The sequence below is a fragment of the Bradysia coprophila genome, unplaced genomic scaffold (genome assembly GCF_014529535.1).
Source record: "Bradysia coprophila strain Holo2 unplaced genomic scaffold, BU_Bcop_v1 contig_94, whole genome shotgun sequence".
Lineage (NCBI taxonomy): Eukaryota > Metazoa > Arthropoda > Insecta > Diptera > Sciaridae > Bradysia > Bradysia coprophila.
In genome coordinates, this window is record NW_023504022.1 from 7,472,886 (window position 1) to 7,525,579 (window position 52,694).

Genomic DNA, 52,694 nt, shown 5'->3' on the forward strand with positions numbered 1-52,694 from the left:
AGACTAGCACCGATGGTGATGACGGTTTCGGCAACACGACACGGTTCTTCGTCGATTTCTTCAACGAATTTTGTTAAAATATTGCTCGAATTTCGAAGTTTTATGAAACTCACTCTGACCCGATCATGTAAGTAAAAGGCTGTCGAATTCGCATCTCGATGATGTGCATACAGAACTGGTTGCGAGCCCATCACATTGCCTAGGTAACCACCACTCAGAGCAGAAAGCGCCCTAAAGAAAAGTAAAATTTGATTGTTTATTCGTCAAGTAACCGAAAGACCTCCTGCTGTACGGGAACAGACCTTGGGGTGGTGTTCTGATGCTTCAACGAAATTCCCTTCGAATTAATGACTTGCGAAAAAGTGACTAAAATTCCAACGTGATTGAATCGAGCGCCGGAAGTTCTTGGAAATGGTACACAGGCATCCATTACACATCCACTGAGAGCGCCCTCCAAACGAGGCGATTGCAATCGGATGTTCGTCTTGTCGCCCGCGTTTGTAGCCTACAAAGTGCAAAATTTCGGTGAAGTGAACCGGACAGTGCTCAGTGCAGAGTGAAACAGGAACAAACCTTTTTGAACGCGGTCACAAGGGCTCGCAGACAAAATTCCAAGCAAGGTCGTCCATTCTTAGTTCGTTGGGTGGCGCTGGTCTTTAGAACTTTCATCAATGAGTCCGACAGATTTATGTCAATGTTGGTTCCCTGGCAGTATGCGAAGTCTGGAATCTGGGAGTCGGGATAGGTGATCGGAAATGTCACTTGCAGCATAATTACAAGGCCGTTGACTGTTATCCGCAGTGTAGCGTTCCTTTTTATGGGGTCCAATACCTCTACGTCAATGTGCGGAATGTTTGTATTTAACAGTGAGAATTCGTGCTGTAACGAGCAAGACGGCTGTGTGCGATTTCTCGATGGTTTGGATGGTACGTTTAACCGATTCGACGATTCGAACGCTGGAAGGAAACGTTGACAAAACTTGAGATGTCACAAGAGATGCGCAGCTTTTCTCCGAGACACGAATCTAAACTCACCATCATCTTCGGGCTGTGGTGACTCGCACTGCTTTTGCAACGCTTCATCGATCCTCCAAACGCGAACCGATTGATCTCGCGACCATGTGATAAGTTCCATGTCCGATGAAGATTGATTCCGTTTCGGTCTCCAAGCAAAGTCTAGAACAACATCAGTATGACCGACGAACGAGCAAATCGGCGCACTTTGTTTTGAGTTGTTCCACAACAACAAGCTATTTTCGCCGCGTCCCAGATGCGGTACGATAACCGTTACTAAGCCATCGGCGAATGGCTGCGATTAGAAACAAATGTTCGATCAGACTGACTCCGACGAGGAGATACATTTTCAACATGTACGTACCGTGTATCTGGCACGCCACACCGGTGACGATGTTGTGATTATCCTTTCTGCTCGTCGTGGATTATTTATGTCGAAATATTTTACAGTCCCATCTTGACTGGCTGTTGTCAGATGTGTCTCGTAGTAATGACTCCAATTGATGCCGTGTATACGCGACAAGTGTGCCGTTATGTACTGTATGGGACACGAACCCATTCTTTGATCCCAAATTCGTAGATCGCCATCGTGAGCGGTTGCCAATAGATTTCCAGATACTCGATTGAAACCGACCTGTGTAGCACCAGCTGAACAAATAACCCGAACATTAAGAATTCATTTCTGGTTTGAGAATAGACATTCTTACACATGCATACTGCACTGAGCGAAAGAATGGGTTTTCTGGGGTCTCGTAGATCCCACAAATGTGTGAAGGTGTCAATCGAACAACTTGCCAGTAGATGTGGATGCTTCATGTGCCAGTCTATTTTGTCGGGTCATTTTGATGGTAAATTTCCAATCATTGACCATACACCGTACTTACCTATGTCTGTAATTACTCGAGTGTGTGCCCGCAGTGAATGGATGAGGGTTGGATGTCCGGATCGCCAAGTAATCACCTCAATCAATTGACTGGTCTGGCTCAAAAAGTAAACGGATGAGAATGATATCAATGGCAGTAGTGACCTAACAACTTACAGCCAGCGCGCAATACTCTTGACTGTGCTCACAGATAGCCCATTCAGCGGATGAAACTTCATGTTTCGAATTGCGGTAAAATTTTCGCAGACTGTCCTCGTCATCATCAAATTTATCCAGACTTTGTAGCGCAAGGTGACGTCTGCATCGGATATGTTCTTAATGAGACAACTCAACAATCAATTTGTAAGAAATCATTAACCTTCCTGCTAATAGAATGAATTGTCCCGACCAGTCCAAAGACATTGCGGTTGCCTGAAGGTCTCTGTGTTCGGTGGAATACCAAGAACTTTGTCTAGAGAAGCAGCTCGTAGGCTCTTTCATGAAAATCTCCGAATATGACGACATTCTCTTGATGGATTGTAATTTTCCAACTTCAAATATTCGATTTTCAACTTTTTTTTATTATTATTATTATCAATCGCCGCAACTGTCATCTCTGTTTTGACTTTTCGTTTTCTTAGTTTTCAACTTTCGTTGCTTCAAACGTATGAGATCCATACAGTCAGCACGAGAAAAAATGTTCAAATGATCTGCCAACGCACCGTCCTTTATTCTTTCTCCATAAATTCTCATTACTTTCATTTGAAAAATGTGGAAATGAGAAAATGAAAAATCTGTCAAGAACGACAGTGCGTTGGATCTGCAAATTCTCTTGAGGTTTTTAGAATTTTTTTTTTGATGGTCGAGTGATTCTTTTGAAAAACAGCCTACCGAAATCGGACGCACTTTCCAGTGGAATTTTTTATATGTGCCCAGAAAGGTATTCGAATAGAAGCCAAATCCGTTTTCAAAAAAATTCTTCGAAGCTTATATGGTGATCAAAAACCGAAAACATGCACTTTTCTTACAGAAATTTCTCAAGGTACACGAAACGTTACATGGTCCGTGTGGGGTGTCATTAGGAAGGTAATTTGATGTTTTTTCAGGGCAAAAAGAGTCTTACGGAAGTTTGACAGCATCTACGATAAAATATGAGCACTTAAACATTTCAACTTCTCATATTTCATAGCAGATGCTTCCAAACCCCCAATAAGACTCTATTTGCAATACTCTCTCTCTCTCTCTCTCTCTCTCTCTAGCAAACAAAATCTCAGATCTCTGTGTCAAATTCACACCTTATTTCTTTGTATTCTACAAACACTATTCTACATTTTGACTGACTACCTCTCTGACTACACTGTAATTTACATGTAAATTGCAAAAGCTACTCGATTCTTTCACCACCTAGCTAGACAGAGAGAGTATTGCTAATTGCTTTGAAACAACATACAATTACCTTTCTAATGACACCCCACACGACCATGTACGGTTCGTGTACCCCGAGAAATTGCTATAAGAAAAGTGTAAGTTTTCAGTATTTTTCGGTTAAAAACTTCAACTGCACAATCTGAGTGTGGATGAATTTTAAACCCAATAAGACCCTATTTGCCCTGGAACTATATCTTAAAACGTTTGATCGCCAGTATATGGTTTCTACGTAGATGGAATCAGGGGTTTTGAAACTTAGTTTTTTCATGGTGCATATATATTGCAGTGTGTCGAATACTGTTCCAGGGTCTTAAATTGATACCTCTTGCAGCCAAGGCTACCCAAAGTTTACAGCCAAAGCCTTGTGTGTAGAAACTTGTAAAAATCAAAAATCAAAAACCTCCTCGAAACCAGTAAAGATCGACTTTTCAAACAGACACTACAATGAACAGATTCTTTAATCTATAACTAGAGCTCATCGATTAGGTTTGTCACTGTTGTCGATAGATGATAGCAAGCTGTTTCAACAAGCTGCTTTAAGTGTCGGAAAAACCCGAGAAGACATAAATGAAGACCCTTCTTTTCCGCCCTGAAACATGGCAATGTACATACGGCAAGCATCTGCCAAATAGAGTACTATTTTGTCTTAAAAAAATCGAACATTGTTTAGAGTGACAACACTTGTATGACTATGACTACACTACCAAGTTTCAGTACTTTATTGAGAGTAGCGTTCATACTTGAAGCGCGTTGGCGATACTCGTTTTGTTTTTGTAAGAGGTCAGTTCTAGAGATGATCTCGTCCCTTATCTCTAATGTTGTGAATACCTAGTCATGGGAGAAAAATGTGAATGCTGCATCATATTGATACTAGACTTCAGACAGTCACCACTACTGAATAGTTTACAAATTTTGCTACTATTGAAAGTGAGTTGTGCTATTTCGTTTTCTGTTTTGCGTAGTTTCTTCTGTAAACGATTTACGCTGCCTATGAAATGCATTTGATTGAGGTTTTCTTACTCTGCGTTGGATTTATCCTGGTCAGCGGATTTCAAGGTGGGATAAATGTTAAATAAAATTCAAATTTAGTTTATGCTTAAAACTCGCCTTGATTTTTAATTCTGATCTGTTTAGGTCGTTCGACCAGAGTTAGGTACGGATGAGTGTTCAGATTACAAATCCATCAATTAATTAAATTTCGAAAAATTTCAGCGTAAATATCGAGCCGCTACTTGAAAGTATACGAAGCGGTGGGTGCTACTGTTTAGTTACTTAAATTCCATTTTTTGTGTCACGATATTTCTTCCCTTGAATTTTTTTTAGAAAATTTAGCAAGTATTCAGCGACTGCTAAAAGACCAAAACTTGAACGTTGAAAACAGAAGAGGAGTGTCTCCACTCGGCTTAGCCGTTCAAAAAAGTAAACTACATTGGGCGCAAATTAAGGAATCAAACTTAAAATTTGAACAAAAATTTTATGTTTCCGATTTTAGATAACAAGGACATTGTGGATTTATTGATTCGAAATGGCGCCAGCGTAACCTACCCAAAGGGAATATTAAAAACTGCCGTTGAGCGTGGTAAATTTTAATACATAAGACCAATGAGACCTGAGACTTTACGTTGACCTTTTCCTAGGCAATGATAAAATTGTGGAATTATTAATCCAGAATGGGGTGAATGTCAACACAGTTGATTTTTTGGGAGAATCACCGCTACAATTGGCCTCTTATAAAGGTAAATAATTATCAAAATTTCAGTAGTCTGAGTATATTGATATGTTTTATTGTTTTAAGCCTTATTACTTGCTAGAACGGCATGTCGTAACTATGTTTGATTTTCAAACACTTTTCCAATATATAAATTTGCGGACAAACTAAAAATTTCAGTAAAATAAAATGAAACTTTTAGGATTCGAGAAAATCGTTGAAAAGTTGGTGAAAAACGGTGCTAGAGTGAATGATTCAGACGTAAGTGGGAAAACTGCGTTACATCAAGCGGCTTCATTTGGTAATAAAGATTGACTTAAATCGATAAATTAAAATGAAAATTGTGCACCTTCAAGGACGAGTGAGAGTTGCCGAACAATTGATTAGAAACGGAGCAAATGTTAATCAACAGGATAAAGAGGGCAAAACTCCTTTACACTACGCTGCTATTCACGGTATTTATCTTATTAATTGAATTGTTCCAAGAAACATGTATTGTGTCCACTGCCTTTGAGAAAATTATCGATAAAAGTCAATTTCGAGAAAATTCGAAATTTTTTCTAAAAAATTTCTCGATTTACTTTTTTACGGGAAAATTAAAGAAAATCTTAGAATGTCGAAGATATTTGAATATTTTTCTCGAATTTTCTTGATTTTCTCGGCTTTGTAAAAATTCGGAGAAATTCAAGAACATTTTTGTCAAAGGTAACAGTGGTATAGTGTCAGTGTGTACTAATCGGATTAATTCTTTTCTAATGTTAGGTCATGTCGACTTGACTGATTTATTAAGAAGAAGTGGTGCCGATATCGATATCGTGGATAATCGTGGCAGAACAGCATTGAATGACGCGCGTGCCAATCGTAAATTATAAAAACGAATTTGGAAGACCTTCAGATCCTTTAAAGTGATATGATAAGTGACATTTTAATAAACGATCATCATGAGCAAGTGTTCTAGTTGATATGATTGTATACTATTGCTAAACAAACGCTCTGTAAACAGGCAACAGACCAGATTATTTTTAACGGTCAAAAAACCTCTTATTTTCGCCCCACAGTGGGGACATAAAAAACTAAAACACATTCTGACTACCGCTTCGAATAGGCCCATAATTCAAATCGGTTCTGGTGCCTAGTATAACTAGCTTTTGTGTGAAGTTCTTTGATCCGAGGTGAAGCCGAGGTTAATAGTTACTTACGATGGATTCTTTTGAAAAACAGCCTGCCGAAATCGGACCGTTTTTTATGTGCCTAGACACGAATTGAACCCTAGAATCCAAAACCAAGCACTCTCTCGCACGAAAATGTGATTATTATTCCGAAGTACAATAAGTAATTGTAAGTAGAAGCTGATCCTCAGCCGGGTGTGGAAAGAAGCAAAGTTCTGAAAGAACCTCGGAAAGAAGTGCTTCAAATATAAAAATTAGGAGGTTCAACCACAGCACTGCTTCTAGCATGAGCATAGAAAATATTCGGAGGCTGCTAAAATAACAGTAGGCACTGCGTTTCTTTTGTAAAGATACAATACGAACAATAGAGAACTTTAGCAAATCACACAATAATGACAAAACCAATAATTTCCAACAATAACGAAAACGATATTGACACGGAAAAATTTTATCATTGTGAATGAGGCGGGATCGGTAAATATGTTCACAAATCATGGTGTGTTATGTGGTGGTAAAATTCAGACTTTAACAAAAATTAAATTCAAAAAGAAAAAATATTTTTTCGGGTGTTTATATAAACTGTGGCAATGCGATAGCTAGTAATTTCGCGCCGCGCATTTTGTATGACAAATGCCGGTATCCCAACTGAGATACACGCATTTTGTATCAGTGATACCGGTATCCCGAACTGGAAAGTGTCGATTTTCCTTTTATTTATACCGGGATACCGGTATCCCAATTGAGATACACACATTTTGTATCACGGATGCCGGTATCCCAACTGAGATACACGTATTTTGTATCGGAGATACCGATATCCCGACCTAGAAAATGTGGATTTTCCTTTGACTTATATCGAGATACCGGTATCCCTATTGAGATACACACATTTTGTATCACAGATGCCGGTATCCCGAACTGGAAAGTGTCGATTTTCCTTTTATTTATACCGAGATACCGGTATCCCAATTGAGATACACACATTTTGTATCACGGATGCCGGTATCCCAACTGAGATACATGTATTTTGTATCGGAGATACCGATATCCCGACCTAGAAAATGTGGATTTTCCTTTGACTTATATCGAGATACCGGTATCCCTATTGAGATACACGCATTTTGTATCACGGATGCCGGTATCCCGAACTGGAAAGTGGCGATTTTCCTTTTATTTATACTGGGATACCGGTATCCCAATTGAGATACACACATTTTGTATCACGGATGCCGGTATCCCAACTGAGATACACGTATTCGGTATCCCGACCTAGAAAATGTGGATTTTCCTTTTAGTTATACCGGCAGACCGGTATCCCAACTGAGATACACGCATTTTTTATCACTGATGCCGGTATCCCAACTGAGATACACGTATTTTGTATCAGTGATACCGGTATCCCGAACTGGAAAGTGTCGATTTTCCTTTTATTTATACCGGGATACCGGTATCCCAATAAGGGATGTGACACCCCTCTAACTAAAGGTGTTATCGTACAGCTCCTCAGTAGTGTATACTTTCGAACTAATTTATTTCACCGGAAACGTACACACATTTAAACTAAAGCGTTTCCGCTAAACCGTAGTTTTTAAGATTACCGCCGACATTTTATTTCTACTGGGTCATCCCTTTTGAACCTCACATCACACCAAACGACAATATTGTTGTTTGTTTACATGATTGGTCACCATAAATTTTTCATAAATTCGTTTGCTTTGATGAATATTTAAAGTAAACCGTTGATTGTAATGTTAGAAAAACACAAAAAGCACATTTCCGCACAAAATCTGATTTAAATCACATCGAAATCACCGAAATTATTACATTTTTCACAACCGACACTAAATTTTTGCTTTGGTGATTTGACGTTTCAAAAACAGTACTCATGTTACGATTAACGACTTTAACGACGATTCTCTTCGTTAAACCATATTCGACTAAGTTCAAGGTGGATGTGATTTGGGTGTGAAATTGAGTGGGAAGTGCTATTTTCATCGATTTTCTTTTTGTAAAATCTTTTAAATATGACAATATTATGAGAATACCCGATGTACGACTTTCTTATTTTTCGTATTTCTGCTGATATTTGACAAAAAATCGCGAAAAGAATCGATTAGTCCCTCCCTTATTGAGATACACGCATTTTGTATCACAGATGCCGGTATCCCAATTGATATACACGCATTTTTTATCACTGATGCCGGTATCCCAACCAAGATACACGCATTTTCGTATCAGAGTTACCGGTATCCCATACGGCAGTGTATAGAAAAGTTCAACCCGAAAGATTATATTTTTCTATTTGAATTTAATTTTTGTTAAAGTACTTTCACAAGAAAGTTGGAATTCTACCACTGCGTAACACACCATGATTTGTGAACAACTGGTCTCATTCACAATGATAAAATTTTTCCGTGTCAATATCGTTTTCGTTATTGTTGGAAATTATTGGTTTTGTCATTATTGTGTGATTTGCTAAAGTTCTCTAATCCTAAGCGGTAGATCCTTATCACAAAATCCTCCAAATTTGACACTTTCCAATTCAGTGTTCATGCTAGAAACAGTGGTGCGGGTTCAACGCATGCAGTATTGACTTTCATTACAATGCTTGCAACAGATGCAGATACGCGGATTACACACGACGTTTCATACAAAAAATTCACCACGCCATACAAATTCAATTTTGGTGAATTTGTTTGTATGGAAAAGGTGTGTTCCCGCGTATCTAATAAAATTCCGATCTGTGTGACCTCCCCAAAGTATACAGCCTTGGTATTGAAGGTCTTTACTAGCAGGATTCGCAAATACTAGAAGTTCGCAGTGTTCGTATATACGTCAGTTAAGCCAAAGTATATAAACACTGAAGGTAATGCAGACCCTCAACGGATCAGAGAAATTACGGATCCAAACTTTCAGTTGAATTCATTTTCGTATGTTGTCTAACTTAGACTTGTGCAACATGACGGCCCTAAATCCTTCCAATTCACCACTAAATACAACTTGACGCAAACGAATTTTATATGTGTCCAACATAACGTCGCTTAATCGTTCCAGATTCACCACTAGATGTAACTTGACGCAAACGAATTCAATACGTGTGTAACATGACGGAGCTAAAATTCACCTGAAAGTTTGGATCCGTGTGTAACTGCGGATTTGCATTACCTTCAGTGTTTATATACTTTGAGTTAAGCAACATACCATTAGGTTTGTCTGTAACTGTAAACACAAACGACAGCGATTTCATCCATGTACTTATTTTGGCGACAATCATCATGGGAGGTGAACTTTTTGTATGAAAATACGCCATCTCGGAGAGTGTCATAGTATGTTACCACTGAAGGTAATGCAGATTCACAAAAAGACACAGTGCTCAAGGCCGTAAACTTTGGAGAGGTGACGTGAATACCAAGGTATATAAACATACGCAAACCCCTCAGATAATAACAAGAAATACGTATCCAAACTTTCGGGTGAATTTCCTATGTCGCTAATACCCGAAAGAATGCATACGCACGTTCTTGCGAATTTGCATTTGCCGGCGCAACGCCATCTCTTATCATTTCTCTGGAATTACATTCAGTGTTTATATACCTTGGTAAATACAGATACGAGAGTGACACACCTCAATTAACGATAAAATGGCGTCAACTCCTGTCATGATTCTCGTTTCCGTGATGATGGTTATGATGTGGTGACATTTTTTTATAGGTAAAATCGTCAGAAGTGGTACTCTAATAAAGCCTAATAAACGAGCAATCTACTTCCCCAAAGTTTCAAGCCTTGGTGACAGGGGAACATACCAGAAATAAGACAGAAAATCTTACTCATTGATAAGTAAATACAAAATACCACAAGCCCGACTCATTGTCCACGGTATCATCATAACAGTCCCGATAAAAATACTTACTGACTAAAAGGATTGTTCCAAAGCTATATAAAATGTCAAACATCAGCAATATTTTATATGAAACGCGATCTCTATGGTTGAAATCGTGTTCGCTCGGCCAGTGAAAATTCGAATATCGCGACATAACATTTTCTGAATTGACAGCACCGTTTTATCCACCATTATGTCAAATAAACTATAATGTTTGTTTTAGTTACCGGTAGGAGCGCTATCATCACCTGTTATGACATAAGATTCAATGTTACCAACATTAGAAACTTTCAGTTGTTTTGTTATCTTAATTGGTTTACATTTTTCTTCAGAGTCGGACGTTCAGATGGTCATTGAAACTTTTGAAAAATAGTCCGAATGAGAACATAAACAACGATTTTAATCAGTTTTTAATCAAGTGTCTTTTAACAAGGCGTTTCTAGTAAAAGAATAAGAACATGAGTAAGAAAGTTGTTGTGGAAATCGTCGAACAACCAAAATCGGTTGAACGATTCCGTTACGAATCGGAAGGAAGAACAAATCGTTCGAAAATACCCATGACGCCAAGAACATACGCTTCTATTCGAGTTCTAAATTATACTGGGCCGGTGACTGTTGTAGTCTCATGCGTAACTACCGAGAAACCTTACAGGTAAGACATTATAGAATTAAACAAAACGACGCTGCATAAAACTCCTCCAGACGAGGACTCTTTTTCGTTTGGATAGTAATCGTTTAATGATTGGATAATACTGAAATCGATTTAGAAATTCATTATTTAGAGCGATCGACAACTTTTTAAACAAATTATTTTATTCCAGGCAGCATCCAAATGTACTTGTCGGAGAAGATTGCAAGAGAGGAGTCTGCACGGTATCATTCAAAACCGACGAATCAGATCCAACTGTCTATTCATTCAATAATATGGCAATACAATGCATCAAAAAAGGCGATATAGAGCAGGTTCTGACCGAACGTCAGAAATGCAATGTCGATCCTTTCAAAAGTAATTTAAATTCTTTTTTCTAATCAAGGACGCACCAGACGTAATAACTAACTTTAACAATGTTTCAGCTGGATTCGCACATAAGAAGGATAAAACCTTTCGAACAGGCGTGCGTTTGTGTTTTCAAGTATTCATCCGATCAGGCGACAAGTTAAAACCGATATATCCGGTATACCCCATCGTATCGGACATCATTCGTGGCAAAGACAGTTTAGAAATTTCTGACATTAGCGACACAACGAGCCCAACCACTGGCGGAAAGAAAATCATTGTCTTTTGCAGTAAGGTCTCGCAAGGGGACATCAAGGTTCGGTTTTATCGTCAAAACGAAAATACTATGGTCGAATGGGAAGCCTGGGTGCAAAAGCCGATTCTTGTTCATCGACAAGCCGCCATTGTCTTCGAAACACCAGCGTATGCCACACACGACATAATCGAGCCAGTTGATGTGCTTTTTGAGTTAGTCAGACCTTCGGATGGCAGACGTAGCGAACCGGTACGTTACTTCCGATATGTTCCCGATCCAATGAACGTTTTCAATTTAATTAGGAAAAAAGAGCAGAAAATTACCCAAAGCGAAGTGCTCTTTAAGTATATTCAGCAGAAGGGAGATGAGAAACAAAGCTTTGCCAAGACGGAACAACTAAACTTCAAGCCCAATATTCCTCCAATGGTCCCCAATATTCCTCCAATGGTCCCCAATATTCCTCCAATGGTCCCCAATATTCCTCAAATGGTCCCCAATATTCCTCCAATGGTCCCCAATATTCCTCCAATGAACCCCAATGTTCCTTCAATGAACCCCAATGTTCCTTCAATGAACCCCAATATTCCTCCAATGAGTCCCAATATTCCTCCAATAAACACTAATATTCCTCCGATGAACGCCAATCAACGTTCCGACACTTGCACCACTACCAGACCACCAGCAAAGCAATCAAATCTCATTTCGAATTTGTATCGGCATGATCAGGCTCCGATTAACGGCCAAAATGTCCCCCATCAGCCTACACATTTTGACAACCGAAGTTTTTCACACAACCATATTCAGCACCCCACTGCACAAAGTGTTCGATGTCAATATGGTGGTGAACGACCACAAATGCATTTAGCTCAACCCTTGCATCCGCAAGTAAATCAACAGCAGCATCATCAACATGAACACTACCAGCATCAGCAAGAACACTACCAGCATCAGCAAGAACACTACCAGCTTCAGCAGGAACACTACCAGCATCAGCAGGAGCAGAATTACAGTCAATCAAATTTTCATGGAATGTATGCAAATTCTGGATATGGTGGAACGTATCTATCGAGTGCTGCAAATACTGGATATGGTGTAACGTATCAATCGAGCGCTGCACCATACTGTCCAATTCCCAGTTTTTATACAGATCACGGACAGATCATGTACGCAAATAACTTCGCCCCTGAAGGTAACATTGAAAATCCGAGCAATACCCTCCATCCATTATTGATTCAGTAAATTACTTTGTTGCATGTTGTTTACTTCACGTCTATGTTATGTAAATAAATTTGTGTTGAATGTAAGACCAATCTGTTTGTTGAATGTGATGCCGATCACGATGGGAGTTTCAGAATTAATGGTTCCTCATATCACAAAACGCAGTCGTGCAGTTAGAGTAAAACCGTTCAGTTTTCTATCAACACTGATGAATATATTTTTTAAGTCAGACCGAGTACGAAGGTGGCGAATGAGCACTGCCTGTCGTGCAAATTAAGTTATTTCTTGTATTCCTTAAAGCCCCGACTTTTCTACTGTACCTCAATAATTGGTTGAAACTCTTCAGCATTGGAATGATTCTACTATTTAAGACTTGAGTCATAATTTTACAATGTCATAATGAAGCTTCAGAAATTTTTGAAATAAGAACTGACGGAATGTTCCAACCTGATCAATCTAAAATGACACAATAAGAAGGCGTCTGTAATTTTAATGGGAGACTTTACATTTTTGAGAACAATAGAAATAATTTCGTATGCAAATTACGGCAGAAGCAAGTGGAATCATCATTTGTCATGTCTTGGGCATAAATTTAAGATTTTTTCTCATAATTTACGCCCTCAGCATGAAAAGTTGTATACTCACCCGTTGTAGACGGTTGATTTTAGGCACTTTCGCTTGTCGCCCTCACTTTGTTCGGGCTACAACTCATGACATTGCCTAAATCTACCATCCACGACAGATACGTAAATAAATATTACGTAACCTCTATGGACAGCTAAAGCTCAAAACACACGGGGGCACAATTAGTTTAGGATCTTCTTCAATTTTTTTTTACTCAACCCAAAAGAAATGGTTGTTGAAGAAAACACAATCTCCAATAATTCACTGAATTCCTTCCTCTATTTTAAAATTTTCACTTTAATTTGACAATATTTACAGTTTGTTTTTAGTTAAGATCATTTAGGGTTCGTACGGTTTTATTTATATCATCGATTTCGACGAAACAAAACACAAGCAACGTCATAAAATGTCAGACCATATAGAGTTATAGAGTGTAACTCTATGTGTCAGACAATAAACCATGCAACACAACGAGTATAATTCTATATATCTGTTCAAAGGCCATACGAATTGTCAAATTACTGTCAAATTTCATCCATAGAGACATAGCGGACATAGCATCATCCAAAATTTATATGAAAACCGTTCTCTGTGGATGAAATCGTGTTTTTTTCGGCCAGTGAAAATTCGTGCTTACGGTGTACTTAGAATAAACTGTAGGGAAATAATGTTTTGAAACTAAAGATCAAACGTAATAGATTTCTTATTACATTTCTAGTACATTCGACTTAAATTTGCTATGTATTTTTTTTGCATAGTGTTATGATGAAAGAGAAGACGATATTTTGACAGGTACCAAAGGCAAGTTAAAATAAACTGGTCTTCTGTCCTCTAGTTCTCAACGTACCACGTTGAAAGAGAAGCAAATACTTTGACAAGTACCCCAAGGCAAGTTATAATAACTAGTCTTTGGTTTTCTCGCTCTGATCATCAATGAAAGTATAAACCAGGTATGGTCTATTCATACAAACCGGAGGACATAGCTATTTCATATAAACAATCTCATCTCTCATGAGAGGTGAGTTTCTTTATATGAAATCGCTATGTCCTCCGCCCCATACAAAGTTTGACATTCGACCATACCTTGTTTTGACGTTCATTGCTGATCGTAACAGTCTATAAACTGACTTCACTGCAATCAAGGCTTTAAACTTTGAAGCCCCTTGACTGCAATGACATTTCATGTATATTTGAACACTTGAACACTTGAAAATAGAGCGCAAAGAATGCAGTACTGCATCTTTATTTAAAAGAAAGTCTGTTCATATCGGATTTGCTAACACAGAATACTAACATTATTCACAACATATTGAAAATATTTAGGTTGATATTTTTGCTTTCAAATCAATTAATCAATTATTTGATGTAAAATTCGCAATGAATCTTTCAGAGTTGATATCAAAATTTTCAAGGTTCTGAAAGACAACTTCGTAAGTTGTAGTCCGAACGAAGCGAGAGCAAAAAAGCGTAACTTCCTAAAATAAACCGTCCACAACAGTTTGTATATACAATGTATATTATACATCCAACTTGCTGAGGGTCTGATTTTAGTCGAGTCCAACGCACTTCAAGCGTGACTAGTAATCTAAATAGATTACTGAAACTGGACAGAGTATCAAACAAATTTTGGCACTGTAAAAAAATGTGTGAATTTTTTTCATACAAAATAGTACTATATTTGGCAGCTGTCACTCGAAGATCTTTTGCTTGAAGTGCGTTGTAAAGTCTCGAGATATTGGCGTAACCCCCACCAAAATCGTTGAATCGTCAGAAAATTAAATTCTGAACCGAAGTCTTCTTGGTCGTCAATTTGTAGAAAATACAGGGTGGTCCATGTGTTCTGTCAAAGCTGTCATAGCCAGAGTGTCACAAAAAGACTCCTTAGTGGTCAATTTCGATTCCTAGTCGAATTTCAATGAAATTGTTTCGTCCATAGACATAACCTCATCAATATTTATATGAAATCGGATCTCTATGGATGAAATCGTGTTCGGCCAGTGAAAATTCGTATATCGAGCCATAAGTTTTATGAATTGGCAGACGCGTCGTTATGTCAAATCGACGGCAGATTGTTTGTTTAGTACCGGTATAGTTGCATCAGAAGCGTTAGTAACACCTGTTATGACAGATTCAATGTTAACAACATTAGTAACGTTCAGTTGTTTTCTTATCTCTTAATTGGTACAAATGTCTCTTCATAATCAGAAGTTCAGATGGTCATAGAAACCAAGGTTCTGAAAGAACAGGTTATGACTTTCAAGTTGATCACGAAGGCGGTGACATCAATATTTTCATGTTTTTTTTTCAAGATGACTTTTCCAAGGTTTTGTTAAACACACTCATTACAGATTGCGTGAAAAGTCAACTTTCTGAAAATATATTTTTTTTTAAGTTTTCTTTTCGAACAATCTTTAATGAGTGTGTTTAACAAAACCTGTCTAAATTGTCAAAATTTGTGTTTCACCCGCCTTAGTAAGTGTATTAACCTGTTCTTTCAGAACCTTGGGACTTTTCACCCTTTTCCCCTAATCACACATCATGGAATGAGTGCGTTTAACAAATTTGACACCAGCTTTTGTGAGTGTATTAAACTGTTCTTTCAGAACTTTGATTGAAACTCTTGTGAAAATTAGCAAAGTTCTTTCAGAACCTTGAAAATTAGTCCTAACGAGAACATAAACAACGGGTGTGATTTTGATCAGTTTTTAATCAAGTGACTTTTAACAAGGCGTTTCTAGTAAGAGAACATGAGTAAGAAAGTTGTTGTGGAAATCATTGAACAACCACTATCGGTTGATCGATTCCGTTACCCATCAGAAGGAAGAACGAGTCGTTACACCAAAATACCAATGACTCCAAGAACGTACGCTTCTATTCGAGTTCTAAATTACACTGGGCAGGTGACTGTTGTAGTTTCATGCGTAACTACGGAGAAACCTTACAGGTAAGACCTTACAGAATTCTTTCATTCGTAAAATAATAAGTACCCCGTTTGCGGGTTTTTTGTTGCTCGAAGAGTGTAATGTTTGAAATTGAATTTGAAATTCATTATTTAGAGCGATCGACAAATTTTTAAACAAATTATTTTATTCCAGACAGCATCCAAGCATACTTGTCGGAGAAGATTGCAAGAGAGGCGTCTGCACGGTAGTATTCAAAACCGATGAATCAGATCCAACTGTCTATTTATTCAATAATATGGCAATACAATGCATCAAAAAAGGCGATATGGAGCAGGTTCTGACCGAACGTGAGAAATGCAACGTCGATCCGTTCAAAAGTAATTTAAATTCTTTCTTCAAATCAAGGACATACCAGACGTAATAACTAACTTGAACAATGTTTCAGCTGGATTCGCACATAAGAAGGATAAAACCTTTCGAACAGCCGTGCGTTTGTGTTTTCAAGTGTTCATCCGATCAGGCGACAAGTACAAACCCGTATATCCCATCGTGTCGGACATAGTTCGTAGCAAAGACAGTTTCGAAATTTTAGACATTAGCGACACGACGAGCCCAACCACTGGTGGAAAGAAAATCATTGTCTTTTGTAGTAATGTTACGAAAGGGGACCTCAAGGTACGGTTTTATCGTGAAGACGAAAATGGGATGCTCGAATGGGAGGCCTGGGTGCAAAAGCCGATTATTGTTCATCGACAAGCCGCTATTGTCTTCGAAACACCAGCGTATGCCACACACGACATAAGCGAACCAGTCGTTGTGCTGTTTGAGTTAGTCAGACCTTCAGATGACAAACGTAGCGACCCGGCACGTTACTTCCGATATGTTCCCGATCTAATGAACGTTTTCAATTTAATTAAGAAAAAGAAGCAGAAAATTACCCAAAGCGAAGTGCTCTTTAAGTATATTCAACAGAAGGGAGATGAGAAACAAAGCCTTACCAAGACGGAACATTTAAACATCAAGCCCAATATTCCACCAATGGTCCCCAATATTCCTCCAATGGTCCCCAATATTCCTCCAATGAACCACAATATTCCTACGATGAACGCCAATCAACAGTCCAACACATGCACCACTGCCAGACCACCAACAACGCAATCAAATCTCGTGTCTAATTTTGATCGGCATGATCAGGCTCCGATCAATGGCCAAAGTGTCCCACATCAGCCAACACATTGTGACAACCGAAGTTTTTCACATAATCATACTCAGCGCAACAGTGCGCGAAGTGATCGTTGTCAATATGGTGGTGAACGACCACAAATGCAACCCTTGCATCCGCAAGTCAATCAACCTCATCACAGCCGCCATCAGCATAGTCCACTTCAATTGCAGCCATCAAATATCGAGCCAATGATTACCGATCAATTGCGATCGCGGAACAGTAATGCAGTTAATCCGTCACATTGTCAATTACAACAGCAAAATATTTTCTCGGAATACCAACCTTTAAGTAATCATCAAATGCATCCGTCACATGGCCAATCACAACCGCAACACATTCACTCGAAGTTCCAAGGCTCAACCAATCACCAAGTGCAATCACACAATACTAGTCAATCCTTTCACCTGGCTACAAATTCAAGACAACCTCAATTTAATAGTTATCTTCAGCAGCAGGAGCATCGTCACCATCATCAGCAGGAACACCACTTCCAGCAGCTGGATCAGCAGCAGCACAGTCAATCAAATTTTCATGGAATGTCTGCAAATCCTGGTTTTGGCGGAACGTATCTATCGAGTGCTACACCATACCGTCCAATTCCCAGTTTTTATACAGAGCATGAACAGAACGTGTTCGCAAATAACTTCGTCCCTGACGGTAACATTGACAATGCAAGCAATACCCTCCATCCATTATTGATTCACTAAATTACTTTGTTGAATGTTTACTTCACGTCTATGTTATGCAAATAAATGTGGGTTAAATGTAAGACCAATCTGTTTGTTGAAAGTGATGCCGATCATGATGGGAGTTTTAGAGTGAATGGTTCCTCATATCACAAAACGCAGTCGTGCCGTTAGAGCAATACCCGCAAAACCATTCAGTTTTCTACTGATGAAAAGACCGAAAATGTGTTTTGAGCCTGACCGAGTCCGGATACATGACTAAATCAAATCCTTAAAGCTCCGACTGTGCTACTGTATCTCAATATTTAGTTGAAACACTTGGAAAGATTCTGCTATTTAAGACTTAAGTCATAATCTTAGTGCAGCGATTGTAATGCATGAACACAGCACTGCTTCTAGCATGAACATAGGAAATATTCGGAGGCTGATGAAATCACAGTAGGCACTACGTTAGTTTTGAAAGGATAGTCGACTTGTTTTCGTTGTATAAGTTAAAACATACAAACAATCCTAAGCGGGGGCTCTTATCGCTAAAGCCTATAAATTTGACACTTGTCAATTCAGTGTTCATGCTAGGAACATTGCTGTGGCATGACACAATAAGAAACGAGTGGCAACATTATTTTCCGTTCACGTCGAGTTTCAATTCCGAACAAAACCAACTTATCATTTCTCTGATCTCTACGGACAGCCGAACGTTGCATAAAGTCCTTACAATTACTAGGTCCTGAATTTTTAGTACACAAGGTCCTGTTCTTTCAGATTCTGACACTAGGACAATCAACATATTGAAGTTGACAATTTTTATACAAATGTCGTGGCTAAGAAGGTCAGGGAATATCATCTGGGAAATGACAATGAACGACAATGTTTCCAACGGCAATATTTAAATTTTTGCGCCAAAAATTTACCTTTTAAAAAATATGCATTTTCCATGTGTATCGAACCCTGCACATGACCTGTCACTGCCAACAGCTGGGAACTCAGCTGATGAAATTGTTTCAGCAATAAAATTGTGTTTTGCATCACACATTTTCTTTCCATTCAATTGTAACTGAAGTGAATTAAAAATCGAAAACAAAATCGATCAACTCGAACTGGTTACACCAAATCAACCGGATAAATAACTCAGAGCCACTTTTGTGTTCGTACATACCATGAACAGCATCGGCGAAAATTGCAACGAACTGAAGAAGCAATACGACACCTGCTTCAATTCATGGTTTGCGGAAAAGTTTCTGAGAGGAAAAACGGACGATACGATGTGTGCACCTCTATTCAAAATCTACCAGCAGTGCGTTAAGGTAAATTGAATCAATTGAATGAGTGGAGTGATTGGCTGATTCAGTACACTGGCGATGACTAATACTTTGTCCAAAATATTGTCCACTAGGATGCTATGCGAGATCAGAACATCGAGTTCAAGGAAATCGATTCGGATCACTTAGGATCGGATAAGGAATACAAAGCGCCACCATCAAGCTGACCGATTCCATGCTGGGCTCTTCAATAAACCGTTTTAAGTTAAAGACTTTAGTGTTTGATGTGTTGCGAACCGAAGTGAAACTTCAGCAGTTCACAATATTGGATATTAATAGTAGTCGTTGTATGCAAAGTGTTTAATTGCCATTCCAGTGCGAAGAAGGGAAAAATGGAATTTTTTGTTGTTGATGGAAGACAAAGTGGTGTAGCCGCAAATTATAAATAGAAAAAAAACTTTTTTTTTAAATTATTTTACATCTCTACGGTAACTTTGTCACAATCCATGGCAGTCTGCCCGATTTTCTGTAATGATAGTAGTCGTATCCCAATTTCCCCATCACCAATAGAATCAACGATCCCAGAACTCCATTCAACAAATCCCACGGCTTGATTTTCGGTTCGTCGGGAAATTTACAAACGTCCGTTCGCTTCAGCGCCAAAACTTTAACGCCAAAATTAGGATCGCCTTCGATGTACTTGCAGGTAACGTTTTCTGAATCCTTGATGATGTCCTGATACTTCTGTAACAGATCTTGGAAACGCAATGTGAATATGCAATCACAACGCCACGGATTTTGACTTAAATATAAGTCGCCGTGACCGTTACGTTCGAGTGCATGGTCTACGACGTACACGGGAAGCTGGAAGGGAAAATCAGAATGAATGATTGAAAACGGACCCAGATGGGTGCGAGAACTCCAAAACGTTCACTTTGCTCTCTCAGCTGATCGCTACAAATTGTTTGAAACTTTAATACCAGCAACACATTCGAACTTATCCTCCGAGGATTTTTAATTCATAAAAATAGTAAACTCGCCATTTGAGTTGCGAGAGCTGGGAGCTCTTCTGGTACTAAATTTCCAGATCTTAATTTACAGTCGACGACAATGATATTGACGAGATGAATCAGCTTCAGCTATTTTTCAGCTGGTCCAGTCATACAGACAAAAGTACTTATATGTCTTTACACACGGGTGAACTATTAAGTAGTGGTAAAACTGTATAAAGACGTAATGAGCAGTTTTCTGTGTGTGAGTGGACCAGCTGGAAAAGCAGCTGAAGCAAACTTATGTCCAAATTTCACTGTCGTCCACTGTAAACGAAATTTTCTCAAAACCGAGCTCTGAACCTTTGTTAGCAGTGGCAAGGAAACAAATTACTCAAGAACAATTTGGAGTTCCTTCGATTTACAGCAATGAAAAAGTGGCCGGAATTTTACTTTCGTCAGTTTGTTGCCCTTCAAGCTGAACATCTGAAATGTTTGCAACCAATCGTCGGAGCCTCGATCCGATTCCAGGATGTCAATCGACTGGATGAGATTATAGTCTAAGTTTATGTCGCGGACATGCTTGTACGTACTCTTTAACGGCTCCAAACTGGTAATCTTTTATGAAAATTTTTTATTGGTTTTATTAACAGTGATATGACTCTTGAGTAATTGTCGCGTGATACCTTGTTATCAGTGGCATGAAATCTAGTAGTATTTTCGGGAATAAACGACGGGAGCCGATTGAAGTTCAAACGACTGCAATTTATCGAATACATTGGTTTGAAAGACGTTCCATCACTTTCCAAGAGAATATAAGACACGGTGCACGAACAGTTGCGTAACTCAGTGCTGTTGTAGCATGCTTCTTTGATGTGCTATGTAACAATAAATGAAATAAAATACTCCCAAGATCAGTCATTCAACGATCGATTCAAACGCATACCTGTTTATATTGCATAACCGTTAGCAACGGTCTGCTTCCATACTTTAAATCCGTGCATTGCAGTAAATTACGATCGGTCACATGTTCCCCCTTCGTTTGATTTAGCAACCACTTTAAGTTTCTGGTACAGTTCCATGGATTGCCTATTGATCTTAAGTTAATAATTTTACCTTTTCCTTGGGAAATTTTATGACCAAATTGTTATACCAGCTAAATAGAGACTTTCGAATTTATGCGGCAATATCAATGGACCTTCCATATGGTCGAGCTTGTTCCAACGCAAATCTACGAATTTTAGGGCGGTCAGCTTTTTGAATAAAGTCGGTCGTGTGTAGCCCAACTTTGTCCATGATATGTTGACGCTCTGCGAACGAATAGGAGAAACGAATTTGCGATGGTAAAATATGTCTGCATTAGAAACTTAGTTTCTTATGCAAACTAGAGATGAGCGGGCCGACGTTTTTTCAATACCCAACCCGACCCGGCCCGATCCAATTTTTTGAACCCGAGCCCGACCCGACCCGAGACTTTTCTCTTCGCGGCCCGACCCAACCCGACCCGAAAAAATCATCGGCCCGACGTGACCCGACTTTTTTTTACTATAAGAAATTTAATGAAAAATCATTTTCTACGCATAAAAGCTTTGCAATAATCTTATACGCTAAGTAAAATAATAAAATAAGTTATTGTTTCATGCTTTATAGGCTTTTATTGGCTTAATTTAAATTTGTATTTCTAAGTCGGGCCGGGTCTTGAATTTTCAAAACCCGGACCCGAACCCGATCGGGCCGGGTCGGGTCGGGTCGGGCCGATGTATTTCGGGCGGCCCGCTCATCTCTAATGCAAACTACAGTATAGTCAACCGATCAGCCAAGTATTGGCTAAATTTCGCCCGATTCATCTCTTAAACTTTTATGGAACGTCAAGTTGAGTTTTTCTAGCCAAATTCACATGAACAATGAAATATTGTCATTCAACCAGTAGCTGACCATCACTTATCATATCAATTTATTAATCACGAGAAACATCGAAAACAAGACGTTGGATACGGTCAAATTAAATAATTTCACAGCAAACATTCATCACAAGATTTTTGTGATAATGATGGCGATGACTTTGCTCATTTTGTGTAAAAGACACAGCCTCTTTTACGATGAAAGTTGTTCGGAAGAGGGGACAAGGAGCACGAGAGAAAATACATTTCGACTTTCCTTGTCCATCTCTAAAGCGTTCCAGGTCACCAAAAAGTGCATAATGTATGTGAACAGAAGCAATGAAAGTATAGAGTATATGGTCTATTCATAAAACCGCAGGACAAATTCACCTTTCATGAGAGGTGAGTTTCTTTATATGAATTCGCTGTGTCCTCCAAGGCTGTAAACTTGGGGAGGTCCCAGTGCCGCCTTTTCCATATGGGCCAAATGGGCAAATCCCCGTGGCGCCCGAAGTGGAGCAGATACACATACGCGGGTGACACACCACAGTTGGATGATAAAACGGCAAATTTCATACAAAAATTCACCTCCTGTGATGATTCGCCGTGATGATGTGGTGAATTTTTTTATATGAAAAATCATCGGAAGTGGTATGTTCTCGTGTATCTAATAAATTGACAGTCTTGATGTCCTCCGCTCCATACAAAGTTTGACATTCGACCATACCTTGTGTTGACGTTCATTGAACAGAAGTCCACTTCGTCAACGACATGCCTAGCTTTATGATACGGATGGTAATTAAGTATAGTTTCCACTAAAAAAGTGCACTCCGTTTAGCCTCCGTTTACATGACAGTTGTAAAATAGAACAAAGGAACTGTCACGTAAACGGAGTAAAAAATTGAAATAAATTCAATTTCCACTCCGTTTGCGTGACAGTTCTTTTGTTCTATTTTACAACTGTCATGTAGACGGAGGCTAAACGGAGCAAGGCTGTAAACTTTGTGGAGGTCACGCAGATACAGATACGCGGGTGACACACCAGAGTTGATGATAAAATGGCCGATTTCATACAAAAATTCACCTCCTGTGATGATTATCGTCGCCTTGATGATGTGGTGAATTATTTTTACATGTAAAATCATCAGAAGTGGTGTGTTCCCGCGTATCTAATAAAATGGCGATCTGCGTGACCTCCCCAAGTTTACAGCCTCTTTTTAAGTGGAAACTATACTTTAACGGCCAATGGCTTTGTCGGAACGTTCGCATTATTTTTGTTTCATATTACTCATACTTTCATCAAGTTGGTACCAATTTCGATTTTATAACGGTAAAGGGAGAGAAAAGTGAAATTCGAAATGCTTTAAGTTTTTGGAGTGGTTGTGGTTTGTCAAGTATTCCACACAAAATTTGTTTAACAATTGACAACCTAGATTGTTTATTTTAGTATTTCATTATTGTTGCAAGCCTATGTAGCTCTCTACCTTCAGAACGTAAAAATCTATATTTTCATTCATTTCTGCAATTTTCAACGATTGTTCTGATGGTTTAGCTTAACCTGTCATATACGGCTATTCATCTGTTATCGATAACGACAACAAAGATAATAACAAGCTCTAGGTAGTAGGTAAAATACATGTTAAACAAATTGAAGTACAAGATTTGAAATAATATACTCGCCGTCTGAGACAGGTTAAAATGTTTGCAACAGCAGCAGCCAATTAAAATGTTTGCAATCAGCAAATTAGTAAATTAATAATGTCGATCCAATAGAGAGTATTGGTCGATCTCATCGAACAGTGACCTTTACCAAATTATTGACGCATTTAATGCTAATTTATCAGAAATACCTATTCAGGTGACAATGCGATGTCAATCGAACAAGAAATTTTTATTTATTTAAACTTAATTATCTTCCCTTTTACCCATCGTTTAAAATATTTGTGTCATACCGTACCTCTAAGTGGACCAATTCTGGAAAATCATTATTTATATGCGTCAAATTACTATGCTCAATTCTCAGCACCTTCAGTCGAGGGAAATGCTTCAAAATTGTTGGAGCATCAAAATTCGATTTGGGCCATCCGCACAGAATTAGCTCTGTTGTCGCTTTCAATTTGTGTGAATTAGAACTGTAAAAATTAGCACAAATTTGGTTCGGTTTTTTTTTTGACTTAAGGTCAGTTGTTATATTCACTGTAAATCAATGTTCGACATTCCACCGAAGCAGTGTAGGGTGTGTAACGAATATGAACAGTTTCCAGCATTTGCCTCAACTGCTTCTGTCCAATTCTGGCATATTCCATGATCAATAGGTATTTCAACGGTAATCGCAGCGAATGTAAATAATCTAAAGGGAAAGAATAGTGGGTTACATCGGATACTGCGAAAGTAATTCATTAATTTTTGTTGTACGCGCCCCAATGAGACTGGTGGTCCGGTGGTTCAGATCGTTGACCGCTTGCTTCATACGCAAGAGGTCTCGGGTTCGAATCTCATTAGGGCGCGTACAACAAAAATTTTATTTCCAAATTTCAATTCGATTTCTCATACTTTGCACTCTTCAATTTCAAAAAAAAATTAGTCTAACGATCGGTGTGTCCGAAGCAATACAACATCCAGAATAAGTAATTCATTAAATGAGGTAACAATTTTGTGATAAAAACAGACTCACAACAAGTATGTTTTTGAGCAACAAGCTTCGGTAACTGTCTTTTCGACAAGTGTAGAGCTTGTATATCCGAGCCGAAAGCGGGGCTTTCAACTACAATTCTCGAAAAACAGGTGCCGAAGCGAGTTGCTCACAAACACACGACAGAGTTCTTTTTTACTAGCTGTCCCATGCGAAGGTTGATTTCCATATAGGAAAATGAAAACAAAGAACCGAAAATAGTCCTCATGTAATGGATCATTTTCGTAGGGGACAAATTGCTATGTAGTGGTCAACTTTCGCATGGGGCAGATGGTAAAAATCTCAAATTTTGTCGTAACTTAATAAGGGAACACCTAGTCCATATGCCTAAAAAAAAAACAAAAAAATATTCCGCAAAAAAAAACTAATTAGCAAAATATGTTTATTGTTGACGGAGAACATCGTTTTTGCGACTCAAAAGTCACAAGCAGTGTCTCACATTTTAATGTTGACCGTAAATATTAAAGCTCTTTCATTTCAAGCAACACAAACCATATCGTTCAAGTATCTCATTTTCGTTGTTAAGAAAAACGAAATGCGAACAACAACTCACTGATAAGTGGTGCAATAATAAACTTGAGTTATTATTACCTCGATATTTACCTCTAATACAAAATAAATGGACGAGAACATCACGAAACATGTGTATACGATTACAATTAGCATAATCGTAAAATTCGTTTATCTATTCATTATTAGTTAATCTTAGTGAATATTTCAGCCAATTGTAACACATTCAGGGTCTCAAGTACAGTACTTGCACAGTCGACTAATTTCTTTAAAATTTGAATGGCTCATTTTGACACTATAATTTAGTGCTTAATGTTCTGAAGCATATTTTAAATGGGCTCACATCGCAGAACGGAAATTTTCTCCTATCTTTACAGTATGCAGGAACCAGGGACTATTTTTGGGAAATCGATTTTCCACATTTTCCCGAATTTACCCACATTTTTCTAATTGTGTTGTACTGCTGGACCCACATTTTCTTTCAAATTTTTACAATTTTTGTTTTGCTAAAATTAAAAAAAGTGAAAAAATCTAGGAAAATGTGGGAGAACGTTTTACCGAAAGTAGTCGCTGCCAGAAACTAAAATTCTTTCAAATAAAATCAAATCAATCATTATTGGAGTAAATTCATTCGACAATCGAGAGAAGGTCTTCGTTTCGATTTTAAAGACAACAGACAAGCACTAGGCGAACTCAAGTGATACCATGTAGTGGTATTGCAATCAAACATAGCATATCTCCAAGCATGAACACTCAAAAGCATGGCCACATAAGTTTGAAGTCTATTTCACGCATACAAGCAAAAAAATGCATGAGTTGTGTCATAGCACTAGCTCCTAGCATTAGCACTGAATTACCAAATGTCAAATTTAGAGACTTCAATAATTAGAGCTTAATTTTGTTTGTATTGTTTGTTTCAACTCAAACATCCAAAACAAGTCATCAGTCTTTACAAAAGAAACACAGAGCCAATGACATAATAGTGGGATAGACAGGAATTACGTAGACGAAATCGTGAAGCAAAAGTAAACTTTGTGTAATATACATTTGAGACACACACACTTACACATTCCACTTAATTTTGACAATTTGGTGAAACTGTTGCAGACTTTTCGAAATTAACTTGAACCACTTTAAACAAAAATTCTTTTATTAGCTGCAACTATCAATTTCGCACAAACTGGTCACTACCTCATTACACAATTTTCCAACACATTTTTTAATTTTTAAAAAGAAATGTCCCGAAATTTTAATACTGGCGATGCTGACACTTTTATTATGCGTGACTACTGAACGTGAAATAAATTCAGCCAACTGATTGAATTCTCCGATCGTCAAGATTTCTACTAAAACATTATTCGATCGAAAAGGAGAAAATCACAAAACTAGTTCAATTTTGGGGACAGTGAGAGATTGTTTACATGAAATATAAATTTCAGTTCGATAAATATTTAATTTTAGAAGACAGAAATGCTTTAAACCAATTTCGAAGAAAGAGTGAAAATGCAAATTTCCTTCGCGCCCACATTTCAAAATATGTACGAAAATACGTAAGTACCATAAATTTAAGGTACTCACACACACTACTGAATATTTCGTATTTGCTTTTGCTTCAGCGCTTGAACAAAATATTTACATAGAATGCCTGTCTATCCCACTATTATGTCATTGCACAGAGCATATTGTGATTTCAACAGCTATTCGGAGTCTATGTTAGTGTGAAGGGTGGAGTAGACTCCAAATGTTTTCGATGTTAGTGCTTGGAACGAGGGGAAACTACCGAGGCTGTAAACTTTGGGGAGGTCACGCAGATCGCCCTTTTATTAGATACGCGGGAACGCACCACTTTTGAAGATTTTACATATACAAAAAATTCACCACATAGTCACAGTGACGAGAATCGTCACAGGAGGTAAATTTTTGTATGAAATCCGCCATTTTATCGTGAACTGTGGTGTGTCACCCAATGAACGTCAACACAAGGTATGGTCGAATGTCAAACAGGTATGGTCGAATGTCAAACTTTGTATGTAGCGGAGGACATAGCGATTTCATATAAACAAACTCACCTCCCATGAGAGGAGAGGTGAGTTTGTTTATATGAAATCGCTATGTCCTCCGGTTTGTATGAACAGACCATACCTGATTTATACTTTCATTGGTGTCACCCGCATATCTGTATCTGCGTGACCGTGACCTCGCCAAAGTTTACAGCCTTGGAAACTACTCGAGCAGACTCTGTCCTATCTACTTCTATTGGTGTCTCTATTGGCGTAATATTGCCTTCTATTGGCGACTATTTCGTTCAATTGGTAACCAATAGTAAATAGCATCTGTCTCAGTATTTGCTAGCGTAGTTTATACCTCAGCTTGGAAGCGAGAATGCTATGAATCCAACTAGTTTTACACTAATCTTGTCTAACTTATAATGGATGAATGAATAAAGGCCAAGTTCTCCAGTGAAGCAGTTATTTGTTCACCTAGGAAAGAAAAACTGGAAGTTTCATTTTGGGGGTGCTGTTCCAGGGCCATAAGTCAGCAGGTAAAATGAAACTTCCAACTTTTTTCCCGAGGTCAGCACATCGTTTTTCCCAACAAAGGCTCCCGAAGTTTCAGCTGAGGTGAGAAAATGACTCAAGTTTTCGAAATACAAAATTGTCGGTATACTCTTTGATCTTGGATGATTTGCAAAAAAAAAATGGGCAGCGGTCCGTCTTAATCAACACTTACGTCCGCGAACAAATCATTATCTCATTTCATAGGAGAAAAAAGTCTAAATTTATATTCCAGCTAATTAATTCATACGTCTAATTTTAGCCACTTCTTTCTTAATTAATTGAACAAACGAAAAAGTTTATTTTTTGTTTCGTTTCTATTTCGCTTTTTGGTGACATGATAACAATTAAAATATTAAACGAAAAGTTTCACATCATATACACCGTGCGGAGAGACAATATATTCATGTTATTAAGTGGTTTTTTGCGGAATATAATTTATGGAAGAGGTAGGCAAATATTTGTGGTTGTACTGCATTATATTGTGTAGACGCTTTTAGAATGAAACTTTCCTTATCAAAATTCACAGTCAGGTAGTCTGCTGCGTGTGTGCTACAGAATCGATTTTTGCAACTATACAGTCAAGTTAGACGAGCAAAATGTGATTCATTGTTTTTGTTTTTTTGAAATGAAGTCGATAAACATGGTTGCACATTCACCATTTTCATTTCTCGGGGACATAAAAGTGGAATTTTCAAATTTAATCAGTCTCCCTAATCAGGTGTCTCTTTAAAATTTCGCTTATCGGCCTTTTTACAACTAAACCCGGCGCAATCAAAAGCAAAAAAAAAACATGTGAGATATCTACGAAGAAGATACGTTTGTCACAAAAATTAGAGAATTCGAATAAATGTGTGATTGTACATACATATATGCTCAGCATGGCATACATACCGTAATTAACCACAAAAATATTTACTTTAAATTTTGAACTGAATGAATGTACACCAACACAACACGACTACGAAATTCTTCATGATTTCGGTTCAAATAATTGATTTGGATGTTTGTAGCCGCAAAAAGCTTTTGTCTGACTCTGAAAACTGATGGACCTCTTTAAAATTCTGAGAAAGTAACCGCAGTACTTTAGGCACATTTTCTCTTCCTAAGTTAAATTAGTAACAGCTTTTGGTCACTGATTAATAATTGTTTATGCAACAAGTTGCGAAATGGTGGTGTTTTTGTCACTAGATGTACCACCCACATCGTGTAACGTTCTTTTTACGTAAACTTTTATCAAAGCTTTTCGTTACTGTGACAGAATTTTCCGTAATAACTAAGTTAAGTCACACAACGAACTGCTGAATTTATTACCTACGTCAGGTTGGTGAAATACAATGGCATATGCAAAAAAAATCGGTTTCCACTAAGGCTAGATTCCCACTTACCAAAAAAGTACTCAGTGTGATGTGAGCGGCAGAATTTAATTTTTTCAATTTTTGGTTTTTGTTTACTTGACAGCTCACTATACCATGGCTCTCTAACGGAGTACTTTTTGTTGTGTGGAAACCATACTTAACTCACCTATTGTTAGTAAATAATCCGAAAAGAAGTACGCCAATCGGATGGTATCTTATCATGTTTTTGGTCATAAAATCGCTATGCTCTTTGATACAATTTGCTATTCTTATATTACCATAAAAAAACGCACAAAAAACTAGCGGTCTCGTTCCGACCCACAACCCGCTGTTCGTTTTTATCTTTTTCAATTAACTTTTGCTTTAACAGAATTTCAATAATTTTTTTTTATCACGTAAACATTCACGGCGCTTAAGACATAATTACTATTTATCAACTTGGTGCTTCAAGCTTTTGAATTTGACTGGTTGAATAGACAAACTCACTTAACTGAAGATACACACAAAAATGTGATACATAAACATACACGATATAATAATTACACAAGCTAATATTTAAATTAGCTGGTTGTTGTTCATCATCCATCATATTTGGATGCGAACTGATAAATTTATTGCTATTTTCCTTTACAATTTGAGACGATATTGAAGACGATGTGAAGCTATATTGTGGGAAATTTTTTCTTCTCGTTCACAGTTTTAAGAGGTCCGTACGTAAGGAAGGAACAGTGCAAAGGGGTTTAGGAAGCTGCGGGAATGGACCAAGAAAATCACTTTTTAGACCATTTTTTTCAATATTATTGTAATTTATTTTAATTCTTTCAACTGGAAGGGTACTGCAGAATCTTCAGTCTAGATATACGTGAAAGGTTCTTTATTTGAATGTGGTGCCCCTCTTTCATCAAAAAGAATATGTAGTCTTCAAAGACTATTCTTATACCAGAATTATATTTGAAGTCCGCTGAAAATTCAAAATTGGAACTGTCAAACACAAATCAAACGCTGCGTCGTATCTACGCGTTAGAAAATAGTTATTTATACTGCAAGAACTGTAAGGGTATTTTATATTCGAGAAATGGTAAATAGTTCGAGGCGAAGCTGCGTCATCTATGAACCGTTACAGTTCAATACAAACAATCTTAAGCGGTAGCTCGTATCACTAAAGCCTCCAAATTTGACACTTGTCAATTCAGTGTTCATGCTAGTAGCAGAGCTGTGACTAAACGCGTGGATTGTCAGATACTTCTCTTAGTGCTGACCCTTTGTGAAATAATGAAAATATCAAAATATTTTCGATTTTTGCTTCACATTTCCCACTGTCAAACAAGCCAAAGCAACGCACTCCAATAACAGGCACAAGAACAGATTTTTTTTAACTGTCACATATGAGAATTTTAGACTATTGCGTCGTGGAGGCCTCCTTTTTAATTCTGTTCTCGTGCCCCTCTTGGAAAATCTGTTCTACTGCTTGTATCAGATGCTATGGTCTTATGCAGCGCTGCAACGAAATCAATAGTAAAATCGAGACCTTTACAACGCATGTGAAAATCGTTAAAATTTCAATGTGTTAGAGAGAAATGAAAACCGTACGAAATTTCATATGAAATTTTCCTTCGGTTTACACTTAAATCTCCGAACGAATCGTCCACATTACTCCTAAAAGTTCACATTGTAAATTAAATAGGACATTCGATATTTTTACCGTTGCCTATGTGGCGTGGTTTTCAAAATCGATGAGCCGAAGCCCTTCAATCCGGAGCATTACAGCCACAAATTTCGTGCAGCCGGCCTACGATACGAAATAGGGATAAACATTCAAACCGGAGACATGGTACGGACGCATGGCGGTTATCCTTGTGGCCTCTATAGTGACTTAAAATTAGCGCGGGAGGTCTTTGTACCATCTTTGCAGACTGGTGAGCGAGCTATGGCTGACAAAGGGTATAAAGATCCTCATTTTATACTAAAAAATCGACAAAATTGTGAACAACATGCACTGATTATGTCGCGTCATGAAACGGTGAATGGCAGGTTGAACAAATTCAGAGTTTTAAGTAAGGCTCGGAACGGGTCGGGTTCGGTCAGACCGGAACCCGAACCTGATCTTGACCCGAACCGGAACTAAGACTTCGGGTTCAACCCGAGCTTGACCCGAACCTAAATTTTCGATTTCGGGTTCCAACCGAACCCGACCCGAACCCGAAGTTATTCAACCCGTACTTGACCCGAACCCAAATTTCCATTTCGGGTTTGACCCGAACCTGACCTGAACCCGAGATCTTCAAATAAATCAGGTCCGGTTCGGGTTAACCCGAAATTTTTGGCATTTTTTAGTGTAAAATTTTCGGGTCACCCGAACCGGACCTGATTTATTTGAAGATCTCGGGTTCAGGTCAGGTTCGGGTCAAACCCGAAATGGAAATTTGGGTTCGGGTCAAGTACGGGTTGAATAACTTCGGGTTCGGGTCGGGTTCGGTTGGAACCCGAAATCGAAAATTTAGGTTCGGGTCAAGTTCGGGTTGAACCCGACGTCTTAGTTCCGGTTCGGGTCTAAGACCGGTTCGGGTCATAACCTGAACTGATCAGGTCAACCCGAACCCGTTCCGAGCCTTAGTTTTAAGTCAAACATTCAAGCATTCATTGACGAAGCACCCCATGGTATTTCATGCAGTTGCTAATGTCGTCCAATTGCTTCTGAAAAATGGCATTCCGCTCTTTTCTGTTATATATACACTTTAATTCCTTTAATTATATTCTTTAATATTCTATTGAATGAAAGAAACATTGATTTCCCGCACGTCTTTTTTCGTTTACATCGATTTAATTCCAAAATCATTGTTCTCACTGATCGTTTGTTCATCGAGAGATTATGGTGTGCTCACTCTCGTCCATTTCTGTGAGAAAAATTGTGAAGATTTGTGCTTGTCCAGTTAGCGTGTTTTTGTAAAAGAAGAAATAAAAGAAAGAAATTATTGAGGGGTTCGAAGATATGCCGTCTCCTTTATCAACCGTAGATCAGGTTAGAGAAAATAGATTTTCTGGCGTTACAACTCCATGACGATTAAAAAAATTTCCTGTTTCAGACGAATGTCAATGCAGCGTTGCCAATCGAACTAACGAATACTACAGGGACGTATCTCCACCACATGAACGAAGATTGTCTTCTACAAATATTTTCCAGCGATTCATTGACTCCGACGGATCTGTGTTCACTGGCAGAAACTTGTACACGTTTTCAACAAATAACCCAGCGTGTGTTTCCGAAGGGATTCAGTATTGAAAGAAATCACTATTGTTGCGATCACAGCTACATGGACGAAGATCGATGCCAATACCGATTCAAATCGGGCACCCAGTCGATATGTTATGAAAATGCGGAGGATGTTGAACGAATTTTGAAGAATTTCGGACCGCACCTTTCCACGCTTTTGATAAGCTGCGACGAGACTGTAGCGAATTTGGTAGCAAAGTATTGCGACGACATCTCGTTAAATGATCTCAGAATTGAAGACATCCGGAGTATTGAATGCCTGAGCGTGAAACTAAAACCAATCTTTCAACGCCTTCTGACACTGGTCATTGTTGGTTGTCACCTCGTTATAGATGCTACAACTTTAGAGCTCAATTGTGATTCATTGATTGAATTGATAATCGTGAGTTCGACCGGTTGCGGTGCAATTCTGAGCAACACCTTCCCTAATCTGGATCGATTCACTTTTCGTCATTCTGATGTCTATAGTGCAAATGAAAGCAGCGACCTTTTGTCCGCATTCATCGGCCGCCATAGACGCTTAAGAGCTCTCAAAGTCTCAGTAGCATCCTGCACCAGCGATCTTTTACATACAATCGGTAAGAGTTGCAATGAATTGGAGAATCTAAATTTTAAAGGTTGGAACTATAACGGGTTTTCGTACTTTTCGGACTTTTCCGGTCTAGCAAAATTAAAGAAGTTAACGGTTACTTTCTCATCATTAGAATACAGTCTGAACATTGCCCTTTTGCAGGCACCAAAATTGCTAGAAACGGTCAAAGTTTGTTGCATGTGTGAAGGTCAGGTTCAAGTTTTTGATATCCTATCGAAGATGGGGAATTTGCGTGCATTACATTTGAACTGCTGTAGATTCGATCAGAGTGCTATTCCCTGGAAAATGTTAAAACAATTGAGGAAGTTGTCGTTTGCCGATTGTAGTAATTTTTATCATACCGAACTTTTCAATGTACTGAGGGAGTTGCCAAATTTAGAAGAATTAAAATTTTATTATTTTGTTTTGAAAGCAGCAGAGTTTGCTAAAATTGTTAAAATGCTTGAAGGTAGGAGCAATGTGCTAACACTAAGATGTATGTTCGACATTAGTTGTTTGAAGTATTGTACCGAAAACCGAAACGTAAAATTAATAAATTTGGGTGCTCCATAAGAAAGGAAAAAAAAATGTTTCTAATTCGCTCAAAGCGATCTCAAATTCTATGAAGCCGTCTATAAAGTAAGGTCGGTTCTTGTGTGACTAGAGGAGAGGAAGGTGTGATTGAAAAACGTCATCGTGACATACTAACCCTATTACCAGTGGCTATTGCCAGTATAGCTGCGATAGAATGTGACCGGTAACACAGGTTGGATATGTCTCGGTGTCCTGAGTATAAAACATGCATCGGTTGGTCCCAGTGATGTCTTTGGTTCCGCTTCACAAAAAGTTTAAAATTAATGGAAACGGGACAGTTATTTGTGCAGGTATATCTAGGGAGCAGTGAGTTCAAAGAAAGAGAAAAATTACTTATACATGTCTACTACGATACCGGAGACCTATGGAGTGGTTACTTGACCTCACCAATAACTCTTCCGTTATTACTTTTTACAGTTTTTTGTGCAGTGGCTGCAGTGGAACCAGAGACATCATTGCAAGCAACGAAAGCGTGGTCGGTATCCAACGCACGATGCCACAACATTTTTGTTTTCAAATTGTTGCCCATTATTATGACTAAGATTTCGGACTAGAAATACGACATGACCGTATAAAGTCTCAGTTCGATCCCTTAAAATATTTTTCGGTTTAAAAATCAGATTCCAACCCGGTTGAGTCTGTGACTTAGTCAGAGTTAGACAAAATGCTTGAATGACTTTAAGAGAGAGTCATAAGCAATTGTAACACTTACAGCTTCTAGGAAGTTCAAAATTTTGTAACAGGATGCGAGTCCGGCTTCCAACTCGTCAAAATATTGAGTTTGCGCCCAAACATAAATGTGAAAAATGCGATTTTTCCTGACTGCCTCAGGTTATTCAAGAGATTTTCGCAGGGCGTGTGAATAGTGTCTCTTGAGAGATACTCTTCGAAGGCATCTATACACAGCCAATTTTCGCTGTCGCAGCGTGGAATCGGTAGACGAATCACTAAACTCCTGACAAATTGTCATCGCGTGACTCACATTATTCACTTCAGTTGACTGGACATTATAAACACTCCGTTCCATTTTGGTAAATTACCATTTATTGTAGACATAAAGAGCGCGTGCACAAATATCATTTAAATATCTAAAAGTTTCAAATCTCTCTAACCCAACGCAATGTTTCCCACTACTTAGCTTCCGTCGCATCCTCGATACAATCCTCAAATGTATCATTCTCACATTCATCACAATCGGTCACCGTATTCGGTACCACTTTGCTGTTGGTTTCGGCCTGTGTTTGTTTCTCATAAGCTCGCACATCTTCAATGGTCATATCGTACCAGCTGTCTATCCAAGCGAATGCCTGCCGATGTCCCAGTAAAAGAATGTCTCGAATGCATTTCTGTATGAAGTCTTCGACACGCGTTTGAAATCCCCACACCTCAAACGATGCATTGACCAATTTGTACGAACACATGATCGGTTGGTCGTCTCTCCAACCCTCGATTAATGGTCCACGTCCTGGAATAAATGAATGAATATAGTGGAGGGCCAACGGGGAAGCTGATTGGCTAGTCCAGTCACTCTGTTCAAATTAAAAAAAATGTCGAAAATAAAGGTCGAAGGTCCAAGGTCGACCACGGTCTGTTTCACCAAAATTCAGGTCAGGTCAAAATTGATTGAATCAGAGGCTCACAGATTTTCAGTTCAGTTTTAGGCTAACTTGACCTGTTCCGAGCCCTACTCAAAAACCTCAACTACTCTTCTAAATTTTCTACCGATATCAGCTAGATCAACTGAAAGGACCGAAACAAGAAATGCTACTAACCGGTTCTTGCTGACTTGAATATCTTTGGATCTTCTTCCACTTTGTAGTGCTTGGTACTGGATAGATCGTCGAATGCAATATCAAGATGGTCAACTGTTCTTTCACTCAGCTTTTCCGGAGGTAGATCCAAGCACTAGAATTAGGTATGACAACAGTCAAATCCAGGGAACAAAGCTGAAGAGTCTCGCTAATCTACTCACGTTTTCGGTTGTACCCTTGTTGTTTTCGTACTTTGTTTGAATGTTGATGTGGAACTTTGGTATAAAGGAACACTGAAACGAGACGAAACAAAAGGTTTTCTTCAACCGGTTCGGTACAGAATCATTCCTCACACCCGTACCGTGTACTCAGTTATTGTAAATGGATAGTAATTCCATGCCTTTTCGGTAATATAAAACACTTTGGGACAGACTGCTTGAATCCAGTAGGGTAGACGACTGAAAAAAATCCGATTATTATTTGCGGCACTCAAGGATACAACGTATGTAACAGCACCCACCATGATAAATGGATACGTTTCTCTGTAAACTGTCCGGTTCCATGTTCGGGATCTTCGCACTCTTTATTTTCTACTGTTTCGACACCCTCACCATCACAGGACTGTTCCAAACTGTGCCGGGCTATCATATAAAGTTGACCAATGCGGTACTGTGTGTGTGACAAAATGCAAAAACAATTTTTTAATTTAAATGCATTTGGATGGAATGGTTTTCTGAAACCTCTTCGACAGTGAGTGGCATGCAGATGCGGTATTCCTTCGTCAAAACCATATTGAGGAACTGAATACTTTTGTGTAATAAATGTGCGCTTTTTTTGGCCACAAAAAACGTTGACACCCAGCAAGGGAATTTATTTAGCTTTTTCGTTGGACGATGTGACGCATGTGACAGTTTGGTACAATTCTTCAAGAGGTGTCATTTTTCAGCAAGAGGTGTGTGTGTGTGTGTGGTGCAAGAGGTGGTTTCGGTGGTGTGTGTGCGATAGCAAGTGGCTGCGTTCACTTTTCCTTAGACACTGTCCAGAGCGTCCAGAGTAAGTGACTAAAGGCTAAGACCTACAAGGTTCTGAAAGAACAAGTTAAGATACTTCTGAGTTTCACCCGCCGTCGTGAGTGTCTTAACCTGTTCTTTCAGAACCTTGAAGACCTCGGCCTTTAGTAGGTTACGTCAATCACTCGGGCAGTTATAGCAAAAAAAGATTTTGGTACATACGCCCTGCTGTGATTTCCAAACGATTTCAGTTTTCATAATAAAATGCAGCGAAAAGTATGTACCAAGATTTTCTAGTAGCTTAGAAGAAAGGTTTTTGTGATATGGAAAAAACCCGCTGAACACTTCATTTCATTTGAAAATATCCTACAGCTACCCATCAAATGGTGTAAGATGTTTACATATCCAGAAAGGACTTTGTTTTGAAAAGTAGTTTTCAAGAATCATCATGTGAGGTGTTTTTAATGAAAATCTGCTGAATTAACGTCAAAAGTGATGTGTCCCCACGTTGCTTTATCCAATCAACGTCAACAAAAGGTATGGTCGAATGTCAAACTTTGTATGGAGCGGAGGACATAACGATTTCATTTAAACAAACCCACCTCTCGTGAGAGGTGAGTTTGTTTGAATGAAATCGCTATGTCCTCCGGTTTGTATGAACAGACCATACCTGGTTTATACTTTCATTGGCTTTATCTGCGTGACCTTCATAAAGTTTACAGTCTTGTCCACACTTGGTTTCTCTGTGATACAGGAATTCACATAATCACCAGATACACTCAAAGTGTATTTAAACACTGAGGATGATAAGTGCGGATTGTTATGCACCAAGTCTAGATTTCACTCATGTGAAATTCGATATATTTACAGATCGACTTAACAGTAGCGCAGTAATAAATCCTCAAAGGATCAGAGAAATTACTGATCCCGATTTTCAGATGAATTTATTTTCGCTAGCTGCAACTTGACGTAAACGAATTCAATATGGTTCTAACAGAACGGATTCACCTGAAAGTAGCTGCGTATTTGCATTAAAATCAGTTGTTTGTACCATAGACTCGTGAGATGACATGGCGGCGGTGTCATTTTTAAACATGATTGGGGGCCCATGTACTTTTTGCCGATTAGCACATTGAAATTAATTGCGGCTTGTCAAATTTCGGCACCCTGGACTTTACTTAAATAGTCGAGGAATGCCTCCAAATAAATTTCTAAAAATCCAAAACTGAATTCTCGATTTTTAGAAATTTATTTGGAGGCATACCTCGACTGAATGCACTTTGAATGCACGTCACCATCTCGCCTCTCTACTCTGGAAACACCAGAGTAACAAAGTATATAAACTCTGAAGGTAATACAAAATCTCATTATCCTCTTTTCTTGTGACTATCTCCAAGGTTCTGAAAGAACAGGTTAAGATAACTATGAGTTGATCACGAAGGCGGTGTCACACAATTGCGTCAAAGGCTGCGAAGTTTATGATGTAAAATGGAACTTAACAAAAACAAAATTCTGAATTTTCGAGAAAAATATTTTATACCTTAAGTTGATTTTTCACAAGGCTGTATACTTTGGGGAGGTCACGCAAATCGCCATTTTATTAGATACGCGGGAACACACCTTTTCCATACAAACAAATTCACCAAAATTGAATTTGTATGGCGTGGTGAATTTTTTGTATGAAACGTGGTGTGTAACCCGCGTATCTGCATCTGCGTGACCTCCCCAAAGTATACAGCCTTGGATTTTTCACACTATCTGTTTATAAAATCTATTCTTTCAGAACTTTGACTATCTCAACCTGCTAAGTTTGTATGGAATGGAATTCACCTCACTACTTACTGCAACGCAACAATATGTTTGCAATAGGTTTTTTCCAAGGTCGTTCAAAATGTCAATCGTCATCCACAGAGAAGCCAACACAACCTCACTTTGAAGTTTTAACGAACAAATTGGTTTAAGTTGCGGTTATGTTTGCTTCTGTGGATGACGGTCGGTTGTTTTCGGCCTGTCAAAATTCGTTTTTACCGTACGATGGAAGAAACCTATTGCAACAAAACGAAATAAAACTAAATTCAACTGAAAGTAGGGGATCCGTGCGTAACTGCGCATTTACATTACCTTCACTACTTTGCCATACACCCTCGTCTCCCCTATTTAATAGAAAGTGAACGTACACCATCTGAAAATTCCAAAATGGACGCTATTGTCATGTCAAACGAAAATATATTTTGACGTATTTCAACATAATATTATTTCATCGGAGAAAAAAACAAACTAAAAGCCTTCGTCCAAACAAAACTCGACGACTGTACAAGTTGGTAAGATTCGCTTTACCATTTGCAGCGAACACACGCTGCGAATATCAGTTGATTTTATCAGCATTTTATTTACAAAAATATTTTGCAACACTGCGACCTTTTGGAAAATATTTTTCGAACAAAATTCAATTTTTTTTTAATTAGTCATCTCTGGTGATAAACTTTTACGTACACCACTTTTCAACAGCGCACATTGTGTTTGTTCAGCATTATTAACTGATACACAGACGTCGATAATTTTCACTCTTTGTAGAATCGGAAATGTTTCGCATTGGCATCAAAATGGGGCCAGCCAGAAATAAAGAGTGGACGTGTATGTTCGGCATGCATGTCCGTACGGCAACAATAATAATCGGCCTATGGCATCTGGTACGTTTTCCCATTTCTATATTCAACGGATCACCGGTAAACTGATCCTTGCCCTTTCCGTGTTTCAGTTGTTAAATGTAATGGTGCTGGGTCTGCTGGCCGTTATCATACGGAATCCGGAAATGATTCGCAACCTTGAGCACGGTGGATTTGATGATTCTGTGGATATGGAAGCGCCAATTTTGCCCACTCCATTGAGCAAAATTGACCCACCATATGCTTATCGAGATCATTCCTTGAACTATCGTAAGTTGTTGCAAGGTGCGAGCTGCAGCAACACAAATAATTAATTTTTTTTTCTTCGACTTTCCCATACAGACAACATTGATATGGGTGGTTTGGTGTGTGTTTGCATGATAGGAATAACATTGCTGATGATCTACGGTGCAGTGAAGGGGAAACCATCTCATTTGCTGCCCTATTTCTGTGTCCAGCTGTTCGATTTTGCCATCACAACGTAAGTTTCCACTTAAATTTCCTGTTGCGTCTCGACTTAACTGGAATTACACCACTCTCCAGACTAACCGCCGCCGGCTACCTGTGCTACCTACGCTCCGTTCACCGTTTAATCCACGAAAGTCATCGCTTACCATGGCGAGAGGAATTGCTAAAAATGAGTCCGCAAATGCTGAGCATTGTCGTGCTACTGGCATTCGTTTGCGTTGTTATGTTTAAGGCCTATATCATCGGCATTGTCTGGCGCTGCTACAAATATTTGGCGATGCGACAGCACAATCTACGATCGATGCTACCGTACATAATACCAGATGTGTCGACTCGTCAGGTGAGTGTTTTCAATAACGAAACTCGATGTACGGACTGAAAGAAAACTCTTTTTTTTTTGGGGACATATAGGAAAGAGACTACACCACACTGTTACCTGATTATGATGAGGCCATTGCACAGAGCTTGAAACAACAACCGCCTCCATCATATCAAGTGGCAATGGCTGGCACAACTCAATTGCCGGCTAACAATAATTCCGTTCCAGAAACAGTTGCAGCGATTCCTAGTGGTGCTACCGCCACAGGAACAACGGGATCGAATGCGATCAGCACTTCGGCCGAAGCAGCTAATAATAATAATCGTTCAGCAATACAGGATGTTTAAATTGATTAGCACAAAGAGAATGAGAGAGAGAGAGAGGGAGAGAAAAGCAACCATAAACGCAAAAGGTACTAAATAAAAATAGTATTATTCCAAAAAAAAAGAGAAGAGAAATTAGTGAAATAGCGAAAATTAAACTAAATTAATCCTAACCAGTCGGTAAATATAAAAAACAAAAAATTCAAAATAAACGAAATATTCTGGGGCTAAAAAGAAATTATTTTTATTTTGATCTTGTGATCGTTTTTCACTTCCAAACGAATATATATTTACAGTAACGCAGAAGTCAGCAACCAAATTTTTTGTTTTTGAAAGAAATTTTTGAATTTTATTTTTATGGACAATTTTGTTTTTGTTTTTTTAAATTTCTTTTTTTTTTGTGTGTGTAGAAACTCAACTCAACTAACTTTACAATATTTTACAGTTGGTTAGAATAATGCATACGATTCACACAATTATATTATCTCTATATATATATATGTATTCGATGGTAGATTGTTTTTTTTTAGATTTAAAAATCATTGATTATAACAGACAAAATTCAATTAAAATCTCAAAATTATCTAATAAAACTTTTGAAACAATATTATGGTTTTGCATCGATCGGGGTTGTTAGAATTCATCAATTTTCCACCGTTTTTTTAGTAGTTGATGAAACCGGATACAAAATTTCAATTATTCCCTTGACTGGAAGTCATTGCTCCCACAGTGTCCTACTTTCCTACTTTGTCCTACATTTTGAAAATTCGTTCTACTTGTCCTACTGTCCTGCGTAGGACATTTTTGCTAAACCATTCTCATACATTTCTACAGGGACTATTTTTGAGAAATCGGATTTCTCAAAATTCTCATATTTCTCAAAAATTTATCAAATTTTTTAAAACTTAAAACGTAGTTTAACAATGTAATTTTATGTGCAGACAGACAAACAAGGCATCAGAACAGTCGGAGCGTTTGCTGCGACTTAGCCCCGTACGACCCGTAATCCTATTACGTCCGTAACCATAATACGTTCGTAGCCGTAATACGCCCGGAACCCTAATACGTCTACAACCCTCTAATGCGTCTGTTACCAAAATGCAAGTCAAGTTGGGCATGGTCAAATTTACTGAAAGTGTTCATTTTTAAAATTGCGCATAGCGCAATTACGAAAGCCCGTACGAAGTACCTCTCAAATAAAACCAACAATTTACGACATTATTTTAGAAACCCAAAATTTTTTGCCAACTTTCTATTGGGTATTTAATTATCTCTCAAATGAAACAAAAACTAGCAAAATCGGATGAGATTTACTCGATTTATGTGCAAAAAACACTTAGGGCCGAGTAGCGGCCTTAGTCCAAGGGCCCAAATTTGAAACTTTTTTTGCCATCATTCTGTTCGGCATTCAACTATCTCTCAAATGAAACAAAATCTAGCAAAATCGGATGAGATTTACTCGATTTATGTGCAAAAAACACTTAGGGCCGAGTAGCGGCCTTAGTCCAAGGGCCCAAATTTGAAACTTTTTTTGCCACGTTATTTGCGGTATTCAATTACCTTCCATATAAAACTAAATCTAGCAAAATCGGATGAGATTTACTCGATTTACGTGCAAAAAACACTTAGGGCCGAGTAACGACCTTTGAGCCCTCCCAACAAGCCCACGTTGCATCTTATCCAAAAACAATGTTCAGCAACTTTGTTCTACTCGTCAATACCTTTCATTTGATATATCACAAGCAGCTATTGCGTGCGTATTTCGGTAGATATCGTCGAAAGACTGAAAAACACCTATAGGGCCCTAGCTCTGGAAGGGCCGACCCTACCATGCCCATTTTCGAACTTGACCTTACTTTTGTCGATACCAATCGGCGAAAAAAAGAATTTTGAAAAAAGGTTGTGATTTGCTCAAGCTAGAGGGGTCACAGACGGACGGACGGACGGACGGACGGACATTTTTTTATTGCGGATTCGTCATCTATGAACATAACCAAATGCTTTTCCCTTACTGTCTGCTTCCAATTCCACGTGTTACAAACGGCATATTAATCTTATAAGCCCCCAGTACTTCGTACGGGGCTAAAAATTGTAAAAGTTTGAGAAATTTAAAGAAATAATCAAATAATTCTCAAAAAATTTCTCAAAAATAGTCCCTACATTTCTATAAAAATAAAACTTTTATTCGGTTCCTACTGTAGTCTACAGTCGAATTTAATGACCAAGGTACATGGATAGTCCACTTGTACGTGAAAATCACAATATCACAATCTGTTAAAAAGCTTATCTTAGAGTAGATCTGGTAGATTCGGATAAAGACGAGAATTACTCTTCTGTGACTTACATTTTCCTTCTCGTTCGTGGAATGAACAATTTTGCGACAATGTGTGAATGGATTGTATGAATGATTCGCAAAATTGTTCGACTTCCGTTAGTGATTCATTAGTGGTTGGACTAAGCTTATCCGTCCTTTACTTCTATATACTCAGTGAAGAGTATAACCTGAAGTGAATCACAGCGAGCTGGCGTTCCTCATCTTCATTCCACAGCTGAAATGCCTATCAAATGAAGCTAAAAATCAAAATAAAATAAAATAGGAACAAACAGAGTTTAGACGCTCCTCCCTTACCCAGGACTCACGTTAAGTGAATGAATTGAGAAAAAACGCTGTTTCGACCTCGAGAACTAGCGGCGGTCCAAAAGCCAGAGTGGACGGACTATCTTCAGTTGTTTCCGCTAGCCTCTTACACAAGAGAGCAGTAAATTTTTCAATTGACTTAGCGTTAGAAAGTTTACAAAAGTGATTGTTATCTACTGATGGAAAATCGGGTGTCAAAGAAAGCTACATTCCCAAAAAAATGAGAAGTAAAATATAAAACATAGCCACAGTTAACAAATGAATCTTATTCAATGGAGTCATATTTGATACCTTTCTAATGACACCCCACACGACCGTGCACGGCTCGTGTAACTGGAGAAATTTTTGTAAGAAAAGTGCAGGTTTTCGGTTTTTGATGACCTCTTACCAGCCACAAAAGCTTCGAAGAATTTTTTTGAAAGTGGTTTTGGGTTCTCGGGTCGAATACCTTACTGAGCACATATAAAAAATTCCAATAGAAAATGCGTCCAATTTCGGTCTTCTGTTTTTCAGAAGAATCCCTCTTGATGACTTAGAAGACATAAGTCAAAACGCGTTGAACTCATTGAACGATTGCAAAAATAAACAATAACATCTAAGGTAATCTATAAGTTAGGAAATAACACCACAGGAAGTGAGTTCATGAATTTGATTCTTCAATGAAGAAAACAAAAATTTCGAAAATTGCTTCAGAAATACCAAAGTCCAATATCCGACCAAGAAAATAAGCAAAACAACTTTTTTTTGCGACATTGACATTGACCATCCAACCTAAAAATGTTATTTCTCGTCGAATAAAACCAAAGTTTCCAAAATTGGTCCAGATTTACTCAAGTTATCGGCGAGGCTATCGTGTTATCAAACAAGCACTCAAGAACTCTTTTATGAATAACTCTTAGATCATTACGTCAGAGAGTTGCTAATATGACGTCATATTAGCATCTCTCTGCATTAGGTCCATATTGCCCATCTACATAGAATAAATAATTTCGGTGTGCGGGTGTGCCGATCTAGCAACAGTTGGCTTTGTATCAGCTGGTAAACATTGTAGCTATTGTTTACTTTGTGTTTATCTTGATATTCTCTTTATATGCGTGTGTGTGTGACGGGTAACCAACGATAAATGCATGTCGTACTTACAATGAAATAGACACCAGCTGATTCAAAACCAGCTGTTGTTAGATCGATACACCGAAATTATTTATTCCCTGTACGAACCTCAGAAATTTTGTTCCTCGTTGGTTCAAACCAAAGTTTCCAACAGTTACAGATCAGCATTTTCCGGTGTTTGCTGACACTTCACGTAAATCTGATCAACGTAAACCTGAAGACGTATATTCCGACTAAGACCATTGACTGAATAAGCTTACGTGAAATTTTTTTTCAAGTTTTCTGGATTTGCACCAGATTTCATGATACCGGACTTGCAGGTGAAAACCTTTTGAATGTTCCGTAATTGCAGTAAATTCTATTAGGAAAACAAATTATAATGCAGAAAAAGTTCGACTAGTCCCTTTGTCGTGGCTCCAAAGTCAATTTTATTAGATTGTTGGAGCTTTTTGCAAGTATTTTTGTTACAAGACGAGATTCAATTTTTTTCTGTTTGTGCCTTAAAAACCTAAAAGATGATTTCGCTGACTACATCACAGCTAGTAAAAAAATTGGCAAATAAAAAACTAGGCCCACCACTTGGGTGGGCCAGGTTACTTTTATTAAAAATAATTCAACATATTTTTGAATACTTAGTAAAGGTACCGCAAACCGTGATTTACTCTCTTTACATATTCATTCTACTCTACTTTCTGAATCATTCAATTTCGAGAATCATTCTCAGACCGTTCGACTTCATCGAATCTATTTTAAGTCTTTTCATAAATAGATGAATCGTCAAAACCCAGCTTATGCTAGAAAACTCTTTAGCTCGAATTTAGCTCCATCTAGATGCTATTTTTTCTCGATATTATGCAACGACCAACGAGGTAACGGGAAAGAGATTATTCATAAAATTCCATTCTGCTCCAATGTGATTCATCTACGAACTCAATCTCAACGATTCGTTTTTACAAATTGCAATGTTGAACATTTTCAAAAAATCATATGCTATCGTCACGGACAATTTAAGAGATTTTCTGCAGTAAGACCCTGACTTTCAGTCAAGGGAATTAGATAAATTGCTTCTGGCCAAAATATGGTTTTTGAAAGTTTTTAACAATTACGTTTTTCTGCAAGAAAAAATGAAACGAAAACCGGTTAATTGTCAGTGTCAGCAAATCTTCAGTAGTTCTTCTCGAGAACTTTTTGTGGTACAAAGTCGATCGATTAGATTTTCAATATCATCAATTTTGTGCTATATTCGGTCCAACTTCGTCGTACCCGCGAGCAATTTAAAATAATCTTTCAGTTTATAGGTAATAGTTTGCTGAAACCTTTCACCTTTTCTCTTCTGCAACTGCAAGTCGAAGGTTAATATAATTTCCAGGCATTGGACGAAGCCAAAGTTTCTCTTAGCACACCCTTAGCTGTGAACTCCAAATTGTACCAGTTAAATATAAGGTGCATTCGTTGTTATAACTACCGTTCGGGTCTTAGATTATGATGTTAATTCAGTCAATGTACATTTGTATAGGAAATGTTAAATCGTTTTATAAAAAACCATTGGGTAAATCCAGTTTTGAATGGATCCGGTAGCAACGTATAAAAGAATCTAATCTTGACGCTATTCCTTCAGTCGTTGAATAAAATCTTAATAAACTGAATTGATTTCGGTCGCCCGTAATATTTTCAAGTGAAAATGAAACGAAATTTCATTGTGCTTCTTTTCATCATCGGAATTGTGCATAGTAGATCGTTACCCGTGAACCCTTTAGATACAATTATTGAATCTTTAAGTAGCGATCCAGTTTCCGTAGTTCGAGTAACTCGTCAATTTGGTGAGGAAGAGTTTCTTTTTGTGAAATCAGTCGGCGTCATTATTGAACTTACTGTTTCAGGTTCTGAGGGATCCGGAAGATCTAACGGAGCGTATAACAATTTTGACTACAATCCATTCAATGACACACCCACCAATTATGACGACGATCCTTACAATGATTCAACTCGTCGACTACTCTACAATCCAAGGTCAATCCATCTTCAATATTATTCCTAATATCCACGATGAATAAATTATTTACCAAAACTGATATCAGATGTTTTAGAAGTTAGCTGGGATCTCAACTGCATCACCTATTCCACTTTTGAGGTTTTTGTGGACTTATAGAAGAATATTAATGTAAAAAGCGACTATCGACCCGACCAATAACATTTATTATACTGAACTGTTATACTATAACAAAATACCACTTAATATGCCAAACCTGTCACATACGGCTATTCTTCTATTATTAATAACTACGACAAAAATAATGACAAGCTTTGGGTAATATATGGTCCTTTACATAGTAAAATGCATGTTAAAGAAATTGAAGTACAAGATTTGAAATCGACAGATTAAAAATACTTTCATTGATGGAATTAATAGAACCGATAAGAATACTGGTCATATGCTTGTCGTCTGCAACAAGCTAATATTTACTATTTCAATGCAGATTGTCCCGAACCGGATTTCAATCCGAGCCTGAACTTCACCTGAAACTGAAATTTTTGAACTTCATTGAACTTGTTCGACCCAAATCTGAACTTACTCTTTCAGGTTTGACCTTAACCTGCCCTAAATCTGAAATTTTCAGTATGGATGGATCAGGTTAGGTTCGGGAAATGCAACATTTTTGATTTGTGGTGTCAAAATTTCAGGTTACCCGAATCCGACCTGATTCATTATTAAAATTTCAGATTCTAGTCACATTTGGGTCAAACTTGAAAGTAAAAGTCCTCGGTATCAGGTTCGGGTCAGATTCGGGTTGAACTCGAAATCGAATGTTTCAAGTTCAGGCTAGTTTTGGTCGAATCTGAAATATTAGATCAGATTCGGGCTGAAATCCGGTCGGGTCAACCTGAAATGAAACAGGTCAACCCGAACCCGATACGAGCCTGGAGTGATAGACAATTATGCACTTCTTTTCAAAATGTTTATTTTGACGATTTAGAAGTTATGTAAAGAGCCGAAGTCCTGAAACACAGTCCAAATAGTGAAAATAATCATTTTGGACAGAGGTAATTACCCTATCTGTTAACATTTGTATTCCGGCGGTTCATGTTAGAATCGTTCGTTTTTATTCAACTCACTGCAGTATCTATGAGATTATGAAGGAAAATGAATTTACTCGAATGAATGTGCTCGGTAACAACACTTTAATCAATTTTCCATCGTTTTTCCCATATCAACTTAATGTACCATTTGTTATCGTTAATGCTGATTGATCTAAGGATTTTCCAGAAGTTCTTAAGATTTTTTAGGATTCGAAAGGATTCAATTGTTTTTCGAGGATTTTTCGTTCATTTTGAATGATTTTCATTTGTTTATCAAGAATTTACCTGTGAGTTTGAAGGATTTTCCTTTGATTTTAAAGAATGTTCCCTTGATTTTCATAGATTTTCCGTCGAATTTCAAGAACTTTCCTTTTTTCATGGATTTAAAGATTTTCAATAATTTTAATTTGATTTTCATGGATTTTCTGTTGATTTTCATTTTTTTTTAATTTAAATGATTTTCAATGATTTTGACGATTTTCTTAACAATGAATGGATTTCCTCGCCTAACGCATAGGTCCGATAGTTTTCCCATTCTACGTATAAAATGACAAGCGGTGCTGAGGGTTGTTTTCTCAATTGATCTGAATGAATAACTTAATAATGATGATCTGCTGTTGTTGTGGATGTATACAGAATGCGTATTCTCGCTCATTATAGTAGTGGTCAATAAAATGTTTCTAATTAATATTCACTGGTAACGTCAATTAGTTGTCAGTCGGCAATTCAATAAGATTAATGTAACCGTAAATTTATTTACAAATTATTTTATGAATTAAATAGCCTTTCCATAATACGATTGTGTGTTTGCAACGCTACATTCATACCCTCGATAAATGTGATTAGCTGGATAGAAGTATATTACTTATGATGGCAAGCACAGCAACATTATAAAAACCGATGACGGAGTGTAAGCAACATATTAGTTAGCGGCTAGATAAAGCATAAAATGCAATCAAAATAACATATAATATCTGCAGCCGATATCTTAATAATATTCATCGCGAACATGGTACTTTATATGGAGAGGTTTGATCAATCTCTACACTGGTGCAGCTAGAGTCTAATACATGAAGAAGGAATGAAAAAAAAATGTTTAAATTAGACTTATAATTTATTTGCTGAGGACAGAAATATTGGCATTACACGATAACAAGTTCTCTTTTTAATATTCACTTTTATTCGTTTTTATTTTCCTTCTTAGTTTTGAAAAAATAAAAAATTTTCGTCTTTTTTCCGTCGTCGGTTTTTTTTTGTAATTCCTCAAGAAAAACATAGTTTACACAGAAATATGCCATGTATATAAGAGGTATGGAGAGATATACGAAAAGATAAGTGAAACAGTCATTTGCAAACCAATTAGCGAATAAATGCAGGGGGTATCGGTTTGTATCATGTGCGCATCTTTTTCAGCTTTTGCGGCCGAGGTGACCGAACATAATAATTGTACGAGAGGTTGGTTGTTTTTTTGTTGTTGTTGTTGTCGTGGTTCGGTGTGTATGTGCTGTCTTAAAATGTTGTATACGTATTTTATATGCTCTTTTTAATATTAAAAGAAGAACGTGTTACTGGTGGATGTCTTTATATTACATGGAAATATAATTATTATTATGAATAAGATTGAAAACTGCAAATATTTATGGTTATGCAAATCATTATTTATGTCTAAAGTCGTTTAACATCTACTTAACAGAAATGCTTACTTATGAATTATGGGGCAGGCATTCGGAGGGAGTATATTTTGCTGGATATGTTTATAGGAATATTTTTTGTTTTTGTTGATGTTGTTAAAGAACCGTCCAATTAAAGGACTTTTCTATTTTCAATAATTTTATTGGAATGTGCAAAACAGTTCTCTCCACTTAAAGAAGCGTTAAAATATACGACTTTGAGTGTTAAATAATTGACGAAGAAAATTTTATTTCATTTTAAATGAATTTATTTATTAGTGGCTTGTATGGCTTATAAAGGTGTAAGTAACAACACGAATGTTGTTTTGGTCATTAATTAGGAATGTGATGGGTTATTTTCTTGGTCGTGTAAATAATAAAATTACCAACAAGAAAACTAGAACAAATTTATGCTGGAAGACATTGAAAATAAAGAAGGTCAGTTGTAACGAACCAAAGACCTTTCCGGGTTTGTTGCAACGATAGTGGGTTCATGTCCTTGTTATGGTTTACTCTTTCGTTATGAGGAAGCTTCAACAACGTATTGCACGTTTAGTCAAGGTAATGTTTTAGATTTGAATATTTTCCAAGCTTTTTAATAGTTTCAGGTTGAACTAAAAATTGTGATATTACTGGAAAAGAGTCAAGTATACCTCACATTCCACACTCTTACATGGAAATGATATTAGAACCAGGGCAAAAATTACCAAATTTACTGAAATTTATCGAAAACATAAATTCGGGTAAATTTACGGTAAATGTCAATAAATTCGGTGATTCCGGTACATTTTCGGTAAATTTTCCCTAAATTTCGGTAAATAGTAAATTTGGCCAATAATATGCCCAGATTAGAAAACCTTCATCTGTTTTCGACAATGACAGCAGAAAATAAACGATGAGCTTACACCTCACGTCAATTAGATCTCGATAATGTCGCAAGAAAAGTTCAAACGTTAAGCTGAAGCGATACAAAGAGCTCTCAGATCAAGATTATTTCATTGTCCCATTCGCAATAGAGACAGTAGGTCCTTGATGGAGCTATTTGATTCGTGGATGTTCTAAGTGATTTTGATTTATGAAAGATCCGGTGAAACGAAGTATAAACATAGCTAACGCCGACCCGTACGAAACACCTATTCGTATCAAAAGCCTTTAATGTGAAACTCTTCATTTCTCTTACTTCATTTTCTTCTCTGCTGAAAAACTATTCTTCCTTTTAAATCACTTACATTATCCACTCTTTGCCTTGTTATCATATACAATTAAATTGCCGGAGGCAATATAGACAGCCCCGTACGAAGTCAAATTTCATAAATTCCTATTTAAACAGCTATATACCGCTATATTTAACTATATTTCACTGTAAATAAACATTTCACAGAGTAATATGCTATTATATAGCTCTATATGCCTGTATATAGCTCAATATAGCTGTATATAGGTATATATAGATGTCCATATATGGAATCACTGAAACCCCTCACACTTAACACATTATTTCCATGTTAACAGAAACTCTCTAAGCATCATTTTTCCCACTTTATATCACTTTTAATAAAATCCAATATGGCCGCCGGCAGCCATTTTGTTAGGAAACCGAAAATAGTACCGACGCTTTACATTTGTTAATACCTTTCAAACAAAAAAAAAATCATGAAATTCGGTCAAAATTTACTCGAGATATTGTCAAAATACTCCACGTTCACTGTACGGCCGAGTAGCCAGATAAGAGCTCACTCCAAGAGACCTAGCTCACGCTCCGGAGAACATAATTTCCCTGATTGGTACGGTCAATACCTATCTAATAAAGCTAAAACGAACGAAATATGTTCAAATGTGGCCGACCTACAAGCAAAAACTGCTTGCCGCCCTGTGCCTGTTCCACACCAAGGGGTCTAACTCACGAGTCGGTCATCCGATTTCCATAAACTTTTTTTTTTGTCGATCGGTATTGTAAATACCTTTTATTTGACGTATCAGTTACAAGTGTAACGTTTAAATGGGTTCATTTCATTTTGTACACAAAAAGTACGTTCTGTACACAAAACGTCCCTTTTGTACACACACAAAAAATATTTTGTACACAAAATTAAAGATTTTGTACACAAAATTGATTATTTTGTACACAAAAGGTCTGTTTTGTACACAAACAAAAATATTTTGTACACAAACATAACTGATTTTGTACACGGAAACCGTAACAACGTACACAGAAAACACTATTCGTACACAAAATCTTGTTAAGCTTCTAGCAATTTTTTGAATTAGCTTTACGCGATCTCAGCACATAAGTTATCAAGTGTGACAAAACAAAGAAGCTTTATCACAATGAGAGTTCTCAATTGGCTGTGTTTTTTGATTTTGAGAGATTTTTTTATTATAAACATAAATTGCATTGAGCAGCACTTTCATTCCTAGAAGTTAATAATTAACAGAACAACGGCACCAAAAAGAAGAGGTAATACAGTTAGAGAAGAGAACGTGTAATTTGTGTCTGTAGTCTTTCAAAAGTATATTTGCTTAATTCAATCTTTTGTCATTGGACTACATCTTGTTTCATACACTTTCTTTACTGTAGGATGATGTATTTTCTTTGTGCGGGGGCTCCGCCCCCAAACCCCCGCGCCTGCGGCGAGCTTTTCTTTACGCCCTGCAGGCTGCCGTACGTTCATGGGGCTCTGCCCCAAACCCCGCTAGGGGCTCTGCCCCTTAGACCCCGCAAGGGGGGCTGTACCCTCGACCCCGCTTCTTTTTTTTTTTTAAAGTTCACGGCCTGCGGCGCTGCTTTTCATGTACAATGTTTTTACCTAACATTTTTTAAATTAATAACACAATAATACAATATTTAGATTACTCATTCAAAATTTTAAATATTCAAATGCACATGTATAAGAATTCGCATTATTCCGATTCCCACAGGCCAACATTGTAATAACGTCGATGAATAAATATATTCTTCTCTCTCTCACAAAATCATCAAATTTGTGTACAAAATGATTCTTCTTTGTGTACAGAACGAACATACTGTGTACAGAACGAACTTACTGTGTACAAAATGATCACTTTTGTGTACAAAATGATCACTTTTATGTACAAAATAATCATTTTTGTGTACAAAATCATGGTTTCTGTGTACACAATTGACTTTTTGTGTACAAAATGTATGTTTTGTGTACAGAACGTAATTTTTGTGTACAAAAAGAAATAAACCGTTTAAATGTCCGGAGAAATCTTCGAAAAACCGTAAAGCACTTATTGGGCCACAGCTCGGGAGGGGTCGATCCAAAATCACTCATCTTCGAACTTAACCTGTCTTTTGACATTACCAAACGGGAAAAAAAAGAATTTTCAAAATCGGATGCGTTTTACTCAAGTTATCGTGCAGACAGACAGACGGACATTTTTTTTTCGCGGATTTGGCATCTCTAGACAACCACAATAGGTTTCCCCTTACTCAGGGAGTCCAATTCGACGTGTTACAAACGTATGCGTAAACCTATAAGACCCCAGTACTTCGTACGGGTCTAAAAAGTATTTAATGCAAAGAGTAGGTATTGCTTTACAACGTTCAAATACATTGGAATACAGCTTTTGTGTTATGGATACGTTTCTACAACAGAAATTCGAATAGCTGGACGAGATTTTTTCATTCTGATTGAGTTTGTAATTTGATGAACAAATTTTTATTTCCAATGATGAGCTCTGACACGACAGAGTAAAGTTAACCAGGCAGGAGTGGACGTTTGACAAGAGACCTGAACAATCTAGTAGCCCTATATTTTTTGCGAATAAAATTTTTCAATTTATGTCAGTGTTTATTTGAGTTCATTTTCATCCAGTGTATTAGGTCCCTTATTCGACGTTTCGAAAATGAACCGCTCCTGCCTGGTTTATTTTACTCTGCCGTGGATCTGACTAATATTCTGTTATATAGTATAACAACCTTACTATCAGGTCAGGTCAACCTGAAATCTTCAGATAATGTCAAATTCTGATTAGGTTAATTTCGGATT

The 52,694-nt window shown here is 37.7% G+C and overlaps 8 protein-coding genes and 1 long non-coding RNA gene across 10 annotated transcripts in view; 6 read left to right on the forward strand and 3 right to left on the reverse strand.

Annotated features, from left to right (window-relative positions):
* LOC119085206 (GATOR complex protein Wdr59) overlaps positions 1 to 2,551 on the reverse strand; it is an 8,581-nt gene extending 6,030 nt beyond the window's left edge. Inside the window, exons 1-10 of the mRNA XM_037195517.1 lie at positions 2,255 to 2,551; positions 2,053 to 2,194; positions 1,898 to 1,991; positions 1,721 to 1,837; positions 1,378 to 1,661; positions 1,035 to 1,308; positions 574 to 956; positions 303 to 505; positions 114 to 231; positions 1 to 58 (exon numbers count right to left, since the gene is read on the reverse strand). The exon at positions 1 to 58 is cut by the window's left edge and continues 75 nt beyond it. Coding sequence (XP_037051412.1) covers positions 1 to 58; positions 114 to 231; positions 303 to 505; positions 574 to 956; positions 1,035 to 1,308; positions 1,378 to 1,661; positions 1,721 to 1,837; positions 1,898 to 1,991; positions 2,053 to 2,194; positions 2,255 to 2,400 — 1,819 coding nt within the window. The 5' untranslated portion in view covers positions 2,401 to 2,551. The remainder of the gene's footprint in view (positions 59 to 113; positions 232 to 302; positions 506 to 573; positions 957 to 1,034; positions 1,309 to 1,377; positions 1,662 to 1,720; positions 1,838 to 1,897; positions 1,992 to 2,052; positions 2,195 to 2,254) is intronic.
* Positions 2,552 to 4,157: 1,606 nt separating this feature from the next.
* LOC119085207 (ankyrin repeat domain-containing protein 50-like) lies at positions 4,158 to 5,978 on the forward strand. The gene is made up of 9 exons (XM_037195518.1): positions 4,158 to 4,359; positions 4,438 to 4,456; positions 4,516 to 4,553; positions 4,627 to 4,722; positions 4,796 to 4,882; positions 4,941 to 5,039; positions 5,214 to 5,312; positions 5,368 to 5,466; positions 5,774 to 5,978. The coding sequence occupies exons 1-9, from the start codon at positions 4,299 to 4,301 to the stop codon at positions 5,881 to 5,883; spliced, it is 708 nt and encodes a 235-aa protein (XP_037051413.1). The 5' UTR covers positions 4,158 to 4,298; the 3' UTR covers positions 5,884 to 5,978.
* Positions 5,979 to 10,372: 4,394 nt separating this feature from the next.
* Positions 10,373 to 18,052, forward strand: LOC119085208 (transcription factor p65-like). 2 transcript variants are annotated; one of them, XM_037195520.1, is made up of 4 exons: positions 10,373 to 10,712; positions 10,882 to 11,066; positions 11,135 to 11,720; positions 17,102 to 18,052. In XM_037195520.1, exons 1-4 carry the CDS (start codon positions 10,519 to 10,521, stop codon positions 17,988 to 17,990), a joined length of 1,854 nt encoding a protein of 617 aa, XP_037051415.1. In that variant the 5' UTR covers positions 10,373 to 10,518; the 3' UTR covers positions 17,991 to 18,052. The 2 variants fall into 2 exon arrangements, with proteins under 2 accessions (XP_037051415.1, XP_037051414.1); XM_037195519.1 differs by lacking the exons at positions 10,373 to 10,712; positions 10,882 to 11,066; positions 11,135 to 11,720 and adding exons at positions 15,753 to 16,099; positions 16,251 to 16,435 and having other exon boundaries at positions 16,504 to 18,052.
* An 897-nt stretch (positions 18,053 to 18,949) lies between these two features.
* On the forward strand, positions 18,950 to 19,685 carry LOC119085214 (TP53-regulated inhibitor of apoptosis 1-like). Its single transcript, XM_037195525.1, has 2 exons — positions 18,950 to 19,273; positions 19,363 to 19,685. Exons 1-2 carry the CDS (start codon positions 19,127 to 19,129, stop codon positions 19,453 to 19,455), a joined length of 240 nt encoding a protein of 79 aa, XP_037051420.1. The 5' UTR covers positions 18,950 to 19,126; the 3' UTR covers positions 19,456 to 19,685.
* Positions 19,686 to 19,706: 21 nt separating this feature from the next.
* Positions 19,707 to 29,696, reverse strand: LOC119085209 (protein singed wings 2). The gene is made up of 8 exons (XM_037195521.1): positions 29,379 to 29,696; positions 24,295 to 24,447; positions 24,055 to 24,229; positions 21,371 to 21,527; positions 21,164 to 21,306; positions 20,904 to 21,095; positions 20,671 to 20,835; positions 19,707 to 20,092 (listed from the first exon to the last, which is right to left on the reverse strand). Exons 1-8 carry the CDS (start codon positions 29,444 to 29,446, stop codon positions 19,712 to 19,714), a joined length of 1,434 nt encoding a protein of 477 aa, XP_037051416.1. The 5' UTR covers positions 29,447 to 29,696; the 3' UTR covers positions 19,707 to 19,711.
* Positions 29,697 to 32,045: 2,349 nt separating this feature from the next.
* LOC119085211 lies at positions 32,046 to 33,631 on the forward strand. Its single transcript, XM_037195522.1, has 2 exons — positions 32,046 to 32,231; positions 32,296 to 33,631. The coding sequence occupies exons 1-2, from the start codon at positions 32,202 to 32,204 to the stop codon at positions 33,625 to 33,627; spliced, it is 1,362 nt and encodes a 453-aa protein (XP_037051417.1). The 5' UTR covers positions 32,046 to 32,201; the 3' UTR covers positions 33,628 to 33,631.
* Positions 33,632 to 34,669: 1,038 nt separating this feature from the next.
* On the reverse strand, positions 34,670 to 36,319 carry LOC119085213 (cytoplasmic phosphatidylinositol transfer protein 1). The gene is made up of 6 exons (XM_037195524.1): positions 36,140 to 36,319; positions 35,920 to 36,068; positions 35,761 to 35,857; positions 35,621 to 35,692; positions 35,421 to 35,553; positions 34,670 to 35,113 (listed from the first exon to the last, which is right to left on the reverse strand). The coding sequence occupies exons 1-6, from the start codon at positions 36,188 to 36,190 to the stop codon at positions 34,779 to 34,781; spliced, it is 837 nt and encodes a 278-aa protein (XP_037051419.1). The 5' UTR covers positions 36,191 to 36,319; the 3' UTR covers positions 34,670 to 34,778.
* Positions 36,320 to 38,575: 2,256 nt separating this feature from the next.
* Positions 38,576 to 40,431, forward strand: LOC119085212 (lysosomal-associated transmembrane protein 4B). Its single transcript, XM_037195523.1, has 6 exons — positions 38,576 to 38,730; positions 38,984 to 39,099; positions 39,168 to 39,345; positions 39,418 to 39,556; positions 39,619 to 39,883; positions 39,955 to 40,431. Exons 2-6 carry the CDS (start codon positions 38,992 to 38,994, stop codon positions 40,207 to 40,209), a joined length of 945 nt encoding a protein of 314 aa, XP_037051418.1. The 5' UTR covers positions 38,576 to 38,730; positions 38,984 to 38,991; the 3' UTR covers positions 40,210 to 40,431.
* A 5,101-nt stretch (positions 40,432 to 45,532) lies between these two features.
* Positions 45,533 to 46,005, forward strand: LOC119085215. The gene is made up of 2 exons (XR_005089255.1): positions 45,533 to 45,753; positions 45,814 to 46,005. It is a non-coding gene; the product is annotated as an uncharacterized LOC119085215 (long non-coding RNA).
* The last annotated feature ends 6,689 nt before the right edge of the window (positions 46,006 to 52,694 follow it).

What these genes read in the sequence shown, in the direction of transcription:
- LOC119085209 (XM_037195521.1), bottom strand. Translation starts at nt 29,446, where the DNA reads ATGACCAAAAACATGATAAGATACCATCCGATTGGCGTACTTCTTTTC. An exon ending in GGATTATTTACTAACAATAG is followed by an intron (nt 24,448 to 29,378) that starts GTGAGTTAAGTA and finishes CTTTCCCTTTAG; the next exon opens with ATTATTTACATTCGCTGCGA. An exon ending in CGGTTATGCAATATAAACAG is followed by an intron (nt 21,096 to 21,163) that starts GTATGCGTTTGA and finishes ATTGTTACATAG; the next exon opens with CACATCAAAGAAGCATGCTA.
- LOC119085214 (XM_037195525.1), top strand. Translation starts at nt 19,127, where the DNA reads ATGAACAGCATCGGCGAAAATTGCAACGAACTGAAGAAGCAATACGAC. An exon ending in TCTACCAGCAGTGCGTTAAG is followed by an intron (nt 19,274 to 19,362) that starts GTAAATTGAATC and finishes ATTGTCCACTAG; the next exon opens with GATGCTATGCGAGATCAGAA.
- LOC119085213 (XM_037195524.1), bottom strand. Translation starts at nt 36,190, where the DNA reads ATGGTTTTGACGAAGGAATACCGCATCTGCATGCCACTCACTGTCGAA. An exon ending in TGCCACTCACTGTCGAAGAG is followed by an intron (nt 36,069 to 36,139) that starts GTTTCAGAAAAC and finishes TCACACACACAG; the next exon opens with TACCGCATTGGTCAACTTTA. An exon ending in AAACGTATCCATTTATCATG is followed by an intron (nt 35,858 to 35,919) that starts GTGGGTGCTGTT and finishes GATTTTTTTCAG; the next exon opens with TCGTCTACCCTACTGGATTC.
- LOC119085207 (XM_037195518.1), top strand. Translation starts at nt 4,299, where the DNA reads ATGCATTTGATTGAGGTTTTCTTACTCTGCGTTGGATTTATCCTGGTC. An exon ending in ACTTGAAAGTATACGAAGCG is followed by an intron (nt 4,554 to 4,626) that starts GTGGGTGCTACT and finishes AATTTTTTTTAG; the next exon opens with AAAATTTAGCAAGTATTCAG. An exon ending in CGGCTTAGCCGTTCAAAAAA is followed by an intron (nt 4,723 to 4,795) that starts GTAAACTACATT and finishes TTCCGATTTTAG; the next exon opens with ATAACAAGGACATTGTGGAT.
- LOC119085211 (XM_037195522.1), top strand. Translation starts at nt 32,202, where the DNA reads ATGCCGTCTCCTTTATCAACCGTAGATCAG. An exon ending in CTTTATCAACCGTAGATCAG is followed by an intron (nt 32,232 to 32,295) that starts GTTAGAGAAAAT and finishes TTCCTGTTTCAG; the next exon opens with ACGAATGTCAATGCAGCGTT.
- LOC119085212 (XM_037195523.1), top strand. Translation starts at nt 38,992, where the DNA reads ATGTTTCGCATTGGCATCAAAATGGGGCCAGCCAGAAATAAAGAGTGG. An exon ending in TTCGATTTTGCCATCACAAC is followed by an intron (nt 39,557 to 39,618) that starts GTAAGTTTCCAC and finishes ACCACTCTCCAG; the next exon opens with ACTAACCGCCGCCGGCTACC. An exon ending in CAGATGTGTCGACTCGTCAG is followed by an intron (nt 39,884 to 39,954) that starts GTGAGTGTTTTC and finishes GGGGACATATAG; the next exon opens with GAAAGAGACTACACCACACT.
- LOC119085208 (XM_037195519.1), top strand. Translation starts at nt 15,903, where the DNA reads ATGAGTAAGAAAGTTGTTGTGGAAATCATTGAACAACCACTATCGGTT. An exon ending in ACTACGGAGAAACCTTACAG is followed by an intron (nt 16,100 to 16,250) that starts GTAAGACCTTAC and finishes ATTTTATTCCAG; the next exon opens with ACAGCATCCAAGCATACTTG. An exon ending in CAACGTCGATCCGTTCAAAA is followed by an intron (nt 16,436 to 16,503) that starts GTAATTTAAATT and finishes ACAATGTTTCAG; the next exon opens with CTGGATTCGCACATAAGAAG.